The sequence below is a fragment of the Tamandua tetradactyla genome, chromosome 16 (genome assembly GCF_023851605.1).
Source record: "Tamandua tetradactyla isolate mTamTet1 chromosome 16, mTamTet1.pri, whole genome shotgun sequence".
NCBI lineage: Eukaryota > Metazoa > Chordata > Mammalia > Pilosa > Myrmecophagidae > Tamandua > Tamandua tetradactyla.
The window spans coordinates 20,504,016-20,576,104 of record NC_135342.1 but is presented as its reverse complement, the minus strand read 5'-3'; the positions used below and the strand labels follow the sequence as shown (position 1 = coordinate 20,576,104).

General features: G+C 39.4%; 1 protein-coding gene and 2 pseudogenes across 3 annotated transcripts; 2 read left to right on the top strand and 1 right to left on the bottom strand.

Annotated features, from left to right (window-relative positions):
- The first annotated feature begins 20,470 nt into the window (after positions 1-20,470).
- On the top strand, positions 20,471-52,383 carry ZNF45 (zinc finger protein 45). 3 transcript variants are annotated; one of them, XM_077131575.1, is made up of 7 exons: positions 20,471-20,584; positions 33,800-33,861; positions 34,927-35,053; positions 36,375-36,415; positions 36,649-36,775; positions 37,357-37,446; positions 41,332-52,383. In XM_077131575.1, the coding sequence occupies exons 2-7, from the start codon at positions 33,802-33,804 to the stop codon at positions 43,158-43,160; spliced, it is 2,274 nt and encodes a 757-aa protein (XP_076987690.1). In that variant the 5' UTR covers positions 20,471-20,584; positions 33,800-33,801; the 3' UTR covers positions 43,161-52,383. The 3 variants fall into 3 exon arrangements, with proteins under 3 accessions (XP_076987690.1, XP_076987691.1, XP_076987693.1); XM_077131578.1 differs by lacking the exon at positions 36,375-36,415 and having other exon boundaries at positions 20,534-20,584; XM_077131576.1 differs by lacking the exons at positions 34,927-35,053; positions 36,375-36,415.
- On the bottom strand, positions 38,936-41,306 carry LOC143659958 (cytochrome c oxidase subunit 6B1 pseudogene; annotated as a pseudogene).
- Positions 52,384-61,937: 9,554 nt separating the features above from the next.
- Positions 61,938-63,791, top strand: LOC143660203 (palmitoyltransferase ZDHHC2 pseudogene; annotated as a pseudogene).
- Positions 63,792-72,089: the final 8,298 nt, after the last annotated feature.

The following is a 72,089-nucleotide window of genomic DNA, read 5'->3' as shown; positions in this document are numbered from 1 at the left end:
AACAAAATTTAAAATATGCTAATACTTCAAATATTCTATTTTAAAATCAATTAGATTTAATAAAAATATAAAGGAATTTTTATAACTTTAAATAACTAAATTTTAAAATTCTAACTTTTCTTATTTCCATTTGTTACCTCAATATGTATAAAATTTTAAAATTATAATGTTTATTAATGCCAGTCTGTCATAAGTAAAAAGACATAAATCTTAACTTCTAAGAGTATATATTCTAGTTAAAATATACACCTATTAAGGCTTTATATAAAACAGTGGTAACAAAAGAATAAAAATGCTGAAAGAATTTAAAAAGTAAAGAAATAAAAAATGACCTAAAAAGTCCTCATAAAAATAGCACATATAAAACCTTTAAATAAGAAAGTAGCATTTAAACAAATAAAACCCTAAATGAGTTTTTAAAAAACTGCAACTTAATTCTGTAAATTAGCACATTTCTGGCATTATTTAGCAGTTAAAAATATTGCTAAATTTTTTTTCTAAATTAAATGACCTTTTAAAATATACTATAAAACAATTATTTATGTGTTCTAAGTATAAAGTATATAAATGCCTGGCCAAGTTCTAAATCCAAACATAAACTTCTTTCCTTCCTCCATTATTTTATAAATCTCTGGCTCTTCTTCCTTAATAGTAAGAGGAAGTAGCCAAAAAGAAAACACAACATCCCTGCTCCCTCCAAAAATTGCATCGAGCTAAGCTAAAGCATCCCCCCAAATCTAATTGCAGCTCTGGTCAATTATATTAAAATAAAAAGGCAGGAATGTCAAATATCAGAAAACAAAACTTGACATACAAAATGGATTCTTTGGCATGGGGGCCTCTTCAATTTTTCTCCCTCAGCAACTCCTCTAACAGGACCTGATGTGCTGGCAAGATAGATGAACATGAACTTGCTGACACCCCACCTGCCAGAGGCCAGAGGCCAGATAACCATGAGTATATAGTCATGATCTGCACCAGTCTGATATCTCCCAGTGATGCCTGCAGCCACTCATCACTCCTGTCCCTCTTGGAATGGTTTTTCCTTTAAAACCACAAGCTGTTAAAAAGAGAGTTGGAGCCATTTCTGTTTTGCTAGCAGGTTTTGCTGGCTCCCACCTGCCTGCTCCCCTTGCTTTCATTCTGTCTGTTTTTTCCTCTCTAACAATAAACTATTGAGCTTTAATTAATTGTCACATGTGGAATCCTTTAACAACCTTGTGCCTAACAACATTGATTGTACTTTTTCCCATATACTATCTATTTTCAACACCCTGCAATACTGACATTCATTTGTTCTCCCTCATGCAGAAAAAATTTTTAATTTGTACATTTAATCACCATCATTGTACACTCTAGACATTCCAAAATTATACCATCTCAGTCTTTAGCCTCTATCTTTCCTTCTGGTTTCATACATGTTCCCAGCCCTTCTCCCTCTATAATACTCAAATTCAGCTTCATTCAGTGTACTTATATTATTGTGCTATAAGCAAGTAGTATTGCACTATTCATTTCTGAATTTTTACAACCAGTCCTATTGCACAATCTGTATTCCTTCAGCATTAATTGCCCAATCTCTATCCTATTTCTATCTCTTGATAACCTGTGTTCTTAACTTCAATTCTCCAAGTTCACTCATTAATGTTAGTTCATATTATGGAGACTATACAGTATTTGTCCTTTTGTTTCTGGCTGATTTCACTCAAGGTGAATGTTCTCAAGGTCCATCCACATTGTTAAATGCTTCATGACTTTATTCTGTCTTACAGCTGTGTAACATTCCATTGTATGTATATACCACAGTTTGTTTAGCCACTCCTCTGTTTATGGGTATTTGGGCTATTTCCATCACTTGACAATTGTAAATAATGCTCCTAAAAAACATTGGTGTGCAAATGCCCATTTGTGTCCTTGCCCTCAGGTCCTCGAAATAGGTATCTAGGAAAGGTATTGCTGGATCATATGGCAATTCTATACTTGGCTTCCTAAGGAGCCACCAAACTGCCTTCCATGGCAGTTGCACCATTTCACATCTCCACCAACAGTGGATAAGCATGCCTCTTTCTCCACATCCTCTCCAACACTTGTTTTCTGTTTTCTTGACAATGGTCATTTTAGTGGGGGTCAGATGATATCTCATTGTGGTTTTAATTTGCATTTCCCTAATAGCTAGTGAAGTTGAGCATCTTTTCATGTGCCTTTTGGCCCTTTGTCCTTCCACTTCTGAGAAGTGTCTGTTAATGTCTTTTGTTCATTTTTTAATTGGGCTGTTTGTCTTTTATTGTTGAGTTGAAGGTTCTTTTTATGTATTCTGGATAATAAAAACATATCTGATATGTAGAGAAAACTGAAGCAATTAAAGCCAGCCTACAATCTCTCCTCTGTTTCAACCACACCCCCAGCAGGACAAGTCTGCTGAAATTAAAGGCACCACACCACTTTATGCTGGTGGGTAGCCTGGGCAGGATAGGAAAAGCTCAGTGTCTAGAGGTTTCATAGGAAAGTCTCTAAACTTGTTGGTTCTCACCCTCAGGGAAAACTGATGCAGGTGACCCTTTCCTCCTGAGAGGAGGCCAATCTGGTCTGGGAAAATCTGACCGGGATCATAATATCTAAGAAGATCTTCCTCAACAAAAAGGGGGGCTCCATATAGGCATGGCAAGAAAATCCTAGGTAAGAGAGGGAAAACAACCTCCAGAATAAACTAAGAAAATCAAATGCCAATCCTGTTCAGAGATTTGTCCTCTTGCTTGATGATAGTATAGGCAATTGGTTTGAGGTTGTCCTGAAAGGTGGAGAGCTAACAGATAGCATGTATCTTGGTGATATGCTGAAGCTCCAAGTAAGGTTAAGGTGATTTATAGTTTGAGATAAGAGAGGGGCTGGTGGCTTGGTGCCAATATGAAACTGGTCGTGCAGGTCAGTTAAAACTTTCTGTGCATGCTGTTGGGGCAAAATCACTTTGTTATTTAGGTAAAACCATCCCTCATTAAGGGTGGTGCCAAGCTAGGATAAGTCTGTCTGCGCTAATGTGCAGTAAGCAGGTGCTGGGGTAGGCATTACTAGAAACTGAGTTGGGGTTTGAGCCTGTCTTTTTGCTTCCTCATCTGCTCTGTTATTACTTATAGAGATGGGGTCCCTCCCACTTTGATAATGCTTATAGCGAGTAACTGCTACCTGTGCAGGGTTTTGTGCTGCTTCAATGAGTTTAATGATGAGATTTTTATTAATAACTGGAAAATTTTTAGAAGTATTATATCCTCATTCTTTCCATATAGCTAGATGTGAATGAATAATATGGATATCATATTTAGAATCAGTATGAATGTTAGTAGGGGTATGTGCTGCTAAACTGAGAGCTCAGGTGCTGCTAAACTGAGAGCTCAGGTGAGGGCTATGAGTTTTTCCTGTTGGGAAATGGTGCCAGGAGGCAAAGGCCCAGATTCAATTATGTCCTGGGCAGACATTATAGTATATCCTGCCTGCTTAGAGGGGTTTTTAAAAGCACTGCCATTGATAAACCAATTATTACCTGGAGAAGGCAGTGGGGAGTCCTTTATGTTAGGAAATGGGGTGAAGGAAATAGTTTATAGCTCCTACACAGTTATGCTTGGATTTTTGGCGCTTTATCAGAGTAAGGAATTTTGCTGAGTTACAAATTGTAGATGAATAGGATATTTTAATGAAAGTTTCAAAGGAGCTGCACAGGTAGAGATTGAATGTGAGAGGGAAACACTAGAAATAGCTTGGTGAGTTTAAAGGGAAATTAGGTGTGGTAGTTAGATTCAGGTGTCAACTTGGCTAGGTGAAGGTGCTTAGTTCTATCACTGTGGACATAAGCCAATGGCATGTGAACCTCATCTGTTGTTAATTACATCTACAGTCGGCTAGGAGGCATGCCTGCTGTAATGAATGATGTTTGATTTAATTGGCTGGTGCTTAAATGAGAGACTCAATGTATCACAGCCCAAGCAGCTCAACATACCTCATCTCATCACTCGCAGCTCAGCCCAGGCCTTTGGAGATGAGAAAGGAATCACCCCAGGGAAAGTTGTTGGAACCCAGAGGCCTGGAGAGAAGGCCAGCAGAGATCACCCTGGGCCTTCCCACATAAGAGAGAATCTCAGTTGAAAGTTAGCTGCCTTTCCTCTGAAGTACTATATGTTAACTAAATAAACTCCCTTTTATTGAAAGCCAATCTATCTCTGCTGTATTGCATTCTGGCAGCTAGCAAACTAGAACAGTAGGTTATGAGAAAAAAGGATAGATAATTAAGCATATGGCACAAGCTTAAGAGATTCTTGTACAAGGAATGCAGAGGCTAAGACTCTAAGACAAAGTGGTTATCCTAAGAAAGGGAGTCTAAGGTTTTAGAGAAATAAGCAATTACACAGGTGTCTGGACCACTTGTCTGGGTTAAAATTCCAAAAGCAAAGCCATCTTTGGTGTCTACATATAATGTAAAATTCTTGCTGGGGGTTGGAAGAGCTAAGGTAGGGGGCTGGGCAAAAGCTGTCTTAAGCTGCGTGAATGAGTGCTGGATAGCTAAAAGGTTGTTTAGTGGGTCTCACAGTGACTTGATATAAGCTTTTAGCTATAAGCCCAAAATTAGGGATCAGGTCCAGAAAAAATTGGCTAAACTGAGAAAGGAGAGAAGTTCCTGCTTGGTCTGGGGGAGAGGAAGATTTGAAATTATTTCTTTGCATTTGGTGGTAATGCCTGTCTCAATTAGGAGAGAAGAAGAGTCCTAAGAAAGTGACCCGAGGCCTAGAGAACTGCCCTTTAGCTTTAGAGACCCTATATCCTTTTAGCTGTAAATAGTTAAGGAGAATGATGTGTGCTCTTGTGATAAGGCCTCAGAGGGACTGCACAGTAGGAGATCATTACATATTGAAGCAGTTTACTGGGATGCAAGTCTAACATTTTCAAGTCAGAGGCTAATGCTTGCCCAAACAATATGGGCTGTCTCTAAAACCTTGTGGCAAAACTGTCCATGTTAATTGCTTAGAAGTTCTAGTAATGGGGTCTGTCCAAGTAGAGGCAAGCAAATCCTGAGAGTTAGGGTAAAGTGGAAAAGTAAAGAAAGCATCTTTAAGATCTAAGACTTTATAGTGCATATTATTTGGGGGAATTTGGGAGAGTATAGAACATGGTATAGGAACTACAAGAATAATGGGTATGGTAGCTTGGTAATTGCCCTAAGGTCCTGAACTAGCCAGGAAGTGCCACTTGGCTTCTTTACTGCTAAGATAGGAGTATTCTCTGGGGAAGCTGCTTCTCTTAGGAGCCTGGAGGTCAATAGCCTCTTAATTATGGGTTTTAGGGACATGAAATCTTGTGGGGTGAGTAGATATTGAGGTTTGCTTGGAAACTCTCTGGTCTTCCTGAGAGAGACTTGAACAGGGGCATGGTGTTTAGTGATGGAGGGGGTGGAAGTGGCCCACACCGAGAATCTGCCTTTTCTAGCCATAGGAGCAGAACTACTTCCTTAAGGGAAGAGAGTGTTTCTCTTACAGATAAGAGCAGGACATTTTGTGGCAATTGGTTGGCATATTTTATTTCTGTCAATTGGAAGGTTAATTTAAGTTTTGTTAAAATATCTCACCTTTGCACAGTCTTGTTTAGTTTACTCATACATGGTGCGAGGTTGGTCTGAATGTCCAGTAGCATACAACAGAAATGACATTCTGCCACTTCCAAGATTAGGTTATAAAAGAATGTGGCTTACTTCAAGGAAGATGGCTGAATAGAGTACTCGAGATTATCCCTGATCCACGGAAAAGTTAGAGAAGGGAGGTGGATGATGAGGTGGCAATTTGGGAGTGTGGCTGATCTGGGAGAGCCTTCTGCACCAAACTGAGAAGCAGAAAGCTGGAGCCTGGTGCAGAGGTGCAGAGCCCGTGTGAGTGCATGGACAGGAACCACTGACTAGGAAGTAAGCCAGGCTGTGTTCCTTTGGTACACTACTCTCACCAGTGTTGCCTCATGACCAGAAACTCACCTCACACCCCACGCACCTGAACCCTGTCACCCATTCCCATTCCCCATGATCCAGGTGCCCCCATCCCAGCATCCCCCAGTGCACATACTTGCCCCACCCCCACCCCAAGTGGAGCCCAACCCACCTCTCCTCCCTAGCACTACCTCCCACTCCCTGTTCCCTGCAGGCTGTTCCCAGTGCATAAAGGCTGTGGGCACAAAACTCGATACCCAGGCTATGCTTGTACCCCTGCCTCTAGTGTCACACAGCCTCACCCCCCCCCAACCTTGGCTCTGCACATCAGTTTATGGCATTCCTAGATCCACACATGCACATGGGCCCCCAATCACATCATTCAGTTCTGGGAACCACACTTTATAGCAGCTCTAGAACCATGCATGTACATGCACCTCAGCCACACTTCCCAGCTCTGAGAAAGTGCTGACCTGCCCAGCCAGATCACATCTTCCCCCAATCCATGAAGACATAATGCTGACCTACTACCACAGGTCACAGCTAAGCCCTGTGCACACACCAGGATTATGCCCCCCAGACCTGTGCACCCACACAGCTACATCCTCCCTGGCTCTTGGGCACCCATGTTCACAAGCATCAGTGTAACATCCTCAACCTGTTGCTATACCTGCCTTGAAACAAATCACCACATTGAGTGTCCCACCCCATATCCTGCTCCCTGTTGTACAACGATCCTGCAAACACAAAACCTTAGACTACTGAAAGAAATCAACTCCCAAAGCAAATCAATCAAGATATTTACATGCCACAAAGACAGAAGAAGATCACTAAGCATATCACGATGCAGACAGATATAGCCCTGCCTAATGACCAAATTAGGTGACACGGACATTGGAACAACTAATCAAAGACGTTCACACAATTCTGCTTAATAAAATAAGTTGATAGCAAATGACATAAAGGAGATTAAGAAGACAGTAGAAGAGCATAAAGAGGAATTTGAAGAATAAATAGAAAAATAGCTGATATCACAGAGATTAAAGACTTCCTTGACTAAATAAAAACATACTAGAGGCACACAACCCCAGATTTGAAGGGACAGAAGAAATAATAAGTGATATACAGGACAAGATAACTGACTTCAAAGACTCAGAATAGCAAACGGCAAAAAAGATGGAAAAATTTGAATTGGATCTTAGGGAAATAGACAAAACAAAGGGCACAAATAAAAGAATCATTGGTGTTCCAGAAGGAGAAGAGAGGAATTCAAAGACAGTATGAAGTCCATGAATATAAGTGTTGTGGGTATCCCAGAAGGAGAAGAGAAGGGAAAAGGAGGAGAAAAACTAATGGAGGAAATTATCACTGAAAATTTCCCAACTCTTATGAAAGACTTAAAATTACAGATCCAAGAAGCGCAGCTTACACCAAAGAGAATAGATGCAAATAGAAGTACTCCAGGACATTTGCTAATCAGAATGTCAGAAGTCAAAGAGAAAGAGAGAATCTTGAAAGCAGCAAGAGAAAAGCAATCCATCACATACAAGGGAAGCCCAATAAGACTATGCGCAGATTTCTCAGCAGAAACCATGGAGGCAAGAAGACAGTGGGATGATATATTTAAATTATTAAAAGAGAAAAACTGCCAACCAAGAATTCTATATCCAGCAAAATTGTCCTTCAAAAATGAGGGAGAAATTAAAACATTTTTAGACAAAAAAATCACTGAGTGAATTTGTGACCAAGAGACTAGCTCTGCAAGAAATGCTAAAGGGAGCACTAGAGACAGATACGAAGACTGAAGAGAGAGGTGTGGAGAAGAATGTAGAAAGGAAGACTATGAGTAAAGGTAAAAAGAAGGAAAATTAGATATGACATATAAAATCCAGGAGGCAAAATAGTAGAAGAAAGTACTACTAATGCAGTAATAACACTGAACGTTAATGGATTAAACTCTCCAATCAAAAGACATAGTCTGGCAAAATGGATTAAAAAACAAGACCCATCTATATGCTGTCTCTACTCAAAGGACATGAGTGCAAGGACACAAGTGGACATTTACACACCAATGTTTATAGAAGCATTATTTACAATTACCAAGAGATGGAAGCAGCCAAAATGTCCATCAACAGACAGTCGGCTAAACAAACTGTGACATTTACATAAGATGGAATGTTATGCAGCTGTAAGACAGAATAAAGTTATGAAGTATGTAACAACATGAATGGACGTTAAGGACTTTATGCTGAGTGTGATTAGCCAGAAACAAAAGGACAAATACTGTATGGTCTCACTGATATGAACTGACATTAGTGAATAAACTTGGGATATTTCGTTGGTAACAGAGACCATCAGGAGATAGAAATAGGGTAAGATATTGGGTAATTGGAGCTGAAGGAATACAGACTGTGCAACAGGACTGAACATAAAAACTCAAAAATGGACAGCACAATGTTACCTAACTGTAGTACGATTATGTTAAAACACTGAATGAACCTGCATACGAGAATGATAGAGGGAGGAGGGCTGGGGCATAAATGAAATCACAAAGAAATATAGACAATAAAGATTGAGATGGTATAATCTAGGAATGCCTGGAGTGTATAATGATAGTCACTAAATGTACTAATTAAAAAAATGTTTTTGCATGAGGAAGAACAAAAGAATATCATTACTGCAGTGTGCTGAAAATAGATGGCAATTAATATTTAAAAATTTCAACTTACGTGTGAGATTAAAGCAAAAAACTGTTTTTTTTTTGGTACAAATTTGTACTTTGATTAGTGCATCTCCTAATATAAATTATGTAGATAGTTGGTTTAACACCTTAAGTACATGCAACTTTGTATAGGACATGAGAGTTTGTTGGTTTGTCCAGGTGATGCCCTGATGAATCCCAGAGTGATATGATCAGTGAGTGGAAAAGTATTTGCAAAGTCCCCTTCAGGGAATGGTGAGAATGGGGGAAAACTCAACTTCCCCAAGTTGAATTCTTGATATTCTCACAAGCAGTGTGGGCCACAAAAGTTATAGACTGAGCCCCCAGTCTTGGGGTTTGTTCATATGAAACTTGGCCCCACAGCAGATAGGTCAAGCCTACTTAAAATTAGGCCTAAGAGTCACCCCCAGGAGAACCTCTTTTGTTGCTCAGATGTGGCCTCTCTCTCCAGCCAACACAGCAAGCAAACTCGCCACCCTCCCCCTGTCTATGTGGGACATGACTCCTAGGGGTGTGGATCTTCCTGGCAACGTGGGACAGAAATCCCAGAATGAGCTGAGATTCAGCATCAAGAGATTGAGAAAAACTCTAGAATGAGCTGAGACCCAGCATCAAGGGATTCGGAAAACCTTCTCAACCAAGAGGGGGAAGAGTGAAATGAGACAAATTGTCAATGGCTGAGAGATTCCAAACAGAGTTGAGAGGTTATCCTGGAGGATATTCTTATGCATTAAGTAGATATAACCTTGTTAACCAAGATGTAATGGGGAGGCTTGAGGGAACTGCCTGAAAATTTGCAGCTGTGTTCCAGTAGCCATGTTTCTTGAGGATGATTGAATAATGATACAGCTTTCACAATGTGACTGTGTGATTGTGAAAACCTTGTGTCTGATGTTCCTTTTATCTACCCTGTCAACAGATGAGAGGAACATATGGAATAAAAATAAATAATAGGGGGAACAAACGTTAAAATAAGTTTAGTTTGAAATGCTAGTGATCGATGAAGGGGAGGGGTAAGGGGTATGGTATGTAAAATGTTTTTTTTTTTTCCTGTTTTTGTTTTATTTTTCTGTTGTCTTTTTGTTTCTTTTTCTGAATTGATGCAAATGTTCTGGGAAACGATCATGATGATGAATATGCAACTATGTGATGATATTGTGAATTGCTGAGTGTATGTGTTGGGAATGTTTGTGTTTCTTTCTTGTAATTTTTTTTAATTAATAAAAAATTTTTAAAAAGTAAGAGGCAGCCAACCCAATAGGAAAAATATTTGGAAATCTCATATCAGACAAAGGTTTGATTTCCTGTATATACAAAGAAATCCTACAACTCAACAACAAAAGAACAAACCATCCAATTATAAAATGGGCTAAAGATATGAATAGGCATTTTTCTGAAGAGCAAATACAAATGGCTCAAAAGCACATGAAGATATGCTCATTTTCATTGGCTATGAGGGAACTGCAGATCAAGCCAACCATGAGATACCATTTTGCACCTATAAGAATGGCTGCTCTTAATCAGGAAACTAGAAATGTTGGAGAGGATGTGGAGAAATTTAGGACACTTATGCACTGCTGGTGGGAATGTATAATGATGCAGCCACTATGGAAGACTGTTTGGTAGTTCCTTAGAAAACTAAACATTGAGTTGCCCTATGACCCAGCAATAACACTACTTGGTATACACCCAGAAGAGCTGAAAGCAACAGCACAAACAGACATTTGCACACCAATGCTCATAGAAACATTATTCACAATTGCCAAAAGATGGAAACAAACCAAATGCCCATCAAAAGAGGAGTGGATCAACAAAATGTGGTTTATACATATGATGGAATATTATGCAACAGTAAGACAACAGGACATTCTGAAGCAGATGACAAAATGGTTGAGTCTTGAGGACATAATGCTGGGTGAAATTAGCCAGACACAAAAGAATAAATACTGTATGATTCCACTTTTATGACCAGCATAAAGGTATAATCAGAGGCTTATAATGCAAATATAGAGGACTTAGAGATACATAGAAGCTAGAGATGGGTGAACTATTAGCTAATGAGGTTGAACTCCAATGTAAGGGAATAGATAGGAGTGAAGGTGGTTCTCTTGTGGATCATTAAGTAATATTACCACATTGAAGATGAACAAGATTGAAAGGAGTTGTATAGATTTACCTGTTCCTCTGACTCACACTATAAACGTGAATGAGTTCTTGTAAGGTTTACTTCAATGATATGAGTCTTGTATAAAGAGTGTTTAAGTCCAGGGTACAGGGGGACAACTGCTATTGCATGCTATGAGCTATGTTCAAAAGGAAACCATCAGCACTACCACAGTAACAGCAGAGGTGAATAATGGAGTGAGGGACAAGAGTTAAGAGGAAGTTTAGATTTCCTATTTGGCGAGGGTGTGTTTATTGGTTTTCTGTCTCTCAGGAACAATGAAATTATCTAAAATTGAGAACGTTGATGACTGTGGAATTTGGGCCCTCTACATAATGCCCAATGAATGCAGGTGCCTGAAGGATGCACTGATGGAGTAGAATGGTGAACGATGGTGTATACTTATGAATGAAGGCTGTGCTGCTACAAAAAGGATCATTGTCATGAGGCATGCAACGATAGTGAATGAACATATGGGATATTTGGTGAATCAAAATAGGCCAGAAACAAAAGAAGAATGGTATGGTCACCTTTAGAAAATGCATATAAGAAATTAGGGCCTAGATTGTAAGCTTTTAGAGTAGACACATTAAGTCCAGAGTGGTGATTATTATTTCTGGATTTTGAGGGGCTGTTTTACATATATAACTGATATTTAGAGATAGGAATGAAAGTTAACAGGTTGGGGTTAAAGTAATTCAGAACATAGGGGTAAGGAACACAGTGTCTACATTTTAGAACCACCCATACTCTTTGAGACCAATGTGAGAAAGGTATATCTGGTTTGGAACTGAAGTTTTCTGTAGTGCATAATCCAATTCAACCTATCTATGCAGCTCATTTGACTAATTGAAACACATGGAGAACAGAATAATAAAGAGGTCCTTTAATCCTTATAGATTATCAGAATGCCTGGATACATCCTAGAGTATATTAAGTAGATAATCAAAAAGTATTGGTAAAGTCCCCTAAGGGATGGGGAAAAAATATGGAATTACTAAACCTTACAATCAGGGTATTCCCCGATACTGTGTCAAACCTTAGGGACACCCACATCAATAGGCCATGCCCTCAATCAGGTGGCTTACTCTTGTGAAGCTTATGCATGTAGTGGAGAAGCTTAGACTACATATAGGCATGCCTAAGAGTTACTTCTGGAGGGCCTCTTTTGTTGCTCAGATGTGGCCTCGGTCTCTCTAAGTCCAACTCTGCAAGTAAAATTATTGCCTTCTCCCCTATGTGGGATATGACATCCAGGGGTGAACGTCTCCCTGGTGACATGGGAGATGACTCCTAGGGATGAATCCAGATCTGGCACTGTGGGATCAACAATACCATCCTGACCAAAAGAGAGAAAAGAAGTGTAACTAGTAAAGTATCAGTGGCAGAGAGAATTCAAATAGAGTAGAGAGGCTACTCTGGAGGTTGCTCTTATGCAAGCTTCAGTTAGACCTTACTATCTATCATAACCTGTCAATTCCCAACCAGGACCATTCCAGCCAAACCTACAGAACACCCAGAGCAATATATAAGATTCCACAAAGATTCCATACACTAGAGTAACTTTTCAGAAACCTAAAACCTCCAGATAGGTCCCTGTCCCAGAAAAGTCCTGAAACCTAGCCCAGCCTCTCCAGAACATCAGATAGATCCATCTCCCTACCCCATTTAGTGACAGACCCTTCCAATATGAAAAGTTTAGAATGGACATAGCCCAAACACCCCTAAATAGAAGGATGAAAAGAGCAAAGGTGACGGTGGAGTTATGCAGAGAAAATAGGATGCAACAAATGAATATGAATGCTGAATCATTAAATTGATATCTCTTTTAGTCTCCAGTATTTTACTTTATTTTTTCACTTATGAATATATATATATTTAATTTATTTATTAATTTAAAAATTAACAAACCAAATAAACATCAACATATATAATCAGTAATTCACAATATCATCACATAGTCGCATATTCATCATTTCTTAGATTTGCATTAATTCAGAAAAAGAAATAAAAAGACAATAGAAAAGGAAATAAAACAAACACAGAAAAGAAAAAAAAAAGATTATACCTACCATATCTCTTACCCCTCACTTTCATTGATCACTAGCATTTCAAACTAAATTTATTTTAGCATTTGTTCCCCCTATTATTTATTTTTATTCCATATGTTCTACTCGTTTGTTGACAAGGTAGATAAAAGGAGCATCAGACACAAGGTTTTCACAATGACACAGTCACATTGTTACAGCTGTATCATTATTCAATCATCCTCAAGAAACATGGCTACTGGAACACAGCTGCACATTTTCAGGCAGTTCCCTCCAGCCTCTCCATTACATGTTGAATAACAAGATGATATCTACTTAATGCATAAGAATAACCTCCAGAATAACCTCTCGACTCTGTTTGGAATCTCTCAGTCATTGACACTTTGTCTCCTTTCACTCTTCCCCCTTTTGGTCGAGAAGATTTTCTCAATCCTTTGATGCTAAGTCTCAGCTCATTCTAGGGTTTTTCTCAATCCCTTGATGCTGAGTCTCAGCTCATTTTAGGATTTCTGTCCCACATTGCCAGGAAGGTCCACACCCCTGGGAGTCATGTCCCATGTAGTCTCCAGTATTTTAGAGCAGCTAGAAGTAAAAACCTAAAATTGTGAAATTGTAACCTATGTCAAAGTCTCAAATATGTTCTACAACTCATCACAGTGCTGTGCTTTGAAAATTATAGCTTTTTTGTATGTATGTTATTTTCACAAAAATAAAGAAGGAAAAAAAGTTGATTGTGATGATAAAAAAGTGTCTACGCCCACTAACCTCCTATATTCTGGAGCAGCTAGAAAGAAAAATCTGAGGGGATCATATGGTAGCCCATGACAAACTCTAGGACCTGGTCTTTGACTACTTGTTGAAGAGTGCTTTGAAAACTATTGCTATTTTTTTCTTTTTTTTTTTTTTGGCATGGGCAGGCTCTGGGAATCAACCCAGGTCTCTGGCATGGCAGGAGAGAACTTTGCCATTGAGGTATGGTTACCTACCTGAAAACTATTGCTTTTTTATTCTTTGCTTTGTATATATGTGATACCATACAATAAAAAAGCTAAAAGTAGAAAAAAAAGTGATGGTGGAGTGAAACAAAGAAGATAACATTTAACAAATGAATATGAATGCTGAATCATTAAATTGGTATCTCTTTTAGTGTCCAGTGTCTTAGACCAGCTAGAAGTAAAAATCTAAGATTGTGGAATTGTAACCTTTGTTAAACTCTGAAATATGTTCCACAACTAATTCGGGTGCTGTGCTTTGAAATTTATTGCTTTTTGTATATATATGGTTTTTCACAAACAATAAGGAAAAAAAGTCAATTGTGATGATACAAAAATATTTAAGCTTTCTAGCCTCCTCTATTCTGGAGCAGCTAGAAGGCAGAATCTCAGAGGATCGTATGGTAGCCCATGACAAACCCTGGGATGTGTTCTATAACTACTTGTTGAAGAGTGTTTTGGAAACTATTGCTTTCTTATATCTTTGCTTTGTATATATGTTATACTATACAATAAAAAAGTTAAAAATAAAGTTACTTAATAGGAAAAAGCAGAATCAATGCAAGCCAAGGTCTATAGTCACCAGTAACATTGTAATGTGCTTCCACTGAATATAACAAAGGCATTATGCCAAAACTAAATGTCAACAGGCATGGGGCTAGAGAGGAAGAGAAAGATCAAAGGTGATGGTGGAGTTATACAGAGAAGGTAGTGTTTAACAAACAAGTATGATTGCTGAATCATTGTATTGATGTTTCTTAGTCTCCAGTATCTTAGAGCAGCTAGAAGTAAAAACCTAAAATAACCCATACCAAACTCTGAAATCTGTTCTAAAACTAATTGTTGCAATGTGCTTTGAAATTTATTGATTTTTTTCACAAAAAAGAAAAAAATGTCCATTGTGATGATAAAAACAAATTTAGGGTGGGCAACAGTGGCTCAGTGGCAGAGTTCTCACCTGCCATGCCAGAGACCTGGGTTGAATTCTCAATGCCTGCCTATGTGAAAAAAAAAAAAGAGAGAAAATAAACATTCCCTCTAGCCTCCAATGTTCTGGAGCAGGTAGAATGAAAAATCTGAGATGAAGATATGGTAGCCCTTGACAAACTCTGGGATCTGTCCTATAACTACTTGTTGAAGAGTGCTTTGAAAACCATTGCTTTTTTCTTTCTTTGCTGTGTATGTATGTTATATTATACAATAAAAAAGCTGTTAAAATATATCTCACCCTAATAAAAGGGTGGGACAGGTAGGAATTACTAAAAAGCTATGAGAAAGATTATAGTTTTCTATGTTACAAGCTAGAGGTAATGTCTTAAGGGGAACTGAATGCTGACCTGTAATACCCATGTCTGAAATTGAGAAGGGAATGAACTACGCCAAATGCTCAGGCAGCACCGAGTATGTGGCACCCTGTCTAAAAAGAAAAAATGGGCTTACCTGCCGCTTTTAAGGTTACCGTGGGTTCCGTGGCAGTGATGGTCATGGTCAGGGCTATGCCGGAGCCTGGGCCTCATCAGTCATCTGTGGCTAATCTGAGGAGGTCATCCAATTCTAGGGCTGGTGTCACCTGTTTAGAAGGAGGAGGCCATGTGAACCAGCGATTAGAGGCAGTTGGACAGTCAGCTCTCCAGTGGCCTGTTTGGTGGCACCATGGGTAGGGGCCTGGCAGTGGCCCTATGGTTCCTGGGTGGTGGCTGGGTGCAGTCTTTGGCTCAATGGCCTAGTTTGCCTCAATGAAAGCACAAGCGGAATGGCACTCTCTCACCCCCCAAATTTTGGTCTTTATTGTTACAGATTACCGTGGGTTGTCTTAAGGCATTGGAAAGCAAATAATGAGCAACATGTCTCTTCTGTATGACCCTCTCTCAGGCTGCTGCCTTTGCTTCCCTCTCCGCCCCCCCTTTTTTTGCCTCTTTTTCTGGTTCTTTTTGTTTTTCTGTCTATTTCTTCCTGACTATTGTTAAATACTCTAAAAGCTACCTTTATAAGCTCTTGCTGGGGCACTTGAGGATGCTGTTCTAGTTTTTGAAGTTTCTTTTGAATATCTGGGGCTGATTGGGTGATAAAATGGGTATAGACAAAAAGTTCTCTTTCTTTGGAGAAAGAGTCAATATTTGTATATTTTAAAATAGTCTCAGTTAAATGATTTAGAAAGGAGGCTGGGTTTTCTTCTTTTCTCTGAGTGATTCCTGCAATCTTATCATAATTAACAGCTTTGAAACCTGCCTTCCTCATTCCTTCCATACTACAAGTGAGAAAATGCTCCATTTTTATCTGGAGATAGTTCTTGATAGTCCCAATTTGGGTCTGATATGGGTACTGCTTCTGTCCCTTCCGTGCCCTGGAAAGTACTGGGGTTATCTGCAAAAAGCTTGTCAGCATGTGGCTATTTGCAGCCACAGCCCAAATGTGCTCTTTTTCCTCTGAGGTGGTAGTGGAAGTTACAATAACATAACCATTCTACTAAGTCAAATCATAAGATTGTTAAGTACTTGAATTCTTTTGTATATTTAGTTGGATCTCCTGAAAAGGACCCAAGCCGTTTTTCAATTTGGCTTAAGTCTGAAAGAGAAAAGCGATAAACTTTTATTATGCCTTCCTGTCCTGCTACTTCTCATAGGGAAAACTTGCCCTCTGGTGGAGATTTTACTACCAGTGCTGGACCATAAGATTGAGTGAAAGGAGGTGAAAAGGGCTGGGGAGATTGGGTAGTGTCAAGGAGAGAGGGATAAAAGGTGGGTGCTAAAGTAGGAGAGGGCTTATTGGATTTAGGGGAAGGTGCAGGAGGGGAAAGGGTTGGGGAGGTGGGAAGAGGAGTGGAGGGAATTGGGGAAAGCTGTGGAAAGGAAGCCTATTCAGGAGGTGGATGGTCAGCGGGTCAAAGGAGGAAAGGTGGTTAGAAGATTCCTTCCTATTAGTCTCCATCGAGGAAGGCTTTTCATGAAAGAGGAGGATTTGGTTCAAAGTGACAGAATGGCACAGAGAAGGTTGGGACCTGAGGGTCCAGAAATCTGGAGAGTAGTGGGCCTCAGACCATTTTCCATTGTGCTGGATAAAATTATCAAGTCCCGTGAGAATTTGCCAATCAAAAGTGCCATTTTCTGGCCAACATTTTTGTTGTTCTAAAGGGTATTGTGATCAAGCCAAATTGCTGAGGAAAATGTTTTTCCAGTTTTATTTTCTTTCTTGATTGGAGTTTACTGAGATTATGAAGTAAACATCCATGAGGAGTAATTTCAAAGATTGATTGAGCACTGTCCATGATTGCCAAAGTAGACAGGATAAAGCAGGTTGGGGTGCCTTAGGGGTACTGAGGTAGACTCTGGCTTGGGGTGTGTCTGGGACACCGAGGTGGGGCACTTCAGTGAGATTAACCACCCAGATCCAAGATCCTTCACAACAATAAAACAAGCATCCCCGGTTTGTCGTCAGAGATCAGGGAGATGCACGCGGTCTTTTGTTCAAGGCATCCCCTGAATTACTTTGACTGCTGCATAGGAAAATGCTCTTGGAGCTGGAAAACTTTGACTGAGTGCTCAGATTTTTCAGGCAGATAAAAAACGCTCAGAGAGCTGCCAGGGCTCCACATTAAAGCAGGCCCAAACGCCACAGTGCATCTGTCCACAGGACACAAAACTCTCAAGTGGAGGATCTGGGCAGAAAGATGTCACTTACCTAGGGCTGAACTAGGTGTAGATGTTTGAGTGCTGTGGATGTGAGTTGGCATCTCGTCTAGATGGTCTGAGTCAGAGGACTGTAGCCGGAACGGAGTAACTGGAAGGCTGCTCCCATAGCCTCGAGGGGCCAGAAACTGAAACCTCAGTCTGATCTCCATACGGGATCGACTGGAAGGTGGTCCCATAGCTCCAACGGGCCAGAACGCTAAGCTTCAGTCAGGCTTCAATCCCAGGTTTCAGCACCAGATGTTGGGCACAGAGTTGTTAAAGAATCCAAGCATGACGGTGAGTCAAAGCAGAATAGCTTTATTGAGAAAGTGACAGAGAGCCAATGCACAAGGAGAAGGCTATGACCCTCATTCTGTGGGCCAGTTTTTTTAAATAGAGTGAGGTTGGGACGTGTGGAAAGACTGCAGACATTGCCAGGAGATATCAGGCTGGTGCAGATCATTACTTCATGTTCCTGGTTATCTGTTCTCACCTCTGGTGGATGGGGCATTGGCACATCCATGCTTGTCTATCTTGCTGGCACATCAGGTCCTGTTAGGGATGCTGCTGAGAGAGAGAAACTGAAGGGTCCCCCTTGCCACAGAATCCATTTTGTATGTCAGTTTCGTTTTCTGAGACCTGACAACAACCCCTTGTTGGTGCCTTAATTTGGACATTTTCACAGCCTTAGAACTTAGAACTTAGGCTTGCAACTTAATAAATTCCCTTTTTAAAAGCTGTTCCATTTCTAGTATATCGTATTCAACAGCCCTAACAAACTAAAACAATTATTTTCTTTTCAAAGATATCATTTCAATCCTCTATTTTTTCTATTTTATTTGTTTTTTCTGTTATATTTTTCTTTGGCTTAATTTGCTATTCTTTTTCTAACCTCTTAAATCAGATTATTCATTTATGATTTTTAGCCCTTAAAGTTTGGCTTTGGCTGCATCCTACATATTTTTGTATATAGAACATTCATTATCATTCAGTTTAAAATGTGCTTTAATTTCCATTGGGATATTCTTTTGTTTCATGAATTCTTAAAGGTGACTTCCCTAATATATAATGGAAATTATCTAATTTCCTTCTTATTGTGGAATCTGAGTGTTATTGCCATGAACTCTGAAAACCTACTATGTATTATCCGTTATATGAAATATGTTATTTATTATTGTTATTGCTATTGACTGGTGTATTGATTTATCGGCCAGGATATGCTCTACTTTTGTGAATGTCTTTCTTTGTTAGTGTGCCAGTTTGAAACTGTTATATACCCCAGAAAAGCAAAATTCTTTAATCCTTATTCAATATTGTTGGGTGGGAGCTTTTTTATTGTGTCCTTGGAGATGTGACCCACATAATTGTGGGTGATAACTTTTGATTAGATGGTTACCATGGAGATGTGTCTCCATTCATTCAAGGTGGGGTTGCTTACTGGAGCCTTTTAAGAAGGAACCATTTTGGAAAAATTTAGAAAGCCCATACAGCCAGAGACCTCTGGAGATGAAGAAGGAAAACGTTCCAGGGGAGCTTCATGATACAAGAAGCCGGGAGAGAAAGCTAACAGACTGCCATGTGCCCTTCCAGCTGAGTGAGAAGTGCTGAGCTTCATCGGCCTTCCATAAGTGGAGGTAACCTTTTGTCAGTGCCTTAATTTGGACATTTTCAATAGCCTTGCCTTAATTTGGATATCTTCATGGCCTTAGAACTGTAACCTTGCAACTTAATAAACTCCCCTGTTAAAAAGCTATTCTATTTCTGTTATATCACATTCTGGCAGCTTGCAAACTAGAATAGTTATTTATTAGGTGCATACAAATATAAATTTGCATATATTCTATCATATATAATAAATAAGCAAATAAGATATAAATCTTTATCACTTTGATGTGTCCCTCAATATCTCTAGTATTGCTTCTTTATTTAAAGCCAACTTTGTCCAATATTTTTATTGATTTTTCAAAAGTTCAGGCCTGGGATGGTATTGTCTTTCTCCAGAGAGATTCTGATTTTCTTCTGCAGATGCCTGGAAGAATTGGCAATACAGAGTCACTTTAATATAATTTCAGGGACAGAGATTATTCAGAGTTTGGCTTCAGTCACTGCTAGGGATTCTACTTTCCCTTCACCCTTAATCTTTGATTACAAACCTTTTGACTTGTTTTGGTTTTGGAGGGAAGGTGGGTGTCTGTTAAATAGGGGATCATATGATCTGATTCTTCAGAATGTTTTCTAATTTTTAAGACACTGACAAAAAATAAAACATATTTGCTATTATTTTTCTTCGTTTTTCTAGGTAGGGAGAGTACTTATCCAGGATTTGAGGGGCATCCATCGGATATTGTTAAAATATTTACAGCACCTCCTGTGTAGTGTTCTTGTCAAAAAGGTGAATCTGAATCTAATCTGGTCTTTAAATCTTCTAGTTACAATAAAAAAAAAGAGCGAGAGAAGTTGAAGAAAAAATAGTGACAGTACAAGGAAGCAACCAGACCAATCAAAGATGTGGGAAATTCTTCCTGACATCTGACCTTAACAAAGGGCATGTAACATGTAAAAGAGGGAAAGTGAGAAAAAGAAATCGCTGTTCTACAGATCTCTCCGAGAGCCAGATAAGGGTGTCAGATTCCACCTACTAATACCAAAGGACTATTGCCGGCGGGCGGGCGGGATGCACGGGCCTACACAGGATTCTGGGACATGTAGTTCAGAAGCTCCCTACGGTTGGGAACTCTGCTCAGAGGAAGCTCGGCCGTGTTATTTGTTCTCCTGGGGAAACACGCAAATGTAATTCATACTCTTCGCTTTTGAGGGATTTCAGCTACCCGAGAGCTAGAATACAAAGTTCACCCCCTTTGGGATTCTGGGAAAATTGATTCACCCGCCTGTGTCGAGGTGATTCTTCCGCCTCACGGGGGCGTGGCTTAGGCCCCGTTCCGCTTTGCATTCTGGGAGATGTAGTCTAGGAGCTCCGCGCAGTCCAAGGCGTTTCCGCTGGGGAGGGCGAGATCGTGGCCTTCATTCCTGTCAGGTAGGTGAGTGAGTCCTGGGACCTCACGACTTCTTTACAATTTTACGGTCTGGTCGTGGGATCAGCGGAGCTCGAGACCCGTCTCGGGAAAGAGAAGCTCGGCCTGCGGCGGAGGGCAGCTTTGACGGGCAGGGGCTGCCGTTTGCGTTCTTCTCGGCTGAGCGTTTTTGAGTTTGGGGCGGTTCGCGCCAACCCCCAACCCGCGGGTGGCAGGGGCTAGTGCTGGGTCTGAGGGCTTCCAGGGCGCTGCACTGCCCAACCCGTCTCCCCTCACTTGCCACACAGTCTCTGCCATTTTCCAGCGGTAGAATGTTGGGCGAGAACTTCATCTCTCTATGCCTCAGTTTCCTCTGCTGTAAATAGGAACATTGGAAGTACCTACCTAAGGCATTTGTTTTGAGAAGTAGTGAGATAGTACAAGTAAAGTGCTTAGAACAGTGCTGGTGCGTGGCAAGGGCTGGTTGTGAATGCTGTTATAATAACCAGAAAAGCAACTCGTCCTCGGGAAGCCCCTAGAACTTCTCCAGCCCCTGCCCTCTGATCCCTGCAGGCAAAGTTTGTTCTGGGATTACTTCTGAGTTGGTTTTTGTTTGTTTGTTTTTCAAAAAGAGTGCGTCGTCCCCAGGTAATGTCTGGAGACATCCTTTGTGGTTTATCCAGCACCACAGACAAGATCGTACTACTTTCCGGCCGCCTTTCCTTTCTCTGTCTTCACTTCCCTCAAAAGGGCTACAGAGAGTAGGAGGGACTGAATCCTGGGGTCCCAGTAAAAGACCCCCACCGTGATGGGATTTAGCATTCTTTTCTTTTCCAAGTGAAGAAGATACTTTGCTCATTAGCAAATCTTCCTGCTATAAAAGTGTTCCTATACTATTGAATAATTGGGAGAATATGGGGGACATGGACTGGACATGAGTAATAATAGTTATATAATCAACATTGAGTGCCAGGTATCATTCTAAGGGCCTTAAAAATGAACACATTTAACCTTCGCATAGGTCCTATGAAGTGAGTTTTGTTAATACTCCTATTTTACAGATGACGAAATGGAGACAGAGCTAAGTTAACCTAGGTCACGTCACGCAGGTGGTAAGAGTAGTGAGATTTGAGGCTAGGGTTGGTGTTCTTTTATATTTCTGGATATCCTTAGGACCACAATTTAGAATCCCAACCTTGGAATTAGGAAACAAAACAGAAAAACAACCCATATAATTATTCAAACGGAAAAGTGGCTGCAGAGATCAGGTTGGGGAGGTAGGTTGCAACCTTATAGAGGATTTTGAAAGCAAAGTTAGTGAGTTTGGACTTTTTTGTAAAAATTTAAAAAAATTGTCATTTAATTTGGTTTCAGTCAATATGTATAGCTCATATTCTGATTATGAAAGGAATGCATGCTGGCTGTAGAGAATCTAGAAAATACAGGAATATATAAAAAGAAAAATAAAGAATTAGCTGTAATGCCAGAGTACAAGTAATTATTAACATTTTAATGCATTTCTGTTTAGCAGTTTTTAAATGTATATTTATCTTCACTTTACAGAATTATCACAGTAGTCATAGTGGGATTTTACTCCCTTAATTCTTTACTATAGAAATTTCCAAACATTATCCACATGTAGAAAGTATAATATACCTTCTGTGTCCCAATCACACTACTTTAATCCTTACTAATCATTTTGCTTCTCTCCCTGCCCACACACACATTTTTTCCCCTGGAGTATTTGAAAACAAACCCAGATGTTGAGTCAGTAGGACATGTCACAAATTGTTTATATATGGAGACCAAGGAAGGGGAAACTTTAGCAGCAACTTTTAGGTTTTCACTCTTGGTGACTAGGAGAATGATACTTATCTGAGAAAGCTAGAAAGGGTTGCAATTAGGGAAGAAAGATGAATTTTCTTTACTTCTTTGTAGTTGTGCTTGCCTCTGCTTTATGGCTCTGGGTTTCTTATCGCCCATTAAGCTGCAGGGACCTCTATTTGATGAAATTCATCACATTTTTCGCAGAGTGTCCAGCTTGAGGTTGCAGAGAGGAGTAACTGTGTCAGCTGGAAACAGGGTTCTACAGCTTGGAGTTGGAGTGCAAAATAGGAAAACAATCTGTATTGATATCCCTTGTTTTTCATCTTACTTACTTTTGGGGGGCTGTGGATTCCACCAACTTTTTCATAGTATTTAAAAGCTGATGTGCAGGCCGTGTGACAGTGGCTCAGTGGCAGAATTCTCGCCTGCCATGCTGGAGACCCGGGTTTGATTCCTGGTGCCTACCCATGCCAAAAAAAAAAAAAAAGGTTGATGTGCAATGATGGGTACTATTTTTATGGCCTTCAACAAATTTCCATGAAACAAATAGATGCCAATGTTCAATTTTTTGTTTCTGGTGTGGGGGTTATAGTGGGGATGATGATATTGGCCAATATTTGTTGGATGCTTCCCATGACCCAGAGAATTTCCAGTGCTTTACATGTCCTATCTCATTTATTTTTCATAGGAACCCTATTATTCTCATTTTAAAGATGAAGGAGCAGGCATAGTCAGTAAGGAACAGTGTCCGGCGCTGTTCCGTCTGGCTTCCGATTATCCCCGCCGCCGAGGGAGGGAAGGAAAAAGAAACAGACACGGACACAATACTCACGGCCGATTCGAGTGCTAATCTTTACTGGGGTTAAGCTTTCATCACACGAATACAGTTTTCACACAGGGAGGGAGCTCCCTGCGGGGGACAACCTCTATGTGGCCGTCAGGCACGGCTCTCTGCGGGCTGTCTCCCCTCCCCGTCCGGGTAACGCCTTTATATACAAAATCCAAACCCAATGGGCTAACGCCACGTATACAAGGGTGATTGGTAGACAGGGTTGGCGGGCACGTACGTCATACGCGGAGGCAGGATGCGGGCGCCATCTTGGCTCACTCGATGGGCGGGGGGAACTCTAGGGCAGGCTGCGGCGTGTCCACTAGGCCAAACCCGGAAAGCGGCTCTCTACATCTCCCCCTTTTTGTTTTTATAAGAGGCATGGTCCGTAGACCGTATTCTTGTACCCAGTGTCTCTATTGATGATGGTGCTCCCGTGGGCCTGAGTGGCTCACAACATAGTTTGGTGCTTTGGGGAGTCTGGACTAGGCTCGCGTCATCACACGACGGAGCCTCTGGCACCGACCAGAATGCTCACCTCATATAGAGACCGGAGAGTCCGTGAACTGGATACCACGTGACTCCTCCCTGCAGTGCTCTGCCTTGCAACTGGGTCAAGCGGGGATCCTGAGAGCGACAGCCAGGGCAACGAAAGCGCTGCGGAGGCCTCGGTGCAATGGCTAGAGCCAAGTCCAGTCTGGCCAGGACTGTGACCGCGGCTCCACCGTCGAGGCGGCTAGGCGCGCAAAATTAACAGCCTCTGGCGTCTGCTATATACGGGTAGTGGCCAGGGAGTCCGCAACAAACCTTGCCGACAAGAGCTTTGCCCCAGGTGATTCAGATGAGCCATCCATCTGGGAGGGATGCACACAGGTATTCGAATGGGATGACATAGCTAACATGGTGGAGACACGCAGCTGCTGTTGAGACTGGAACAATCGTTCCAGCAGACATTTGATCACCACTAGCCCCACCAGCAACCCGAAAAATAAAAGAACCCAGGTGGTCAAGTTAGGCCATGAGAACCAGGAGGTGAGTCCATTCCACAAACCCTGGATTACATCCCCGAGACTAGACAGGTCAAACGCAACGGGTTTTAACTGAATGTCCCCTATCTTATCAAGACTCGTTTCTATCTGCTAGGAGAGATTACGGAATGTCGGGAGACAAGCATTCTGCAGCCAGGCTTTAACGCTGGCAGAGGTTTTTGTCACATTGGCTCTGACCTGGGCGACACAGAGTTCAAAGACAATCCAGCGAGCGCCACATATCTCCTGGACCACCCTCCAGAGTCCGTCTATTTCAAGTCCCAGTTCATCTATTTCAGACTGGAGCTGTAATATCGCTTGGGAGTTTAAGTCAATTTGTTGACTCTGGGCCCGCAGTGCGTCTCGAGTAGCATTGGCTAAGTTGTTGACAGCTTCCATCATCAGGGCGATCTGGTCCGAGGTCCAGGCGTGGAGGACCGCGTCTCCAACTGCAGGGATGAACAAAGAGGCAGCAAGGCCCCCCGCGCGCAGCAGCCAATTTTTTACATTCCTTTTAGTCCTGGAAGGCACTACAGGGTTAGAGAATTGAAAGTTTTTTGTAGAGATAGCTTGAGTGACTGGGCCAACCCAATCAGACGTATTAACGGGGACCCAGACATAGCTGGGGCGGTAAACCAGAATGGCGAAGACAGGATACCCGCTCCAGCATCCTGATAAAGTACAAGGGGTGGCAGAACAATTAAAGGTAGGGTTCATGGAGAGTAGAAAGGCAAAAGGAGGTTGCACGCAGGTCTCCCTGTGCAGAGAAAAGGAACAGTTAGTACTATCATGTTTCCCTACGTCGAGGAGGGAGCACTCAGTTGCATTCCCAACTGCGTCCGTGGAAGTGTTGGCGATGGTGCCATTCAGAAGGTTGAGATACCGCAGGTCGACACATGCCCCTAGGGGATTACAAATCATTTGTTGTGCCCAAATCTGGACCTTGGAGGTGAAGGGGTTAGTAAAGGCGTGACGACATTGGACGAGGTCAGCCCACTGAGCTCCCTCTGAGTAGTTCAGCAAGGGCTTGATGGAGTAGGCGTGAGGGTCGGTGGACCAAACCCACCAGTCATCACCTAGGCGGCGCGGGCGAGACGAGGACATGCACCGGTGCCACTGAAACTCCTGCATCGTGGTTACCTGAAAAAGGTCATGCTCACATGGGGGGAAGAGGGGGTCGGGAGCGTCCCAGTCTTCAGCACACGAACACACGACGGGTCGGAACCCTGTAAGATTGAGGCATCGCTTCCTCTCGTTTTTTTCCAGTAAGCCTTGACAAGAAAGGGAAAGATCGGTCGCATTGAGGAACTCAAGCAGCACACCTGAAGGCACACGACCACAACCTGTAGGACAAGTCTGGTTAGACCGAGTGGAACAGTTAGCAATGGAGAGGTTGGCAAAAGAGAAAATGAGTGTATCATCGGTAAGCGGAAAGGTCTCATTAAAGGTGAAAATTGACACGTTTCGACTAAAACCCATATGAGTAAGACCGGGCGTATAGGTGCGTGTATAGAATCGGGGGGACATGGGGGAACCCTGTCTGATTCTGGGCGTGGGCGCCCTTGCCCAGTAACATGTCGGCATTCCATCCACCACGCCTTACTGCCGCGTTTCTTGCTGCCTGCTCTTCTGCTAATTCCTCAAACCACGCCTTCCAGTCGATATATCGACCTGGGGGCAAGCAGGCGCGAGCAAGCTGATATATGTCTGCAGGCGTATGGTGTAGGGCAGAGAGGTTCTCGACCATGTTTAGGGTAAAAGGGGCATTTGGGCCGTATTGGTGAACAGCCTGTCTTAATTCTTTCAGAACCTTATAATCATAACCCTCATATTGATTATTACCGGAGGGATTGATAATGACTGGGTACATGGCGGCTGGCTGACTAGCGCTCAGTGCGCTAAAGGGATTCCATTTCCAGAAATGCCTCCTTCTGCTAACCAACGGTGGATGATCTTGGGGGCCTGCGTACGCGGGCGGCGGAGGTAGGCAGAGCGGCCCCTCCTCCGACCAGCACTCGGGGAATTCCGGGTTCCCTTCCGGGTTTTGTAACCGAGGGTCATGGAGGTTACCCGAGCCGGCCACTAGGGGGAGTCCGCTGCGGGGATCAAAGGCGGAGGCATTAAAACTCCTCCCCGGAAGCTTTCGCGCGGTTGTGGGCGCTGGTGGGGCAGAGGGCTGTGAGGGCTTCTCTAGATCAATCAGTGGGGGCTCATCTGGTCCTTCGCTCTCACAATGCTCTGACTCTGAGTCAGAAGTATCTGAGCTAGCATCCGGCTCCAGTGGCTTGCCCTTACACGAGCCGCTCGTGGAGGATGCTGACCGGGACTCTCGTAATGCTTCTCGGGCTTGTTCTAAGACAAGGGTCGGACCGAGGCCCGTCGCGGCCTCTGCCTCAAGACACGCGCGGACGGTTTCCCATATGGGGACTAAGATTGGGTCCATGCATAAGCCCGTCCTACGCTCCCGATCGATATCGTGACCGAGCTTTATCCAACAAGACAAGGTAAGACCTCCGGTGTGCTTAAACCAGGGAGCAAAGGTGGCTACATCCTCAAGAAATCGCAGGAGGGAGCTTTTTCGCACTAAAATGCCTCTCTGCTTCAACAGTGTCTTCAAGGGAGATAATAGGGGTGAACTTTCAGACTGCCCTATTCTTGCAGTCGGCGCTAGCTTCAAGCGTGCTCGATGACGTCTATCGAGCCCTTCCCCCGGGGCGGCCTGAGAACCCACGGGCCCTAACCCTCACGTAATAAAGAAGCACTCACCCCTTCACGGTGATCAGGCGCGAAGGCCGGCCGGAGTCCGTGCACGGTGCTGGAAAAGGTTCCCCGTACGGGCCACCACTTGTCCGGCGCTGTTCCGTCTGGCTTCCGATTATCCCCGCCGCCGAGGGAGGGAAGGAAAAAGAAACAGACACGGACACAATACTCACGGCCGATTCGAGTGCTAATCTTTACTGGGGTTAAGCTTTCATCACACGAATACAGTTTTCACACAGGGAGGGAGCTCCCTGCGGGGGACAACCTCTATGTGGCCGTCAGGCACGGCTCTCTGCGGGCTGTCTCCCCTCCCCGTCCGGGTAACGCCTTTATATACAAAATCCAAACCCAATGGGCTAACGCCACGTATACAAGGGTGATTGGTAGACAGGGTTGGCGGGCACGTACGTCATACGCGGAGGCAGGATGCGGGCGCCATCTTGGCTCACTCGATGGGCGGGGGGAACTCTAGGGCAGGCTGCGGCGTGTCCACTAGGCCAAACCCGGAAAGCGGCTCTCTACAGAACAGAATGAGAATCAAGCCTTGACAGATAGGTTTGACACTTAGCTCTAGTACTTAGAAATCAGGTAACCTTGTTGAAGTTACTTAAACTCTATTCAGGAATAATATAAATACCCATCTCCTAAAGTTTTTGTGAAGATTAGAAGACATATGGTATGTAAATTGTTTAGAATAGTGCTTGCCGCATAGTAAGAGCTCTATATATTGCAGTCTAGAGTTATCTTTTTATGTTGCAGGTGAGTATGAAACATGCAAAATTCAAGTTACTGAAGAAGCATAAGACTATTTAAAAGTATTCTTTTATCCCCCGCCTTCTACTTTTTCTTTTAATACTTCAGTTCTAGCATACATTTGAACAAAAAAGAAAATTTTATCATAACCATTGTTTAAACCTCATTTGCTGTCTTTTGAATTTAGACAGTCCCTTATTTCCTTGATCATTTGGTATCTACTGCTTTAAAAAGGCCTAAACCTATACTATCCAATATGGTAGCCATTAGCCACATATGATTATTGAGCATTTAAAATGTGACCAGTTCAAATTGAGATGTGCAGAAGGGGAAAACACGCAATGGATTTTAAAGGCGTAGTATGAAAAAAATAATGCAGAGTATCTCAGGAATTTTTATATTGATTATAAGTTGAAATGTTAATATTTTGGATACATTGTGTTAAATAAAATATATTATCAAAATTAAGCTTACTTGTTTCTTTCTACCTTTTTTAATGTGGCACCTAGAAAATTTTAAATTACACTTATAGCTCACATTATAATTCTGTTGGACAGCTCTGGTCTAAATAGAAGCCTCCCTTTTGACTCTCCAGGGGCATTTACAAGTCATTTTGCTGCTCTTTCCTCTTGGGGAGAGTTCCAGGGTATCTCATAATGGGGGAGAAACAGGGCACCAGAATCAGGAGATCTGCTTCTGGCTTCCTGGTGCACTTCAGTTCCATTGACTTCTTTTTTTTTTCAATTTTTTCAATTAATTTTTAATTAAAAAAAATATATGACGACAAAGAAACACAAAAGTTCCCAACATATGATGATTCCGTTCTACATATATAATCAGTAGTTCACAATATCATCACATAGTTGCATATTTATCGTCATGATCATTTCTTAGAACATTTGCATCAATTCAGAAAAAGAAATAAGAAGACAACAGAAAAAAAATCATACCTACCATACCCCTTACCCCTCCCTTTCATTGATCACTAGCATTTCAATCTAAGTTTATTTTAACATTTGCTCCCCCATTATTTATTTTTATTCCATATGTTTTACTTATCTGTTGATAAGGTAGATAAAAGGAGCATCAGACACAAGATTTTCACAATCACACAGTCACACTGTGAAAGCTATATCATTATACAATCATTTTCAAGAAACATGGGTGCTGGAACACAGTTCTGCATTTTCAGGCAGTTCCCTCCAGCCTCTCCATTACATCTTTTTTTTTTGGAACATTTGCATCTATTCAGAAAAAGAAATAAGAAAACAGAAAAAATTCATACATACCATACCCCCCACCCCTCCCCCCTCACCAATCACCAGCATTTCACTCTAAATTTATTTTAACATTTGTTCCCCCTATTATTCATCTTTATTCCATATGTTTTAATCATTCCATTGACTTCTTGAGAGGCAGTGTAAAATAATGCAGTGGCTGTCAAAATTTGGTCATATCAGAATTACTTTAGAAGCTGATAAAAAATTATATGAAGACTCAGGCCTTATCCTACTTCAGTGAGCCTGACATTCTGTGTTCTGTATTAGTTCTCTGGGCAATTCTGATACAGAGTTTGAGAACCACAGCATTGTGGTTAAGAGCATGGGAACAGGTTATCAAATTGCCTGAATTCATTGCCTGATATACTGTCCTGACTGGTGGCCCGCTGTGTCAGTAGGGAGGGGGAGAAGTCTAAAAGTGCAGATGCCCACAACCCATCTCCACAGATTCTGATTTAATTAGGCGCTTAGACTTACTCTAACCAACCTCGATTATAATCCCTTTTGTGAGATTTGAAGAGGAAAAGGCTCTTGAGACTTTACCCTCTTACCCACTTTTTTTTTTTTTTTTGTCCTTACACAACAGGGCAGTTTGTTGGGATTAGTAGAAAAGTTGGAGGTGAAAACCTCAAGTCTTTAGTTTGTTTGAAAATATCTAGAAAGATCTTTTTGACTGATGTTACTCAAATTGTTATCCAGCATCAGCCTGACGTGGGGTATTGTTAGGAATGCAGATTCTTAAACCCCATCCTTGACCTACTGATTTAGAATTTCTGGGGGTGGGACATAGGGACAACAGGATCCCCAGTTGATTCATGGGACATTAAAACTTGAGTAGTTCTGGGAGCGAACATACATGACTTGTTGTTTTTTAACATTTTTTTTTTTGTGAAATATACATACAAAAAAGCAATACGTTTCTAAGTATGGTATGGGTTACAGTTCCACAAATTCAGATATTTCCTTCTAGCTGCTCTAAGACTGCAGACGAAAGAGAAATAGCAATATAGTGATTTGGTACTCATACTCATTTGCTAAATCCTGTCTTCTATGTTACAACTTCTTCTCCTTTGATCCTTTTCCCAATATTTAGGATATTTGGCCAATGACCATTCTAACTTTGTCATGCTGAAAAGGGTTGTCGACATTATGGGGCAGGGCATGTAACTGGTTGATGTTCTTGGAGAGACTGGTACCTCTGGGTTTCAGGACTTATCTGGCTTAGGAACAATCTTGAGGTTTTAGGTTTCTGAAAAATAAACTTAGTGAATGAAACTTTTATAGACTCTCAGAGCCCTGGGTAGTCTTTAGGGTTTTCAGGAATACTGTTGGTTGAGACTTGACATACCATGGCAGGTAGCCATATCTAGCTGAAGCTTGCATAAGAGTAACCTCCAGAATAGCCTCTCACCTCTGTTTAAATTCTCTTAGCCACTGCTACATTGATTTTGTTACATTTCTTTTCCACTTTTTGGTCAGGTAGGCATTGTTGATCCCATGATGCCAGGACAGGATCATCCCTGGTTGTCATGTCCCATGTTCCCAGAGAGACATACACCCCTGGACGTGATATCCCACATAGCGGGGATGGTGGTGATTTTACTTACAGAGTTGTGCTTAGAGAGAGAGAGAGAGAGAGAGGCCACGTTTGAGCAATGAAAGAGGTTCTCTGGAAGTAACTCTTAGGCATAATTATGGGTAGGCTTAGCTTCTGCATTACCGAGAAATACGTTTCATAAGCGCAAGCCTCAAGATCAAGGGAGTGTCTAATGTTTGAGAGAGTATTAGGGATTTACCAGGTGGGAAAGTTTAATAGTTCCATATTTTATTCTCCAGTCCCTCAAGAAACTTTGCCTTGGTCGGGCCACGGTGGCTCAGCAGGCAGGAATGCTTGCCTGCGATGCCAGAGGACCCGGGTTCGATTACCAGTGCCTGCCCATGTAAAAAAAAAAAGAAACTTTGCCTTATGGCTTTTTAACAACAGCAACTATATATATACATAATAATAATTAACTACATATGTATATACATATATATAGTTTGTGTCTCTTGGCCTATATTATACTTCAGTCAGATTAAAGATATCTGCGTGGCTCACTTTCACCTCTAAGTCAAGTCTCTGCTCAAATATCAGAGGGACCTTTCATGACAAAGGCTTCTCTTTACCAACACTTCCTTCTTTTCTCTTTACCCTGTCTTATTTTCTCAAAAGCATCTAGCACCATATTGTTGGTTTGTTATTGCCCTCGTACCCTACTTAATGTCAACTCCCTGTAGCTTTCATGCCTAGGAACCTTGCTTGCATGGAGTAGGTGTGAAAATCTCCTATAAGATGTGCTTATCAAATGGTCATTATGTTTTTAAGGCAGTAACGTTCCAAATCTTTGTTGAGTTTTTACTCATGTGCTTGCAGCATCATACAAACTGTTGGGGATGCAGCAGACAACAAAACTCCCTGCGGTACAGATGTAATGAATATTTATATAAGTAAAATACTTAGTAGGATATGAGAGAGTTGTAAGTGCTAAAGAGAAAAAAATTAAGCAGGAGGTAAGAAAAAAAAATAAGTAGGAGATAAGAAATGTTGAGGTGCAATTAGGAAATTGAAATTGTTTGTAGCATGGTCAGAGAAGAACTTTCTGAAGATGTGAAATTTACATAAAGAAGGAAGTGGTTCTCAGTGTGGCTCTTCTTGCAGTCTCTCTCTGGCCACATTCTCTTCCCCCACAAATATCCTACCTACTGGGAATGATCTGTTTCCAGTACTCCTTTCTGCAAGTCCTTCAGTACTTCCTTATTGATTTGTGTATAAAGTTGGGATTTGGATATCATTGTAGTCTGAACCCTGCTTTCCAGCCCATGTTTTTCTGCCTTTTGTTTGTCCTCAGTCACATATTAACATTCATTCTCTTACAATTTTTCAATGATTCTGTATCTCTGGCTAAAATAGCTTAGTTTTATATGGGACCCCCCTCCGGTCCAGTGTGGGTTTAGGAGCCTGTTCATGGTGCTTCCAGAGGATTCTGTGCTCTTAGAAGTGTTAATATGATTGCTGATCTCCTAATCTCTAGATGGTCAGCAACTGGAGAATTGTTAGTTCTTTTAGTAGGATTACCATAATAGTTCAATGAAATAATAATAATTAAGAATTAATAAGTAAGCCTATTTTAGACAGAATTGAGAGGTTATCCTGGAGGTTATTCTTATGTATTATATTGATATCCCTTTTTAGTTTGTGGTATATTGTGGTGGCTAGAGGGAGGTACCTGAAACTGTTAAGCTGTGTTTCATTCATTTTTTTTCGGTGTCTACTAAGCATTTAGCTATAGGCACTGTTTAGGTACTTGGGATATAAAGGTGAATAAATGTTAATCGCCTGTGATAGTAAGCGTTCCAGAGGTAACATGCAGCATGTTTCTATGGACAAGTAAAAGTTATCTAGGAGAAGCAAGGGGGAAGAGATCAGCTGGACAGAGGGAGTGACCTGAGCAAAAGCAGAAGCCTCAAGCTCAAGGAAGGCCAGCCTGGGGATTCAGGCCTAATAAAGGGACCCTTAGCTGGGTGTTGCCAGCAGAATTAAGCTGGACACCTAGACCCCTACTTGATTCAGTGCCTTCCCACTAAATATTGTACACTGTCAGATCTCCTTGGAAAACTCTTACTGAGTGGAGGTTGCCATGTAAATAAAGAGCCAAAATAAAGTGAATTAGAAATTCCAAAGGGATATTTCTTCCAGGATTGGAAAGTTTTGTATTGCTGTTCTCCTTACTGGAATTCTTCTGTCTGAAGTTGGACAATTACCTCATAATAGTTGGTAACTTATATTGAATGTTTAAACTGCCATTCACTGTCCCAAATGTTCCAAATGTTTTATGTGTATTTATTTCATTGAATAGCTTTCCTGTGAGGTTAGTAATGTTAGAGATTTACAATGTAATTTGTAACTGATAGATTAAACACTGAGGCGCAAAGTACTGACAAGTTGGACAAGCCAGTACTCAAATACTGGTCTGGCTCCTGAGCCCGTACCCTTCACAGGTTTGTTCTGTTCTCTCTGAAGCAGACTTGTCTTCAAAGTCCTATCTCTATTGTATGTCTGTCTTGTAGTTTCTCAAGCTCATTTTTCCTCTATTTATGTGGATGCCCCCATACCCATCTGATTATTTTTGTCTTTTGGTGATACAGAGACAAGATTTAGAATACTGGCTCTGATGTGAGAACTGGATTCAGTACCACCCCTGCTTCTTGACCTCACCAAGCCTCAGCTTCCTCACCTTTTAAATGGGAAATTCGTCATCATTTATTGAGAATTTATCTAAAATGCCAGCTACTATGCCAAGAGTTTTACATAAATTATCTCATTTATTCCCCACATAATCCTATCACTTACATACTAATATCTCTTTTTGATAGTTGAGAATAGATAGGCACAGCAGTTCAGGTGATTGGACCAGCCACACAAGTACAACAGTAGCTTCTTCACAGGTGCCTGTGAGATACTTTAGTGGAACAATACATGCATGCCACGGAGAACGTGCATTAGGCCCACTGTGTGTGGGTGGGCAGGTTGTTCACTGCACAGGGGCTCTCAGCTGTAGGGAGTGTGTAGTATCTGGAACCCATCCCACATTCTGCTCAGCAAGTTGTGTGCAGTCACAGCCCCTCAGAGGAAAGGGGCACCTTTACGATTTCAGGTAAAGCAATCATATGGGTTAATGATATCCTCACCCAGATGCTCATAGCTTTTTTTTCCTTCCCCAGTTATGCCTTCCCCAAACTCTGTCCTTGCCCAGAAGAAGGAGAACAAAATGACCAAGCTCAAGGTGAGTCATGCTTGCCTTTATAGGCTTTAAACTGTTACGTCATTTCTCAAAGGTCAGACATATCTTGTTTCTCTTTCTTAAGATGGGTTAAAGAAAACAGGTTTTTGAGGACAACAGGTTTGGACCTGTTGGGTCCAGATGCTTGTTGTTTTCTATTTTATTTTAGGGTGGTTTGATTTTTGTTGTTTTATTTTGTCATCTTTTTTTACAGTTTCACAAATAAGAGTAGAAAAATCAGTAGCAATGAAAAAACATCTCCCACTTTACTACTGTACTCCTTAGAAATCAACTGTATTCATTTTCCCCTACTTTTTTTCTCATGTATTTACAACTGTTTATTTGTAGTTTTTGTATAGATAAAAATCTCACACAAGGTTGTTTTACTTAATATTATATACTCTGCATTTTGAATGGCTACGTGGTAGTTTCTTGAGTTGATGTGCTCTGTGTGTGTATGTTTGTTACGTTTCCCCATTCATAGGCATTTAGGTAGCTTAGGAATTTTACTGTTTTAAGGAACATTGTAGTCACAATTTTCCTATGTATTATCATTTTCTCCAAGAAGGAATTTGAAAGAGTTTTGCTATCATTTTTTTTTTTAAAAAAGTTTTAATTAGAGAAGTTGTAGATTTACAGAAAAATCATATGTTTTTAATGTTTCAGAAAGTCTAAATTGAAAAACCACATTTGATATGTGGTACACTTTGTGTGTAGAATATTCGGATATGATTAGTGCAAGTGTCTAACTGATGCTTCACACAAAGAAAATCTTACTAGATATTTTCACATAAGAAAGCTAAATTTTTTGTTACCCTTGCCTTAGGGCCCTATGCATATTTTATTTTGATCTATATTTTTTCATTCATACATCAGTTTATATTGTCAAAACAATAAAGTGCTTAGTTTAAAAAGTCTGGGATTACAAGAGGATGTGCAGGTACTTTCTTCTTCTTACTGAGTTTAGTCCTCATGCCAATCTAATGAGGCTGTACTAGGTCTCATCTGCATTTGAATTACAAAAAAATAGGATTGCAGAATTTCAGAAAACTGCTTATGTTTACACAGGAAATCAGAGATCCAACTGATTCAAAAAGACTCCTAGGATTTAAAATTGGGATGAAGAGGGAGAGGCAAGAGAAAAGAATTCTATCAGGAGACTTAGCCTTTTTGTTTGGGTACTTAGCCTGTTCTGGTGAGTAGAAAACTCCATTGATAATACTGCCCCTATCTGGTTCACACTTCAGCGGTCCCTTCTCTCTGATCATTATTGCTCAGTTAGGGCCCTTGAACATGTTGGGCTCCATGGATAATCACAGTCTCCATATGAAAAGTTAAAGTAATACTATATACCAGTGATTCTCAACCATGGGTAATTTTGTCCTCCAGGAGACATTTAGCATCGTCTGGATACTTTTCTGTGTCAGAACTTGGAGAATGCTACTGGGATCTAGTGACTAGAAGCCAGGGATGCTGGCGAACATGGTACAATGCATGGGACAGCCCCCCCACAACAAATACTCATCTTTTGCAAAATGTCATTAGGGTCAAGGTTGAAAAACTCTGCCATACATAAAGATATACAAGAAAAAATAGTAAAATATTGGTGAAAATATGTTATGAACTAATTATAATTAGCAAATTCAAAGAGTTAGAATCTAGAATGTAGGTTACCAGGGGATAGAATGGGGAGTTGATGCTTGTATAGAATTTCTATTTAGGTTGATGATATGGAAATGAACGGGGGTGATGGTAGCACATTATAGTGAGTGGGATTAACATCCCTGAACTGTAGAGTTGAATATGTTTAAAAGAGAAAACTTTAGGATGTATATATTACCAGAATAAAAATTAAAAGATGAAACATAGGTGTACAACACAGTTAGCTCTACTGTAGATGATGGACTATTGTTAATAGTACAAGAATGTTCTTTCATGAATTATAACAAATGTACAATAGCAATTCAAGGTTTAAATCATAGGGGTAGTATATGGGGAAAACAATACACTTAATGTAAATTATGGGTAATCATCATTTGTAACAAATGTTCCACACCAATGCAAAGTGTTGGTTGTGGGGTGGTGTATGAGAATCCTGTATTTTATGCATGATTGTTTTTTAACTTCTCTAAAAAATTTTTAAATGGTGAAATATTTACAGTATATATGTTTTAAAAATCCAAAAGCTTAGAATTTTAATAGATTCATAACATAAAACCCCAATTAGAAAATAAGCAAAGGACATTAGGCAAGGTATCAAGGAAAAATAATATATGAAAAATATGATCTTATTTTTTTAAGTATCATCTAATTACATATTACTAAAATGAGTTGTGTTTTACTGATCACACTGTCTAGGATTTTAAATAATCAGTTATATTCAGTGCTGTCTATGGTGTGGAAAATCAGGAATACTTATATTCACTTGGACTAAGTGCAAAATAGTGAAAAACTTGAGAAGAAACTCTGCCATTATACATCATAATTTTAAAGTTTCTTTTTCTCTGGCATTGCAGTTTCACCTCTTGGAATTCATCCTAAGAAAATAATTAGACAGGTGGGCTAATTAAGTTTTAAAAAAATGTTCTTTGCAGCATTTTTTATGAAAAGAAAAATCATCTAAAACATAATTGGCATTGTTTGAAATGTTTAACTATATCATGGTAGAGTTGACTGTATTCTTAGAATCTGGAACCATTGCCTCCACATCCTTTCCACTTTTCTCAGTGCTACCTCTCTCTTAGTGGACAATTGTGGTAAGATTTAGGTGGAGTGTGCTTGATGTTTTAGGAAGCAGTGACCTTCAAGGATGTAGCTGTGGTCTTCACTGAGGAGGAGCTGGGGCTGCTGGACTCTGCTCAAAGGACGCTGTACCAAGATGTGATGCTGGAGAACTTCAGGAACGTGGTTTCAGTCGGTGAGGGCAGGCACTTGCTAAATGAACATCATCCCACTGCAATGCACAGTGTCTGTATGTCCTTGGATGTGCAGGGCTTTGGAGATCTTGAACTGCTGTCAAGTTTTTTAATCAGTGTGAGATTTCAGAGGTGGCATTTTTCTAGCCTTTTTCCCCTGGCAAAGCTTGCAGTTTGTAAATGAACTGTGAATGGAAATCATGACTGCTGTATGTCATTTGTCCTTTTGCAAGTTGTGATTGGTTTTAATTAGTGGGTCCTGAAACGTAGCTAGTGAATTGTATCTGCATTTTTAAAAATGAAAATATCAGAGCTGTTGATAATAACTGCACATTGCAGCAAAACTATGGCTTATTGCTGAGAATAATGTGAAAGACAGTGGAGAGGTATGATAAAATAGACTTCTTTTTGATAATTCATATTCATGTCTGCATGTCCTATAAAATAAATTTCCTCCAATGGTTCATGATTAAAGTTTGAAATGCATTAATTTTGATGTCCGGAAGATTATGTAGTGGAACCACAATTTTTTAGTAATTTTTACCTTTACTATACTAATATTAAACTTTTGTCCTTTTAACAGGGCATCAATCCATCACCTCAGATGTAATGCCTCAGTTGGAGAGAGAAGGAAAGCTTTGGATGATGAAGACAGCAACCCAAAGCTGTTCAGGTGAGAGTCTTGCAACTGGGCAACTGGTAGCCTCTCCTGCTTTTTTGTCACCTCCACAGCAATGGCACTGTTCTCAGCCAACAGTTGGTCACAGATACCACAGCAGTCCTCGTACTGCTCTCACTCTTTTACCTTATTCTTTTACAATTGATTCTCCACTTGTAGTGTTTCTTTTGAGGAGTTAGTCAGATTATGTCATTTCTCTGCTCAAAATCCCCAGTAGCTTCTTATTTGACTCAGTAAAATCCAGGGTCCCAGAAGTGGTTTATACTGTCTTATATGGTTTGCTCCTCCCTCTGTATACATGGCCTGTTACTTTCCTGTTTGCAGTTTGTTCCATCCTCTTTACTATATCAAGGATGCTTCTGCATCATCATTCTAATTTTTCTCTTGTCTGGACTGTTATTTCACTCTATGATCCTCTTGGCTCCTTCCATACTTCATTTCATTCTCTTCTTAGATATAACTCATAAGAAAGCCTTTCCATGACTACTGTATTTATAAAACCTTCCTCTTCGTTCACTCTCCTTTCCCTTTCTCTGTCTTATTTTGCATCTAAGCACTTATCACTGCTCACCCTGTTAACATTTATTTTTATTTACTGTTTATCTCACTCATTCCCACTGGAATGTGATCTCAGGAAAAGAGAACTTCTATTTTTTTTATTGTTATTTCCTCATTGTATAGAACAGGCCTGGCAGAGGGCAGGTGTACAGTAACTATTTGTTGAATGAATGAATGAGTTGATGGTTACATGGGCTTCATTCCATTAGTAATGGAGCTATCTAAAAGGTAGTTAACAAGAATATGTGATGAAGAAATAGCTTTTCGTGTTTTTTCCCCTGATGGATATGTAATCTAATTGTAATTTATTATTACAATTTTTTGGATATATATCTCTCCATTTACCCACATCTAAAGAAAGCTTTAGCTTTGCCATTATGACTGCATCAAGTATCATTTTCCTTTTATATGCTTTCTTATATCCTTTAGTAGTGAATTATGCTTATTGGGAAAGAACTGCTTTGTAGAATGAAGATTTTAATAGTCACTTTTCAAGTAGGTCTGAATATTTGCATATTCTATCAGGAAACAAATTACTGGAATATAACTAGGTTTCAAATTTGTCTTTCCCTTCAAAGATTTCCTTTATGGCACCCTTTTCATCTCTTCCAAAAAGAGTATCTCTTGTCTTTTTAGACATCCTTATTTTAAAATATGGTGTTTATGACTATACTTGTATTTTCTACAAAATAAGCTATTAAGCAGGTAAATGTTAAAGAAGATAGATTTTAGATAACGTTCCCTTCTTTCTAATAAAGACCTAAATAGCTTCCTTTTTTTTTTTTTTTCACTTTTCCAGTACATTTTTATTATTAGTTAAAGTCATGATTCAGGATACCAGGGTGAAAGGTCACCATGTACTCAGGTTCCCCTTTATCACTCTGGAAGAAAGATGGAGGACACAGGAGAAATGGAGTGGGCCAGTTCATATCTTCCCAGGAAATCTGTTTTCTTCCCTGAGGTTGTTCCAGGCTGACACTCAGTATCTGGGGCAGAGGGACTTATCACACATTGGTACCATTCACACATGAAGACACCACCCTTTTAGCAGTCATTGCAGCAGTGGAAGTCCAGGTAGTTCTCTAGCAGTTCCTGGTCTGGTTGTGGTTGGAGAAGCAATTGTCAAAAGGGGCAGTTTGGTAGTTTTAAATTTTGGTCTTGATGTCTTCTGCTGATTGCTAAAGGCACCCCTGAAACTGCTCACAGCTCACTGTGACCCTTAGCCTATATTGACCAAAATATCATTTTCAATTAGTGAAATTATACCCTGGTAGAAATCAGGAAATTGCACTTCCCAAACTGACAGCTTCTCAGGAAGATAAAAATGATAAGTTTTGTGAAATATGTATAGAAACTACAAACTCTGCATGAACTTAAGTAGAACACATCTATATATAGCTATTATTTTTTCCAAGTTTCCACCATGACTGCTTAACTTTCCATTTAAACAATTTAAGAAATTGGTACCTTCTTAACCATTTAGGACAGTAGCTTTCAACTTTTTTGAGCATGAGTTACAGTAAGAAATAAATTTTATGTCCTAAACAATACAAAAGCATGTATGTGTGTATGTGTGTCTGTGCTTATGCACGTGTGTATAACTTTAACAAGCATTTCATGCAGAGATAACTTTAACTGAGTACAAATCACCTATAATATTTTTTCTGTTCCTTAATGCTTGTCATAAGGCACTAAGTTTATTTCAAACTCACTAATGAGTCCCAACTTTCAGTTTGAACAATAATGGTGTGGCCCATAGAGGACAATTTATCTACATCCATCAATTTTGCACACTCTGCTTTCAGAGTCAACATTATTCCCAAGCCTCTAAATATTCACTCCTACTTGAAAAAGGAAAAATTTTCAAAATTTAAATTTTTGTAGGTTAAAAAATTTACCTACACATGTAGGGAGAGAGTACAAAAATTTCTAAAGCAATCAATACTTCTTCCACTTTTGTACCTTACTTGTTTTTTGTTTGTTTGTTTTTTCTTCCTAAATGATTCTTAGTACCTATGATTCTGTAATTAGTAACGTCCATTTAGTTTAGCCCTACATCTAGTAAGCCTTTCAACACAGCAAAATTGCTGTTTCTAATCTCTTTCCTATTATGGAAAAAATTGAGAAAGCACTTTTATTTTTGTGACTTGGCTCAAATTCTCACAAGGAAGTCAAACTGGGTTTCATTTCTTCATTCACATATATTTATTAAACACTTAGGATGGGAACACTGGAAGTGGTAATAAAGTTGGAACAATATAAAATGCTATTGCATTATGGTGGGAGAAGACGTAAATGATAAAGGAATGATATGTATATATGTCAAATCAAATTGCAGTATGTGCTATGTAAAAACAAAACAAGGTAAGGTGAATGAAAGTTACCAGGAGTGTATGTGGATGGGGAGAATTTATTATTTGATAGTGGGTGGTGAGAGAGGCCTCACTGATGAAGTATTATTTGAAAAGAGACCAGAAAAGATGTGAGAAGCAAATCATATGACTAATTGGTGGAAGATAGTTCAGGCAGAACATATCTTCTTTCCAGTTTTGACTTTGAGAATTTATACTATGTCCTGCTTATTTTCTCCTTATAAATTCTTTCTCTGTGGGAAAAGATTACTTCTAACTTTTCACCTTTATTTTCTGGAGAGTGCAAAGACTTCAATTACTGTTAAGTTTTAGACCAGTGTATGTTGTTACTTTAAACGTCTTTCCCCAGTAGTCCCCATGGAGGATATTTCCCACCAAGAAGTGAAGAATTTCTTCTTACCCTTTGAACTTTAGGTACTTAGATGCTAAGGTATTTTCTCCCAGCCATGCTAGTCTTTTCAACCAATCCAGTGCTTCAAAACATTGGGGTAAAGCTCCAATAAAATAATTCAAAGCAGAGTTTTTCATCTTTTCCAGGAGATGCCTTTGGATAATCTGCCTGTAAGAGTTTTGCTATACCTTTTAAGCAGGGCCACTTTGTTCAGATGTGCATGCAGTAGGTAGAATCATGGAAAGCTATTTAACAATAAAAGAAGAGGAGGCATTTGGGTACAGTTTCTTGTTTTCTTGCTCTGCAGTCATGAAGTTTCTCCTATATAGCTTAGTATGATTCTAAATAGGTCCCAATAATACTTAGTGGATGAGAACCATGTGGACCACCTCTGGTTTCTGGAGTCATGTAGACTAGATAGCATGATACATGATAAAGAAAAATCAAACCTTTTCCTTGTTCAATAAAGCCTTAAACTGTGGGTCTAAGTTTAAAATCTTGAAATCTTTGATCAAGGTATTCTCTGGCCTCATCTCTGAATTCTCTTTATCTTTTTAGGAGATAAAAATTTAAATGAGATGGAGACTCTTCCAGAAATAGGATTACGATACCTGTCACATGAAGAGCTTTTCTGCTCACAAATCTGGCAAGAAGTTTCAAGGGAGTTAACCAGGGGTCAGGATTCCATGATAAATACTAAAGGAACTAGTTCTCAGTTGCAAAAACCAAGTGAGGAATTCTATAAAGAAAAGGACTTTTGCAAAGGCCTTAATCAGAGTTCACATTTGCAAATTTATCAGAGAATCCACACTGGAGAAAAACCCTACAAAGAGAATGAGTGTGGAAAAGATTTCATTTGGAGTTCTCATTTTCAAATTAATCCGAACATCCATGCAGGAGAGAAGCCATATAAATGTGAAAAATGTGATAATACCTTCCGTCGGTTTTCAACTCTTCAGGCCCATCAGAGAATCCACAGTAGAGAGAAATCATACGAATATGATGCATTGTGTAAGGGCTTCAGTCAAAGGTTATATCTTCATCATCATCAGAGAGCCAACACTAGAGATAATCCAGATAAATATGAGGAGTGTGGGAGGAATATCAGGAAGAGCACACATTATCAAGCCCATCTAGTAGTCCACCCAGGAGAGAAACCCTATAAATGTGAGGAATGTGGAGTGGGCTTCAGTCAGAATTCATATCTTCAAGTCCATCAGAGAGTTCACACTGGAAATAAACCTTATAAATGTGAAGAGTGTGGGAAAGGCTTCAGTTGGCGTTCACGACTACAGGCTCATCAACGAATCCACACTGGAGAGAAACCATATAAATGCAATGCGTGCGGTAAGGGCTTTAGTTATAGTTCACACCTTAACATTCATTGTAGAATTCACACGGGAGAGAAACCTTATAAATGTGAGGAGTGTGGAAAGGGCTTTAGTGTGGGTTCACACCTTCAAGCCCATCAGATAAGCCACACTGGAGAGAAACCATACAAATGTGAAGAGTGTGGGAAGGGCTTTTGTCGGGCCTCAAATCTTCTAGACCATCAGAGAGGTCACACTGGAGAGAAACCTTATCAGTGTGATACATGTGGTAAGGGCTTCAGTCGTAGCTCAGATTTTAACATTCATTTTCGAGTCCATACAGGAGAAAAGCCTTATAAATGTGAGGAATGTGGTAAGGGTTTCAGTCAGGCCTCAAATCTTCTGGCCCATCAAAGAGGCCACACTGGAGAAAAACCATACAAATGTGGAACATGTGGGAAGGGTTTCAGTCGTAGTTCAGATCTTAATGTTCATTGTAGAATCCACACAGGAGAGAAGCCCTATAAATGTGAGAAGTGTGGGAAGGCCTTTAGTCAGTTCTCAAGTCTTCAGGTCCATCAGAGAGTCCACACTGGAGAGAAACCATATCAATGTGCAGAGTGTGGTAAGGGTTTCAGTGTAGGTTCACAGCTTCAAGCCCATCAGAGATGCCATACCGGAGAGAAACCATACCAATGTGAGGAGTGTGGGAAGGGCTTCTGCAGGGCCTCAAATTTTCTGGCTCATCGTGGAGTCCACACTGGAGAGAAACCATATCGATGTGATGTATGTGGGAAGCGTTTCAGACAGAGATCATATCTTCAGGCTCATCAGAGGGTCCACACTGGGGAGAAACCATACAAATGTGAGGAGTGTGGGAAGGTCTTCAGTTGGAGTTCATACCTTCAAGCTCATCAGAGAGTCCACACTGGAGAAAAACCATACAAATGTGAGGAGTGTGGGAAAGGCTTCAGTTGGAGTTCAAGTCTAATAATTCATCAGCGAGTTCACGCTGATGAAGAGAGTGATAAAGACTTTACTTCATCAGAGAATTCATACAGGAAAGAAGCGGTATAAAATTGTATAAACCTTGCAGTGAGTCCTGAAATATAACAATTATCAGAACTGTCATAGGAAACAAAATATTTGTTTCATACGAGAGTCAGTATTTCAGTCAGAGCCAATGTATCACAATCGTCAGGAGACCACGTAACAGAGAAGCCTTGTGAGATTGGAGTTACAGAGCTCCATTTAGAGCCATGACACTTAGCAAATATAACATAGAAGACAGACCTTATGAAGGATGGGTCTGATTGAAAGTTAATCAAAAGTACAGAGATGGAAATGTCAAAATTGAAATATTCCACTAGATTTATCAGCTGTGAGGAGATAGAAACTTTGTTGACTGCCAAATCTATTCTGCCTTTTCAGTGCCTAACATATTGTCTGATTTCATTAATTGTTATCTGAGTAAAAGGGAGAACATTCATATTTGAAATTTTATTTACTTCATCTCTAAAAATTTCTATAAAATTGTACTCAGAAGAGGAATTTTGCAAGGCTTGGGACACACCTAAGTTAGATACATGAACTTACTTTCCCAAACGTGCAGGTCCTGTGAACTTGTGTTTATCAGACTGCAGGTTGCAACTCATTAGTGAGTCCAGAAAATCAGTGAAGTGGGTTGTGACCATCATTTTTGTATGCTAACAGTACTTTATTGGGGTATAATTTGCATGCAATGAATGAAATCCCAAGTTTACAGTTTCACGAATTTTGGTAAATATGTATACCTTGTTATAATCTTCACTGATATATATAAATCTATTATACCAGAAAGTTTCCTTGTGCAAATTTCCAATCAATCCCATCTCCAATGGCGACAAGTATTATGATTTTTGTAACCACAAATTAGTTAGGCCTGCACTTGAACTTCATTATGGGTTCAGTATGTACTCTTTCGGGTCTGGATTCTTTTAAGTAGATATCTCAATAGATGCAGAGAAAGCATTTGATAAAATTCCGCATTTATTCATAATATAAAATTCCTCAGTGAGATAAAAGATATCTGTAAAAATCCTGCAAGCTGATGATACTTTTTTTACTTAAGGAAAAATTTAATATACAGTAAAATCGACCCTCTAGAATGTATTGTTCTGAGTTTTGGCAGATGTTGCTGTCATGTAACTACCCCCACCTATGCCAGTTCCAGTATCCCCTTCCCCTGGTTATTTGCTCCTTTGTGTTCACCCCTTTCCTTATCACCAGACCTTAGCTACCACTGACCCCTTTTCTGTCTGTATAACTTGCCTTTTCCAGAGTGTCTTATAAATGAAGTCATACAGTCTGGCTTTTTTCACTTAGCTTAATACTTCCGAGAATCATCCATCTTTTTGTATGTGTCAGTAGTCATTCCTTTTTTTGTTGAATATTATTCTGTTTTATAGATGTACCATAGTTTATCTATTTACCAGTTAAAACATTTGGGTTTCCAGTTTGATAATATTTATGAAGAAAGCAACTATAGACATTCACATACATGTTTGTGCCTGAACATAAGTTTTCTTTTGTCTTGCAGTGAGATTGCTAGGTTGTATAGTAAGAGTGTGTCTAACTTTATGAGAAACTGGCAAGCTTTTCTAAAGTGACTGTACAATTTTGCATTCCCACCATCAGTGTTGTTCCTTATCTTCCCTAAGCATTTGACATGCCAGAGTTTTGTTTTTAGTATTTCTAATAAGTCTACAGTGTTATCTCACTTGAGTTTCAATTTCTGTAATGATTATTTTGAGCATCTTTATATATGCTTATTTGCTACCATATATATCTTTATTTTCTTTGGTGAATTGTTCAATCTCTTTTTTTTTAAATCGGATTGTTTTCTTGTTACTCATTTTTGAGAGTTCTTTATATGTTCTGGATACACGTCCTTTGTCAGATACATGCTTTACAAATATTTTATCCTACTATATGGCTTGTCTTTTTATTCCATCAACACCATTTATTACAAAGCAGGTGTTTTAAAATTTTGATGAAGTTCAATTTAGCAGTTTTTATCCTTGGTTTTGCTTTTGGTTTCAGATATAAGAACTCTGCCTAAATCCAAGGTCATAATGATTTTTCTTCTATGCTTTTATCGGAAAGTTTTATGGTTTTAGGTTTTACATTTAGCTTTATGATCCATTTCAAGTTGATCTTTATATCAAGTATGAGGTGTGGGTCAAAGTCCATTTGTTTTTCATAAGAATGTCTACTGACTATCCTTTCATTATTGAACTGTCTTTGCACCTTTGTGGAAAATCCATTGACCATACATGTGTGAGTCTTTTTCTGGCCTCTGTTTGGTGCCATTAATCTATGTGTTTATCATTTTGCCTGTACTATACCAACCACTTCAACTTTTAGCTTTATGTAGTAAGTCTTAAAGTCAGGAAGTGTAACTCCTCCAATTCCATTCCTCTTCCAGAATTATTCTGAGTATTCTAATTCGCTTGCCTTTCCATAATTTTTAGAATTAACTTTATAATTTCTTAAAAAAAAAGGAAAATCTTATTGGGATTGCATTGAATATATAGAGGAGTTTGGGGGAAATTGACATCTTTGCAATATTGAGTGTTCATAACCATGGACAATTTGGCACTTTCTTCTCCACCTGACTTGTGGATCATACCTGCAAATACCCTAGTATAGTAGGCAATGAAGACTCCTAATATGGGTCCTGGGCTAGTCATAAGACCTTAAGGCAAAGTTCCACATTTGAGAAGTTATTGCAAGTGTGGCTGAAGACCAACAGATGATCTGGGGTGTATTTGAATACATGTTGGGGAGCACATATGCATCATATGTAGGCTATAAGTAGCCTAAAGGAGCACTGCACATGCAGGTCCATAGTTTGTCTTCATCCTTATGCCTCCAGAAGTTACCAGGTAATTTCTCATGGGGAAGCTTTGAACTGACTTGAATGCTCAAGACAAGTGGAGATGATGGTGGTGGTGAAAGGAAGCCCTAGGCATTGAGGTAGAATTCTAGACCCAGGACATAAACCAAATGAGGCATGACCAAGCCAAATAGAGTCAGAATGCTCCACAATGACATAATCAGGTCTTTGGTGTGTAGACCTTGGCATACTGGGGGTGCCCATTTATTATGATGAGCATCATGTGCATTGATTTACAGCTCTTGTAATGGGGTGGAGCCAGAGTTGGCATCCTATTTAGGACTCTTAGTGCTGGAAACTAATTTAAGATGTTCCTTTCCTTCAAGAAGATCCACATAGTTTTAAGTTTGGGACCAAGGGCTAAGGCTTCTGTTCCTTCAAAGAGAGACCTACAGTTAGCCAACCTTTTATGTTATGTCATGTTGGAGAAGAACAGTGGGCTTTTGTAGAGAGCTTTCTTAATAGAATATAGAATTCCCTGCTTGTGGGGTCAAAACCTTCACTTTTCAGTAGGTCTCATTCTATTATCTGCCGTACATCTGGGTGCTAGTCTGCACAAATTATACAGGGATTGAAATAGCAGAATGGTGATTTGAGTTAAGTGTGAAAGGGAGGTCTATCTGCATATTTTAGAGAGACAAGAAAGGGGTTCTATTTTCATATTCACAAGTTGTCTTTTAGGACCTAAAGATTGAAAGTTCAAGGTAACTAAGAATGAACAAAAGAAAGACCCATTTGGAAAACCATTGTGCATTTTGTCATTTTAGGGGGCATCCTTCAGTAAGCCATAATTTCTCTATCAAGCCTGCTATCTGTGGTTGATTGAACAAATGGAAATTCCAAATAATGCCTTGTGGTAAGGCCTATGCCTCAATTGATCCAAGTCAGTGATAGCTGGGGACCCAAAAAAGGAACTATTCAAGTTTTGGTGATGCCTATAATGGTGATAGTGGAAGTAGCATACTGGGAAGGATAAACCAAGAGTAGGCCCACATATGTATCAGTTATTGTGAGAGCAAAGCAGTTTGTGTAGGCAGACTAGGTCAATAGCCAAATAAAGTCAATTTGACAGAGAAGGGGTGGCCAACCCTTTGTATGGATCTCCACTAGCCATGACACTTGTAACAAGGGGATAGAATACAAAGGTTACATTTGGAAGTTAGGGTTTGGGTTAGGGTCTGTGGCATTGGGAGTCCATGAATTTAGGCACAGAGTGTAAGGGCCTGTTGAGATTTTCTGTGATGGGAGTATTGCTTGAGTTAATTTGATGAATGTGAGCAAGTTGGACAGTTATGGCATTATGTGCCTACTCTATGAACCTAGGAATATGATAGACTTTAATTGTAATATGTGAGGTCTGAGAGGCAATGTATTGCCAATATGGAATGCCCCCCCGCCCCCAGCCTTGGCTCTCTTATCCATGAGGGCTATGAAAACATGAGTACAAATATGGGAAACAGTGTATCACCAATGTGTTTCTGGGGGGTGGTTGGAACACTTGAGAACTGGCCCACCCCTAACAATGGCAAGAGTCAAAAGTTGCCATCATCGGTGGTCAGGAAAGAGGTTTGGTACAGATTTAGGGTTCAGTGAGGCTGTGGGAGGAAGGCCTTGGGTTACAGCAATGGGTGGCATGGTAGCTGGGAAAACTTGGGGCATTGTGAATGGTATTAGGATTGAGTAGCAATTGAGTGACCTATTAATATGGTTTGCATCTTTGGAGGTGGTATTTTCTGAATTCAGATGACTGAAATTGTAAATTTTGTCTTTCACCAAATCTGGACTATTTTCACAATTTCTACAATATTTTTCTTACCCCTAAATCTCTTTACCTTGTGGGTCTACAGTGTTGGTTTTTTTTATGTCATCCCATTGGTCTCTGAGGCTCTGTTTATTTTTAAAATCTAATATACACACACACAGGATACACACCATGTTATTGTGATTCAATACATTCTGTTGATCTCTTTTTAAGTTCACTGCCTACTTTTGTTTACTTTTTGGAGTCCTTAAATAGTTGCTCTTTTGGGGCAGGCCATGGTGGCTCAGCAGGCAAGAATGCTTGCCTGCCATGCTAGAGGACTCGGGTTCAATTCCCGGTGCCTGCCCATCTAAAATGAAAAAAAAAAAAGTTGCTCCTTTGTATTTTTTTCCCAGAGTTTTTAGTTGTAACCAGAAACAGAAAGGAGCTATCGTGACTTTCCTTTCCAAGCCAAAAGAGGAACTAACAAGCATCTTTCTTAATGGTGAAAAATTGAATTGCATTTCTTTATATAGAAATAAACTATTGGAAAGTGAAACTTTAAAGAATTTCCATTTATAATAGTATCAAAGACACTTGAAAAAACTTGGTACTAAATGTTATGAAAGGAATTCAAGGTCTCTAAATATTACAAAGTTTGCTGAGAACCTTTTTGTAACAACTAAATAGGGAGATAGGCTTAGTTTATGGATTGAACAATTCAGTATTAAGATACAAATTTTCCCCAAATTTATTTTCAAGTCAACACAATCCCACTGTAAGTCACAAAAATTTGAGAAAATTGACAAGCAAATAAAAATTTATATAGAAAAGCAAAAGGATCTATTTTAGCCAAAACAATCTGACTGAGAAAAAAAGTTGAAAATTTATACCTGTTTCAAAATTCATCAGAGAGGTAATCAAGACATGGTATTGATGTAAAGATAGACATTGAATGGAAAGATCTATTTCAAATAGACCGCATGGGCAATAAGTTTTCAGCAAGGCACCTAGTCATTTCATTTGTAAAACAGTCTTACAAAAGGTGCTGGAATAATAGAATATCTGTGTACAAAATAAAACCTACTTCAACTCTTACAATAAAACCTACTTTGAGGTAGATTATAGACTCGAGCATATAAGCTATTTTAGTTTGCTAATGCTGCCAGAATACAATATACTAGAAAATAAAGGGAGTTACAAGTTTACAGTTCCAAGGCCATATGTCGAAACTAATATTTGAAGGAAGGCATCCAGAGAAAGATACCTTGACTCAAGAAAGGCCAACGATGTCTGAAACACATCTGTCAGCTGAGAAGTCTGTTGTCTGCTGGTCTTTTGGTTTTGGGTTTCAAATAGCTTCCCTAGGAAGCATTTTCTTTCTACATCTCCAAACGTCTCTGTTGGTGTCAGCTCTCAAGCTTTTTCCAAAATGGTTCCCTCTTAAAGGACCCTGGTAAGTGGATTAAGACCCACCTTGAAAGGGTGAAGACACATCTCCATGGAAACCACCTAATCAAAAGGTCCCACCCACAATTGGATGGGTCACATCTCCATGGAAACAACTTAATCAAAAAGATCCCACCCAGCAATAGGTCTGCCCCATACAAGATTCAATTGGAAAAAAAAAAAAAAGATTCACTTGGAAAAACAAATACATTTTGGGGGATATACAATAGCCATAAATGAGCACATAAGACAGGACAGCAAAGCTTCTAGAAATAAACAAAGGAGACTATCTCTCTTATCTTAGGGTAGGCAAATATTTGTTAGAACACAAAAATCGCTAAGAAAAAAAAATTGACAGCATCAAATTAAACATTTCCAGTCATGAACACGTTAATAAAATGAATGGGCAGGGTGGTCCACGGTGTCTCAGGAGGTAGAGTTCTCGCCTGCCATGCCGGAGACCTGAGTTTGATTCCAGGTGCCTGCCCATGCAAAGAAAAAAAAAAATGAATGGGCAACCAAAGACTGGAAAATGTTTGCCGCACATGTATCTGATGATAGACTCATATTTAGAATATATAAATATCTCCTACAACTGAAAAATAAAAAGATAACCTAGCAAAAATGGCCTAACAGCTTAAGTAGACAGTTCAAAAGGAAGTTATACAAACGGCTAACAAAGGCCATTCATTCCCGTTCCTTATCAGGAACTGAAAAGTGAAACCACTTTGAGACATCATTTCTCACCACTAGAAAGACATTATCAAATGTCTGACAATATCAAGTGTTGGTGAGGAGTTGGAAAAACTGGAATGTTTAATACATTGCTGGCTAGAGTATAAAATGATATAATTGCATTGGAAGCCTGGTTGACAATTTCTTATAAATTTGAATATACATCTACTCTATACTCCAATATAGCACAATCAAATGTGGTATATATTGCCTCTAAACCCAGAAAGAACTCACTCAGTATAGTTCCTTTTTATAGTGGTTGGTTGTGTGAGCTGTAGCAAGGGCTCTTTCACTTGGAGAGGGTATCTCAACATGTTTCAGACTTCAAGAAAAAAGTTTCATGGAGTTTATCTTCCACCCTCTGGTTGATACATTACTAAATTAAAGTACGTTCCTACTTACTGCTCCTCAGCTCCAAACAGCATAATGTCATTAATGTAGTGGACCAGCATGATATTCAGTGCAATGTCAGTCAAGATTTCTATGGACAGACAAGATTTCTATGGACTGTATTATAGCATAAAACAAAAGATTCCATGAACCCCTGAGGCAAGATTATGAAAGGCTACTGCCAGATAACAAAAGCAAACTGCTTCTGGTAGTCCTTGAAAATTGTGAAGGAAAAAATGTGTTAATGAGATTAATAGCTGGATAACAAATGCCAGGGACTATCTTTGGCACTAGTAAAAATACTTCATCTGGGACACCAGTAACAGTTGGAGTCATCATGTAATTAAGTTTCCACTATCCAGTTGTTCTCCATGCTTTGTCTTTTGCACAGACAAACCAAAGGAGTTAAATGGAATGTGGTGAGTATTAGTACCCAGCATCTTTCAGGTCTTTCACAATTGGATTAATCTCTGCATTTCACCCAGGAATGTGGTATTGTTTGGGTTTGCTATTCTGGTAGGGATGGCTGTCAGAGAGTCAATGTGGGGATTGGGCCAGTTTACATGTATGTCTATTCCAATTATGTATTCTGAAACTTGATAACCATAGAGTGGCTCCCTGGAATTACTAGGTCCACTGTGAACTTGAACTGGGATTAAAACTTCATCTATCACCTGGCCCCCCTAAATCCCCTTTTAATTGATAGGCCACAGTGGCATTGGGGTCTCAGGAATTAGCATCAGTTTAGAGTCAGTATCTAGTTTTCAAAATGTCTGGGTATTTCCTGTCCTCCAGTGCTCATTTACTTTACTAAACAGTCAGGTGCCTTGTTAGGGAAAGATTGAAAGAAAATTTACAGAATATACTTGGAGCAGTGCTCCAGAGTCCTTCCTTTTAAGTACTTGTCCTGTGGGCTACTGATTGGGAAGTCGTGATTGCATGACTCTCCCTTGTGGCAACTTAGATAAAATTTTTGGCCACCATTCCTGAATTGTTGACATTACATATTGCAAGCCACATGTTTAGTCTACTCACATAGTTCCTTTCTAGGAAAACAGACCAATTAGTGGCTCAAAACATTCTGATTTTGCCCTCATTGCCCTTTCAATAAATGTGTCCAACTTTTCTTTGTTGGTCAAGCCCACTTGTCCTCTGATACTCCAGAAACCCATCATACCCACTAAAATCAGGGAGCCCATTTCAGTGGTAGTATTTCCCATCATATGTGGCTTACATCTTATATTAGTTAGGATTCTCTACAGAAACAGAATCAGCAGGAGATATCCATAGATATAAAATTCATAAAAGTGTCTCACATAACTGTGGTAATGTAGAGTTCAAGGTCTGTAAGGCAGGCTGCAAACTGGTAACGCCTATGAAAGTGCTCAGTGAACTCTCAGGACAGGCTGGCTGGGCAACCATAGGAACGTAAGGGTCCAAGGTCTATAGGGCAGGCTGCAAGCTGGTAACTCTAGTGAAATTCCTCAGTGAACTCTCAGGAGAGGCTGGCTGGAAAACCGTGGGAATGGAAGAGTCCAAAATCTGTAGGGCAGGCTGTGAAGTTGGCGACTCCCAAGAAGGGTCTGGACAAACTCCACAGGAGAGGCTCACTGACGAAAGCAGGAAAAGTGACTGTCTCTTCTGAATCCTCCTTAAAAGCCTTCCAGTGATTAGATTAAGGGTCACTCATTGTTTGGGGTTATAAATTATCTCCTTCTGGGTCTGACTTTGCAGAATGCTGAATTCTGATCCTAGTTATGAGTTTTTGTCAACAAGGGGAGATTGAGGGGAGGAGGTCTTGAGAAGAATGGCTTCCCTTAGCATGGTGCCTGCCAACATTAAGGTTATTACAATGTTCTGAAGCAATAGAATTCTGGTCTTCTCAAACAGATAAGTGAAGCTACTTCCACTGGCCAGGAGATTCAAAGCGGGTTCAAGATTCTCAGCTTCATGTGAATCCTGATTTCCCATTCAGTTTTGAGGTACCACTCTTTCCCTAAAAAGTGCACTATCTACATGAGGAACTCCCGCTTTTTTTTTTTTTTTTTTTACCAATTTTTGGTTCATTTTTGACAATGTCAGCCCCATTGTTTTAAGAAGGAAGAGATTCTTTTAATACTCCTATGGAAGCTCTCCAATCTCTTTGATCATAACTTGAAAGTTTAAAAGGTAGAGCTGTCTATTTTGATTTTGTTAACATTCCTGTTCACTCAGAAAAATCCATCCCATTCCACAATCTTTGAGTCAGCACCACTGCCATATTTGTCAAGTGTAGCTGCCACTTTGGCCCACATGACATTTACTTCAGTAGGCCTTCCTGTAATCAACCATAGGTGATAAAGTGATAATTTGTAATGTCACCGCATGCCATGGGTTCTTAGCAACCCATTTCTCAATGGCAAGGAACTCAGCTGCATTCAAGCCCAAGGGGATCACTAAATACTTAAGTTCCATCTTTAAAAGTTTGTTTCCTGTGATCATCCCAGATATTTCTGCATCATTGTGTATGATTAGGAGATAGAAACCACAGCGATTCTTTGAATTTAATATGCTTTAATATAAAGGATCTTTGCCCAGCTATAAAATTGTTCACTGTGTAAGTAAAATGATGAAAAGAGAATTCTATGAGGTCAGAAGTTCCTACCCTTAGAGAAGAGATTGGCACTATTAAATCTTAGAAACTTATTGAGGAGGGAATCTGTGGGGCTAAAACTCCTCTGAGAATTGCTTATTGGAGGTGCTGCTTTCTCAGCTCAGAAGAGGGACCCCATAGGCCTGGGTCTTATGTCTGTGAGGAGGGGATGCCAGGCAGAGGGCTTATGCTGGGGCTGCTCCTCTGAGGGGAGACAATGAAGCTGGTTCTACATATATTTTTAAAACTGAAAACTGGATTCAGCAACTTCTATGGGAAGTGACTGCTGATACTAGCATATAAATGCACCAGTGGGATGGCACTCCCTGGAGCCAGATGGGGAACTCATAGAAAAGACAAGTCTCTTCACCTTCTTGAACTTTGTAGTCTCCTAGTACCTACTATTTGCAAAATCTATCTTAGAGCCAGCCGTTAAGTTGGTTTACAGAGTCCCAGCTCCAACATCACACACAAAAAAAGAATATAGGGTGGGTATGGAGATAAGAAATAATAACTGGATCATCAAATTGTCAGTTTTTAAAATTATTAATAGACTTTATTTTATAGAAGTTTTAGGTTTACAGAAAAATTGATCAAAAAGTACAGAGAATTCCCATATGGCCTTTCTTCTCTCACAGAGTTTCCCCTATTATTAACATCTTACATTAGCATGGTACATTTGTTACAATTGGTGAGCCAATATTGATACATTAGTTTATATTAGGTTTCACTCTTTGGGTTAATTCTATGAGTTTTGACAAATGCATAATGTCATGTCTTCACCATTATAATTCCATAAAGAACAGTTTCACTGTGCTAAGAATTCCCTATGCTCCACTTATCCATTCCTCCATCCCTCTGAACCCCAGGCAACCATTGATCTTTTTTACTATCTACAGTTTTACCTTTTCCAGAATATCACACAGTATGCAACATTCTCAGATTGGGCTTCTTTCACTTAGTAATGTGCACTTAAGTTTCTTCCATGTCTTTTTGTGGCTTTAGAGCTCATTTCTTTTCGAATAGTATCCCATTGTATGGACACACCACAGTTTGTTTATTTACTTATTGAAGAACATCTTGGTTGCTTCAAAATTTCAGCAATTATGAATAAAGCTTTTATAAATGCTCATGTGCAGGTATTAGTGTGGACATAGTTTTTAACTCCTTTGAGTAAATATTAAGGACTGTGATTGCTAGATTGTATGGTAAGACTCTTTAGCTTTGTAAGAAATTTCCAAGATGTCTCCCAAACATTTTCTAGTTCCACCAGGAGTGAATGAAAATTCCTGTTGCTCCACATCCTCAGCAACATTTGGTGCTATCAGTGGTTTTGGATTTTAGCCATTCTAATTGATGTGTATTGGTATCTTGTTCTAATTTGCAATTCTATAATGATATTAAAAATGAGATTCTTTTCATATGCTTATTTGCCATCTGTATGTATATCCTTGGTGAGGTGTCTGTTCAGAACTTTTGCCAATTTTTAATTGGGCAGTTTTCATACTGTTGAGTTTTAAGAGGTCTTTGTATATATGGATACAAGTCCTTTATCAAATACATGTCTTTTAAGTATTTTTTCCAAGTCTGTGGCTTGTCTTTTCATTTTCTTAACAGGTTCTTTCATAGAGAAGTTTTGTAATTTCAAGAAGTCTAACTTTTCCATTTTTTCTTTCATGGATCTTACTTTTGATGTATCTAAAAAGTCATCGCCAAACCCAAAGTCATCTAGATGTTCTCCTATATTCTTTAAGTTATATAAGTTTGCATTCTACATTTAGATCTATCAACAATTTTGAGTTAACTTTTTGTGAAAGATGCAAAGTCTATGTCTAGACTGTTTTTTTTTCTTTTGCATGTTAATGTCCAGTTGCTCCAGTACCATTTGTTGGAAAGACTACTTTCTCCATTGAATTGCTTTTGCTCCTTTGTCAAAGATCAGTATTTGTATGGGTCTATTTCTGGCTCTGTATTCATTTATATTGATCTATTTGTCTGTACTTTTGCCATAACAACACTGTATTCATTGCTGTAGTTTTATAATAAGTCTTGAAGTCAAGTCAAGTTCTGGCTTTGTTCTCTTTCAGTATTTTGTTGGGTCTTGTGCTTTACCATACAAACTTTACCATACAAAGTTTAGGATCGGTTTGTTGATATCGACAAAATAACTTGCTGGGATTTTGAATGGGATTACATTGAATCTATAGCTTAAGCTAGAAAGAACTGATATCTAAACAATATTGAGTTTTCCTATCCATGAGCATGGCATACCTCCATTTATTTAGATTTTCTTTGATTTTTAAAATCAGTTTCATAGTTATCTCCATATACGTCTTGTGCATATTTTTTAGATTTATACCTATTTTGTTTTATTCAAATGCAAATGTATTGTTTCTTATTTGAAATTCCAATTGTTTGTTGCTAGTTAATAGGAAAGCAATTCACTTTTGTATATTAACCTTGCATTCTGCAACCTTCCTATAATCACTTATTTGTTTCAGGGGATTTTATTGAATTATCTACATAAACTTTCAACTGCAAAGAAATGCAGCTTTACTTCTTCCTTCTTAATGTGTATACCTTATATTTCAATTTATTTGTCTTATGGCATTAACTAAGTCTTCCAATATGATGTTGATTAGGAATGGTGAAAGGGGACATCCTTGCCTGTTCCTGACCATAAGAAAAAACATCTGGTTTCTCATCGTACTTCATGGTAATTTTTTTTTCTTTACTTACCATTAAGTTATTTATTTACTATTATTTATAAACTGTAAGTTTTTTGTATATGTTCCTTATCAAGTTGAGGAAAAGTTCAACAGTGTAAGTCTCCCCTTTAAAAAAAAACAAAAACAAACAAACAAAAAAAGGATTTCATTCATCACTGAACTACTAAGAGGCAATCTGAACCTCTTATGTCAAGTGAAGCAGGTTCTAAGAGATAGTCTCTTGAGGATTCTCAGTGATGTTGCTCCTGCAAAATGATTGAGCCATTTTTTTGAGAGGTGGTGGCAAAGGTAAGTTGCTAGTGCCTTATAGATCAGGTATTTTAAAAGGGATACCTAAAATAAAAAGTGGAAATATCAATATAAAATATTATATTAAGAGCCAGGAATTGGGTGCTGAGGTTATCTAGTCCAGTATTTTCTAAGAGGTTGGTAGATTATAATCTCTCAGTTATGCTCATTAAGTTTCTTGGCACTAAGATATTGGTGCTCTTGGTGATGTCAACACTCTTTGTTACATCTTATATAAGGGCATGTATAACATGAGTCTTTTTACCAGTGGTCCGATCAGTAGCTTTTCCAGGAAAAATCTAGCCTTCATGTGATGAGTCTTTTGAGGTATATATGCAGGTGTTAGACTTTAGCTCACAGGTCATTTTCAGATCCTGGGGTGGGCGGGGTGGGGGGAGGTCAGCTAAAAGGCCCAAAGCCCCAATAAAGATCTGGGTATTCAATTTTAGTTCTTGGTGATTGCAAGTCAGGAGAAAGGGGAAAAATTGAAAATATTAGTTTGGGGGGTTGAAGCCTGATACTGAAGGAAACTGGAAGTGAAAACTTGATAAGGGTTGACAACTTATGCAGCAGGACTGGATTCAGTCCAACTTACAGGTAGGTGACAAAACAGTGGGGTTTTTTTTCCCCACATGGGGAAAGGACGTTATTACATCTATATTAGAAATACCCAATTTGCATGTCTACGAGTTACCTGCAATTTACAAAAAGTATAAAATAGTTCTCCAAAATGTCTTCTCTTTAAAGGATTCCAGTAAACTAATCAAGACCCACCTAGAATGGGTGGAGTCACATCTCCCTCTAATGAAATGTTAATTCCCACAAATTGTCAAGTCACATCTCTGTGGAGCTAACCTAATTAAATTTCCAACCTGCATTACTGAATAGGGATTAAAAGAAATGGTTGCTCCCACAAGATTGATTAGGATTAAAACATAGCTTTTCTAGGGTACATAAATCCTTTCAAACCAGGACACATACCTTGAACAATGCTCAACTAATATATATAATTTACAGACATCCACAGGAGCACTTAATGCCCCACCATATCATCTCTCAGTATGTGCTGTTTATTATTTTTTTTAAGTTTTGCTATTTTCAGTATCAAGAAACCTTTCTAGAGGAAGAGTTCCATCTCTTCCCATGATTCCCTAAAGTGTAGGTAACAAAATATAAAATTAAACAAGATTTATGTTTGGTAAACTAACATATAAAGTTGCTGTTGCTATATATTCATAGTGACTGTGTATAAACATAACAGTCATCATAAAGCCTATAAAGTATATCCTCAGTTTTCTAAAAGAAATGAAAATCATGTCAAGGAAAAAATGCACTGCTGGCTGACGAAAAGCTATCTGTTACATTAGGACGTGTAATAATGAACAAAACTTTAGGAAATATTAACATGTTCTCCAAACTTTTAACATCATTTAAGCATGAATTGCACTGCAGCAGCAGGATGTTTTTTAGAGACCGGCACTATAAAGCTAATGCTAAGAAAGAAAAAAGTCAGGGCATGTGAGCAACAAATGGTGTAACCAAATTATTGCATATGAAGATTAGCAATAAGAAGAGAGAAAGGTGACTGCTCCATTCTGATAAAATGTCATCTTTAAATATTAAGTTCTTTGCAGGAAGCGGAACTCCTAAATTGACATAAGATGATTGTGAAAGCAAACTGGAAAAACTAGCCTCTGTGTGAATGTCCAGCTTTGAAGCACCTTCCTCTCTTTTCTGTAAAGGCCATGCATAGCAATTTTCCTACAAACTTTCTGAATTAATTTAGTACTAAGCACAGCTCAAGAGGAACCCTGTCTCCCTCTGGTGTGGCCACAGAGTCTTGCTTTGTTGTTGAATCCATAGTTGCTTCCTCAATGACCATTTCAAGTGACTCCATGTTCTCATTTACATCTGAGCCAGAAATGAAATCAGGCTCTCCTCTCTCATCAGAGGCATTCTGGCATAGTCCTTTTTCACTATACTCCAAGAAAGTCCTTCCTGTTTGAAAATGAAGCACACTAGCCATAGATGATTTGCAAGTGCTTTCATGGAAGCATCTGAGTAAATAAACTATCTGCAGAAGACTTGACATGGCTGTAGTTAACTTATTGCTGATCATTTTAAAAAGTAAAATACCTAGTGAGAATTCGTTACAAAAATAATGGATCTGACAGGGAAATTTGATTGTTTTGTGGCATGCAAAATAAAACAATCCAAAAAAGATTTTAGACAAAATGTCTACAAACACAATTTAAACTATTTTCAAAGAAGAGTGAATACTAAATCCAATTTATTAAAAGAGATAGATAGATCTTTACATGGGAAATAAACTTCAGATGTAACAGGTAATGTAAATTATTCCCATATGATACAGAATCTTTTCTCTCTAGGCATATTACTTAGAAGGCAAAGAAAAACCTTTTATAACCTCTTATTAAGAACAGACCAAGCAGTTATCTCAAGCCCATTTGAGTGGACAAAAACATTGAACCTGTTTACAATAAGCTTTTTCAGCCTCAGGTAGCTACTTTTAGGGATTCTGGGCCCTTCAAAAGTCCCCAATAGGGAAAGGGGGCCCAAAGCTGAAGGTACTTTAAGGAGTTCAGGAGTCAGAATAGGAAAAGAAAGATCTGTTAGGGTTGGATAGAGGAATGAAGGAGATAGGGATGTTGAAGGGGGACAGATAAAAGGATTCAGGGGAAATGAAGGGAAGGTTGAAGGTAGGAAAAGGAAGAAGGAGGAGGGGAGGTGATGGGAAGGGAGATGAATTAGATAAGTCAGTTTGGGGAGACCTCAAGTTTCCTCAAGAAGCCATTCAAGTTCCATAAAATCTTTGGCAAAATTCTGCCATTTCAGAATATAGGGAATGAAGTCGAGGCCATAATTGTGATGTATATAGTCATCAGGAGCAGAGGAAGGATGGTGTCTAATAGAGTCAGAGTTACCTGTGGAATTAGAAAATTATATCACAGATAAGAAATTAAAGGAGTTGGGATAGTGTCCTAATTAGCTTCTTTGCTTCATCCAAATCGGAGGTGTCAAAAAAGCTGCCTTAGGGTACACAGGTGATTCAGTGTAGAATGCTTTCCTTTCATGTGAGAGACCTGGGTTCAATTTCTGGACCATGCACAACCCCCCCCCCACACACACACATACACAAAAGCTGCTGTACTTGGTCCTCAATCAAAGCTCTGAAGAAATGTCCCTGAACATCCTCACTGGAGAAGCCAAGAAAATAGAATGCTGTCATGCACAGTCACTATCCAAAGAGCAAAGAAGTCCCGTGCACAATCTTCAGTCAAGAAGGCTAGGGAATTTCCTTGCACAATGCTCAGGAAGGGAGCTGAGGAAAAACAGAAAAGGTTTCACATATGGGCCAAATCAAAGTCTCTTTGATCTAAAGGCTCAATGTAATTCCTTGATAGACAGGATGTCCAGAGCAATTGCATTGCGAGTAGTGACTCACCTCTATGGATTCTGATTTCCCCAGCCAGGAAAGGACACAAATGGCCTTAGAAACCAGCCTGAATACCTAAGTGAAGACAGTGGGGTCTTAAGGGTGGTCAGTGTTAGGTTTAAAGAAGTCTCAGAGGCAAACTGATCACAGGCAAAAAAATTTATTCAGGCACCAGCATGGTGGGGGTTGGAAGTCAGACTTTAGCCTGATGGGGAGAACAATTAGAGAATCTTTATACCTAAGGGTCTGGGCAGGGTGAAAATTTAAATGCCACTGTAGTCATGCAGGACTGTAACTGCTGGAGGGTGCATGCAGCTGCTGGAGGGTGGGTGTAGGATCAATTATGGAAGTGCTGTGTGGGAATATCCATTAAGGGCTAGCCATTACAGAACTGCTGTGTGGGAATGTCTGTTAAGGGCTAGTCACATCATAGAGGAAGGGGTCTTTCCTAATATTCCAGCCTTTGGTTATATACATAAAAAAAAGAAAAAAATGGGAGGGAAGGGACTTTTGGGTTAGGTCATCAAGGAAGGGCAAGGAAAGGAGGTGAAGTTGTTCTTTCTGACTGCTTCCTGTTGTTAAGGGTCAATGTGGGGGTTTTGTTTTTCTTACTCCCTGGTGCTGAGATAAAGGGGGGATTTTTGGGGTGAGAGGCTGATATTGAACCTCTAATAACAGAAGAATGTTTTCCACATGGCTTTGAGTAATATTATGGGCTGTCTACTGAATAAAATGGGTGTCATGGGAGAAGGTCTTTGGCAGGATCAAAGGAAGAGTTGGGGGTGGTGAGGAGGATTTGAGAAGTGAATAAGTTGGCAGAGAGAGGGAAGGGGGCCCCTGCACAAGCTAAACAAGGTTCAGAGGGTGCTGGAGGAGCATAAGGGGGAGGGTGTGGTGTATGATCAGCAGGGTCAAAGTCAGTAGAGGGCTCTATAGAGGATTTTTCTGCAGAGGATTTTTCAGATTGCTTTTGGAGAAAAGGAGGTGAGGGGAGGGTTTTCACAGAGGAGCAAAATTTGGTATGTGGTACAGGATTGACAGAGGGAAGGATGGTTATGGGGGGAGAGAAAGCTTGAGTGTAAGGAACTTCAGACCATTTGCCATAGTGCTATATAAAGTCCTTGAGGTCTCAGAGGAGATGAGTGTCAAAAGTACCATGTTCAGGGTGGGCCACAGTGGCTCAGCAGGCAAGAATGCTTGCCTGCCATGCCAGAGGACCTGGGTTCAACTCCTGGTGCCTGCCCATGTAAAAAAAAAAAATAATAAAATTTTTAAAAAGTACCATGTTCAGGCCATTGGCTGTTATTGTTTAATTTATATTGTGGCCAAATTGATGTGGAGTACAAATGAGTTTTTTGGTCAGCTATTGCCCACCCCCCCCCAGATAGGAGACACCATAAAGGGGTGTGTTTGGGGGAAATGGAATGAGTGCTACCCATGGTGGGTAGAAAGATGAGTCTTAGAGACCTGGGGAGTGGAGGGAATAGAAAGAGACAGGCATGAAGAGGCAGCTGGATCCTCTGAAGAGGGACTAAGATTCCCCTGAGAAATGGGTGAGTCTAGGAACCTCAAACAAGGGGTTGGGAGAGGTAGACAAGTGTCCCCATGTCCATTATCCTCAATATGAGGACCTAACAGGTGACCAGGCATTCCCAGAGTTGGGAGAGTAAAGGCTAGGGGACAGTTCCCCTCTGTTGGAGAGATCACAGACCTAGCACTAGGATCTATGGATGGGAAGGGGACATCCCTTCAGAAATGGAATGGCTAAGGGATAGTTCCCCTTTGGAAACAGAGCAGCTAGGGATGGTTCCCCACTGAACAGCCTTCAGAGAGTTCCCAAGACTCACCCAGCTATGGAGTTAGTGTCTGGTGTTTGCTTGGTTGGCAATTGTGAGGTGGAAGCTCCCCACTGATCAGTTCGTCTTAATGAAACCTTTCTCGGTTTCAGCACCAAAATGTTAAATTTGAATAAGACTCAAGGCAAACTGATCATAGGTGAAGGAATTTATTCAGGCACCAGCATGGTGAGGGGTCTGAAGTCAGACTTCAGCCTGCCAGGAAGAGCAATTAGAGGATCTTTATGCCTGAGGGTCTGAGTGGAGTGAAAAGTTAAATGCAGCTGCAGTCATGCAGATCTGTAGCTACCAGAGGGCAGATGCAGCTACCAGAGGGTGGGTGTAGGATCAATTATGGAACTGCTGTGTGGGAATACCTGTTAAGGGCTAGCCATTATAGAACTGCTGTATGGGATCATCCATTAAGGGCTAATCCCATCATAGGGGAAGGAGTCTTGCCTAACATTCAGCTCTCGATTATAGCTTCAGGAAATTGTCAAATAAAAAACAAATCTAGCTCTCTGGTGGACTGAAGAACTTGGGCTCAGGTCTGTGGGGTGGGTAGTTAGTGAAGCCATGGTGGTAGTGGCCACAGCACAACTGGCTGCCACCCCAGGCTCATGCCAGAACCAGACCTGTGGGCAGCAGCAGGGCCGGGTGGGTGGATGTGCCCTCAGGACTGAACCACATCATGTGTCATTGCTGGTGCATGCTGTACTGGATCCCAGTCATGTTCAGCCTCCTGCTGGGCTGGTCCTACTATACCTATGCCTTCCAGCTGTGCCTAGTGTCCATGGAAAATATTGGAACATTTTCACAAGTTGCATGTCTAATTGCTTATTATCCATATTTTACAATGTTTGACTTGTCCTCCCAGAAAACTATCTTTACATTACCAATGGATACTTCAAAAGAATTCCATCTCTTTTATACAGAGAAAGAATTAATGGAGAGAGACATGAGGAGAAGCCCAACAGTAAATTCTTAGGTAAGCAGCCAAAGATCTTCTCATCTATACTAGAACCATGTCTAGAGCAATCCAATATTGTGACAATTGCCAATTTATAAAACCAGATCACTGCCATCACTGCTCTATCTGTGATAAATACATTTTGAAGGTGGATCATCATTGTTATAAGGTGTACAATTGTGTTGGATTTTCAAATTATAAACTTTTCCTCCATTTCCTGGTTTATTCTCCACTACATATTTATTTCTGCTCCAGATTTACAATATTTTATCAGAGTTTGGACAAATAGCCTACTTGACACTCAAGCCAAGTTCCATATTATATTTTCATTCTTTGCTGCAGCTAAGGTTTGTCAGCTTGTCTTTTCTGTTTGGTTATCATTGTTGGCTAGTAAGCAAAAATAAATCTACATTAGAGGCATTCAGAAGTCTAGTATTTCATTATGGAACAGATGAGAATGGATTCATGTTGGGTTTCAGTGAAACATGCAACAAGTTTTTGGTGATGAGAAGTATTTGTTACTATCTATTCTTTCAAATCTAGGTGATGGCTGCTCCTTTTCAACCTGTCTTGTTAACAGGATCCTGAGCAACCATCTACTCCTGCAAGACTGAACTCAGCAGCTAAAAATTCTGAAAACCACCAACTTCCTGCAAACCCATTGAGAGTTCCAGAGTCACCTTCTTACTGATTTTCAGTCTTGGACAGAGAGCAGTACAAACCTGGGAAAGGGCAAAGCTGGTATGAGCAATCCTGCATTAAGCATGGAGAATGAGACTTAACTCTTCAAGCAAAATAAATTAATATTTTATAAACATATCAGTGCTGTAAATGGAGGGAAGAGAACAGGAAGATGCCATTTGCTAGTTATTCCCATTTCCTTTTGACTGGCTACGCAAAACATGAATTGATTAGTTTTCTCCAAGCCACTGCTTAAAACATAGCACATTTTTATACAATGCACAGATTGCCTCAAGTAGCACAAATTCCTGTAAATGTTAAGACTAATTTCGGTCTATGAATCAAGGAAGAAAATATTTTCTATCATAAAAACTTAGAATAAATCTATGGGCTAGTTTTCATCCAAATATTTGAATAGCACAATTTGTCACATAAGAAGCCCACTCATCATCTGATTTTCAGATTCAGAAAATTGAGAATATTAAGATACTGTGTGAGATTCAAAAGATTTCAAGTCACATTATAATGATAAGCTTCATTTTTAAAACCTATTTACCTATGAGAAGGTGGAGGTAGAAAATCAGACTTCTTTGTTAATTCCCTTTGATGTGAATCCAACATCAGATTGAGTGAATTGTAATGACTATGAACTCATGACAAAACTCAAGTCACCTACTGTTGATTAACACCATTAATTTTTGTCAGATTTTCACTCAATGCTAGCCATTGTTTCCTCAAAAGGAGTATGAACTTTGAAGCTTGAGCGCACTGATGAAACAACTGGCTGGAAATTTTTTAATCAGAACTAATATATTTCTATTACATCAGAAATATATTTTCATTACTCTTTAAATTGAAGGGAAATCTGTAGTAACAATTATAAAGATTGATTTATAACATTCTTTGGTCAGTTTGAATTTTTAAAAAATCTCTTTTTAGGTTATTTCTCCTACTGAACATAGCAAAAATATCAAATTTCTGTTAATAATTCTTGATGGGTCAATGGAGTAATACTTCAGTGATACATATGTTATTTCTTAGTTCTTTCAGCAAAACAATGACAGTGAAATGGCATTATCCCTCAAACACCATTAATATTAAATTATAAAAATAATTTAAAAAGCATATACTTTTGGAAGTTTAGGTTAGGATAAACTAGTGATGTATTTGTCACTGTCAAAATGTTTGGCTTCAGTAAATATACCGAGAAGTTCTTGTTCCTGTATGCAGTATTTTTTTGAAAAAGTTTTTGTTTTTAATTTGAATGAAGTGTGTGTAAGGTTTGTAAGTCTCAGCAATTAGAATAATAGGTTCTATATATTTTCATACTGTCTTTGAGAATTTAGAGCAGGTTACTTATTTGTTCTAGTTTGCTAGCTGCCGGAATGCAATATACCAGAAACAGAATGGCTTTTAAAAGGGGGAATTTAGTAAGTTGCTAGTTTGCAGTTGTGAGGCTGAGAAAATGTCCCAATTAAAATGTCTATAGAAATGTCCAATCAAAGGCATCCATGGAAAGAAACCTTGGTTCAAGAAGGCTGATAAAGTTCAGGGTTTCTCTCTCAAGTGGAAGGGCACATGGTGAACACAGTCAGAGTTTCTCTCTCATCTGGAAGGGCACATGGTGAACACAGTGTCATCTGCTAGCTTCTTCTCCTGGCTTCCTGTTTCATGAAGCTCTCCTGGAGGCATTTTCCTTCTTCATCTCCAAAGGTTGCTAGCTGGTGGACTCTGCTTCTTGTGGCTATGTTGTTCTCCTCTGCTCTCTCTGAATCTCTCATTCTCCAAAATGTTTCCTCTTTGATAGGACTTCAGAAACTAATCAAGACCCACCCAAATGAATGGAGACATGTCATCACCTAATCCAGTATAACAACAACTCTTGATTACATCAAATATCCAGGGAAATGATCTAATTACAGTTTCAAACATACAATGCTGAATAGGGATTAGAAGAAATGGCTGCCTTTACAAAATGGTATTAGAATTAAAACATGGCTTTTCTAGGGTACATGCATCATTTCAAACCAGCACATTATTCTTGACATGGGCAAGCTCTGGGAATTGAACCTGGGTATCCAGCATGGCAGGTGAAAATTCTGCCACTGAGCCACCATTGTACCGCCTTAGAGCAGGTTACCTTTAAAAAAATCCTACCTTCTCTGTTATACTCCTCTTTTCTTTCTTTTTTTTTTTGTGATAAATAACATATACACAAGAGCAATAAATTTCAATGTAAATCACAACAATTAATTGTAAAACAGATTTCAGAGTTTGGTATGGGTTACAATTCCACAATTTTAGGTTTTTTACTTCTAGCTGTAAAGCAAGTTACCTTTTAAAACTACGCAGCTAAGGTTACAAGATCAACATTCAAAAATCTGTAGCATTTGTATACACTAGTAATGAACAAGCTGAGGGGGAAATCAAGAAATGAATCCCATTTACAATTGCAACTAAAAGAATAAAATACCTAGGAATAACTTTAACTAAAGAGACAAAAAAACCTATATAAAGAAAACTACAAAAAACTGTTAAAAGAAATCACAGAAGACCTAAATAGATGGAAGGGCATACCGTGTTCATGGATTGGAAGACTAAATATAGTTAAGATGTCAATCCTACCTAAATTGATTTACAGATTCAATGCAATACCAATCAAAATCCTAGCAACTTATTTTTCAGAAATAGAAAAACCAATAAGCAAATTTATCTGGAAGGGCAGGGTGCCCCGAATTGCTAAAAACATCTTGAGGAAAAAAAACGAAGCTGGAGGTCTCGCGCTGCCTGACTTTAAGGCATATTATGAAACCACAGTGGTCAAAACAGTATGGTATTGGCATAAAGATAGATATATCGACCAATGGAATTGAATAGAGTGCTCAGATATAGACCCTCTCATCTATGGACATTTGATCTTTGATAAGGCAGTCAAGCCAACTCACCTGGGACAGAGCAGTCTCTTCAATAAATGGTGCCTAGAGAACTGGATATCCATATGCAAAAGAATGAAAGAAGACCCATCTCTCACACCCTATACAAAAGTTAACTCAAAATGGATCAAAGATATAAACATTAGGTCTAAGACCATAAAACAGATAGAGGAAAATGTTGGGAGATATCTTATGGATCTTACAACTGGAGGCGGTTTTATGGACCTTAAACCTAAAGCAAGAACACTGAAGAAGGAAATAAATAAATGGGAGCTCCTCAAAATTAAACACTTTTGTGCATCAAAGAACTTCATCAAGAAAGTATAAAGACAGCCTACACAATGGGAGACAATATTTGGAAATGATATATCAGATAAAGGTCTAGTATCCAGAATTTATAAAGAGATTGTTCATCTCAACAACAAAAAGACAGCCAACCCAATTACAAAATGGGAAAAAGACTTGAACAGACACCTATCAGAAGAGGAAATACAAATGGCCAAAAGGCACATGAAGAGATGCTCAATGTCCCTGGCTATTAGAGAAATGCAAATCAAAACCACAATGAGATATCATCTCACACCCACCAGAATGGCCATTATCAACAAAACAGAAAATGACAAGTGCTGGAGAGGATGCAGAGAAAGAGGCACACTTATCCACTGTTGGTGGGAATGTCAAATGGTGCAACCACTGTGGAAGGCAGTTTGGCGGTTCCTCAAAAAGCTGAATATAGAATTGCCATACGACCCAGCAATACCATTGCTGGGTATCTACTCAAAGGACTTAAGGGCAAAGACACAAACGGACATTTGCACACCAATGTTTGTAGCAGCGTTATTTACAATTGCAAAGAGATGGAAACAGCCGAAATCTCCATCAACAGAAGAGTGGCTAAACAAACTGTGGTATATACATACGATGGAATACTATGCAGCTTTAAGACAGGATAAACTTATGAAGCATGTAATAACATGGATGGACCTAGAGAACATTATGCTGAGTGAGTCTAGCCAAAAACTAAAGGACAAATACTGTATGGTCCCACTGATGTGAACAGACATTCACGAATAAATTTGGAATATGTCATTGGTAACAGAGTCCAGCAGGAGGTAGAAACAGGGTAAGATAATGGGCAATTGGAGTTGAAGGGATACAGACAGTGTAACAGGACTAGATACAAAAACTCAAAAATGGACAGCACAATAATACCTAATTATAAAGTAATCATGTTAAAACACTGAATGAAGCTGCATCTGAGCTATAGGTTTTTGTTTTGTTTTGTTTTGTTTTGATTTTACTATTATTACTTTTATTTTTTTCTCTATATTAACATTCTATATCTTTTTCGGTTATGTTGGTAGTTCTTCTAAACCGATGCAAATGTACTAAGAAATGATGATCATGCATCTATGTGAGGATGTTAAGAATTATTGATTGCATATGTAGAATGGTATGATTTCTAAATGTTGGGTTAACTTCTTTTTTTCCGTTAATTAAAAAAAAAAAAAAAGAGAAGGGGTAATTGGAGCTGAAGGGATACAGACTGTACAACGGGACTGGATATAAAAACTCAGAAATGGACAGCACAATACTACCCAATTGTAATGCAATTATGTTAAAACACTGAATGAAGCTGCATGTGAGGTATAGGTTTTTTGTTTTTTGTTTTTTTGTTTTTTTTCTTTCTATTATTGTTTTAATTCTTATTCTGTTGTCTTTTTATTTCTTTTTCTAAATCGACGCAAATGTACTAAGAAATGATGACTATGCAACTATGTGATGTTATTAAGAATTACTGATTGTACATGTAGAATGGAATGATTTCTAATTGTTTTGTTAATTCCTTTTTTAATTAATAAAAAAAATTAAAAAAGAAAACAAAAAAAAAACAAAAAAGACTACACAGCTAAGGAGTTGATATTCAATCAAAGAGAAAATGGTATTAAACTTTTCAAAATATGTTAGACAAAAATTCAATATGAAATAAACTAAATTAGATTAGAGGACAAGATATTTACAGTTGTTCCTCCTTGCTAAAAATATCATGTTTTATATTTAATAAGTTTATGGAAGAACCAATGCCAGCCTACATCATTTTATAGTTCTTTTGAGGGCCAGTTTTTGAAAAATAGAAAGACTTTTTCCAATGAATGATTTTGATCTAACAATTTGCTTTAAGATATCTAAGAAGTTGTGAAAAAATACTTCTTAAAGTATTTTATCTTAAAGTATTTTTGGTCATTATTTTCATTACTTAAAATGCCAAACTGAAACCAAGAGCTACCAAGAGAAGTCTTAAGAGCAAAATAGCAAGTAATAAGTTAAGAATTATATGCAGCCAGATGTCTTTCAAAGCAGAGTACTATAGCCATTTTTCTGGACAGGATTCTAATAGGTGTTCCCTATTATCACTGTTTTAAAGTTCTAATAGGTGTTCCCTGTTATCATTGTTTTAAAGTTTTAGCAAATTTGTCAAACTGGAGGCTAGCAAAAAAAGAGGGATTTTTATCCTTTACCCTGTTGAATATTGTTAATTTTTCCCTCTGTGGGTCTTTTACTTAATTATTTAAATACACAGTCATTACACATACATTAGAATGAGATCCAAAAAACAAAAACTTTTTTTCATTAGGTTGTAATGATTATCTTTCTGTTTTCATATAGTCAATAATCTTTCAAAGGTTTTGTTTCATTTTTAATTCTAGGAGATTATAATTTTTGGAAATGATTGCATGTCTCTAAATATGTAGTGTAAATCTTACACGAGTGAACAAAACACCAGACAGACCTACATTTTGTACATATATATAAGATTTACTTTAGAAATATTTTAACATTTTATGTTAGAAAGTTATTGCTTAATTCAAACTTGAAGACACATATTTCAACTTTCCTGATAATCCATTAATCTGATAATTTTCATTTTTATCATTTCTGATATTCGCACAAGCAGTCGGGACAAGCAAATCGATAGGCTGAGCCCTCGATCTTGGGTGTCACCCCTATGAAACTTACCCCTGCAAAGGATAGGCTAAACCTACTTAAAATTAGACCTAATAGTTACCCCCAGAGAACCTCTTTTGCTGCTCAGATGTGGCCTCTCTCTCTAATGACGTGGCAAGGGAACTCACTGCCCTACCCCTCTATGTGGGACATGACTTCTAGGGTTGTAAGCCCCCCTGGCAATATGGAACAGAAATCCTGGGATGAGACAGGACCTGACATTAGGGGATAGGGAAAATCTTCTTGACCAAAAGGGGGAAGAGAGAAATGAGACAAAATAAAGTGTCAGTGGCTGAGAGATTTCAGAGCTGAGAGGTTATCCTGGAAGTTATTGTTGCACATTGTATAGATATCCCCTTTTTAGTTTATGGTCTATTGGATTGGGAGTACTTGAAACTGTAGAGCTGTGTTCCAGTAGCATTGTTTCTTGAAGATGATTGTATAATGATACAGCTTTGTCATTGTTACTGTGTGATTGTGAAAACTTTGTGCCCAATGCTCCTTTAGCTAGGGTATGGACAGATGAGTAAGAAAATGGATAAAGAATAAACAAATAATAGAGGGTGTGGTAGTTAGATTCAGTTGTCAATTTGGCCAGGTGAAGGTACCTACTTCTGTTGCTGTGGACATGAGCCAATGGTATGTGAACCTCATCTGTTGCTTATTACATCTGCAGTCAGCTAAGAGGCTTGCTTGCTGTAATGAATGTTTGACTTAATTAGCTGGTGCTTAAATGAGAGAGCTCAACATAGCACAGCCCAAGCAGCTCAGCACGCTTCATCTCAGCACTTGCAGCTCAGCCCAGGCATTTGGAGATGCAGAAAGAAATCACCCCTGGCACTTCTGAGTCAAGATGGCAGCTTAACAACGTGTGCATTTTAGTTCGTCCTCCAGAACAACTACTAAATAACCAGAAACAGTACAGAACAGCTCCTGGGGCCACGTCAGTGACCGGACACACAGCGTACCCCAGTCTAGACCCGCTGGCCTGGCTGCAAGCACCCCCCAGAGCCGTGAGTTCCCAAAGCTGCAGCGACCAGCGCCCCTCCCCCACAGGCCACTTCCCGAGGGGAAAGGAAAGGACTTTACCAGCAGCAGGGGCTGGGCACAATCAAACGCCAATTGTGGAATTAATTAACAAATTCTGACTACTAAAAATAGGCCCCCAGCTTAGGTGAACCTGATCAAAGCAGAGGTTGCTCATTTTTGCCCCTTCACCAAGGGGGCAGGACTGACAGAAAAAGGGGGGAAAAAAAGAAGGAAACAGAGGTTGTTGTGGCTGTGTATCTACAAAGGCTTGACTGCCTCTGGAAACAGCGGCAGGACTTTTCAGGCTGCAACTGCCCCAGACAGGCAGAAGTGAGCTCTTTTGGAGGCTTATCTGGAGCCTGTGCTCCTGTCACCCAGGGGAGGGGTGAAGCCCCACCCAGGTGGAATCCCTCCATCAAGAAATTCAGACACCAGGGCTTGGTAATTTTAAGCCATTAAAACCAGCCTACAACCTCTCCTCTGTCTCCAACATGCCCACAGTCAAAGTTAAAGGTACCGCATCATCTTATGCTGGTGGGACCTGCAGTCAGACAAGCATCACATACTGGGCAGGATAAGAAAAACAGAGTCCAGAGACTTCACAGGAAAGTCTTTCAACCTGCTGGGTCTCATGCTCAGGGAAAACCAATGAAGGTGACTCTTTCCTCCTGATAGGAGGCCAGTTTGGGAAAATCTGGCTGGGGTCTATAATATCTAAGTAGAACCTCCTAAATGTGTGTGTGGGGAAGGCACCACACAAGCAAGGCAAGAAACAAGAAAACAAGAACTGAAAAATTCTCCTCTGTTAAACAAAACTTAAGCTAAAGGTCCAGATAAAGTTGAACGGAATGTCAAAGAACAGATAGACAACAAATTCATCCAGCAAGAAAGCCCTAGATAAAAGAAGTGAAGCAATCTCCAGAATAAACTAATTAAGGTAATTAAATGCCTAGACGCCAGCAAAAAATAGAAAATCACACTAAAAAAATTGAAGATATGGCCCAGTCAAAGGAACAAACCAATAATTCAAATGACATACAGGAGCTGAAACAATTAATTCAGAATATATGAACAGACATGGAAAACCTCATCAAAAACCAAATCAATGAATTGAGGGAGGATATAAAGAAGGCAAGGAAAGAACAAAAAGAAGAAACTGAAAGTCTGAAAAAACAAATCACAGAACTTATGGGAATGAAAGACGTAGTAGAAGAGATGAAAAAAACAATGGAAACCTACAATGGTAGATTTCGAGAGACAGAACATAGGATTTCTGAACTGGGGGATGGAACATCTGAAATCCAACAAGAAACAGAAACTATAGGGGAAAAAATGGAAAAATATGAGCGGGGACTCAAGGAATTGAAAGACAATATGAAGCGCATGAACACACGTGTTGTGGGTGTCCCAGAAGGAGAAGAGAAGGGAAAAGGAGGAAAAAAACTAATGAAGGAAATTATCACTGAAAATTTCCCAACTCTTATGAAAGACTTAAAATTACAGATCCAAGAAGCGCAGCTTACACCAAAGAGAATAGATGCAAATAGAAGTACTCCAGGACATTTGCTAATCAGAATGTCAGAAGTCAAAGAGAAAGAGAGAATCTTGAAAGCAGCAAGAGAAAAGCAATCCATCACATACAAGGGAAGCCCAATAAGACTATGCGCAGATCTCTCAGCAGAAACCATGGCGGCGAGAAGACAGTGGGATAATATATTTAAATTATTAAAAGAGAAAAACTGCCAACCAAGAATTCTATATCCAGCAAAATTGTCCTTCAAAAATGAGGGAAAAATTAAGGCATTTTCAGACAAAAAATCACTGAGAGAATTTGTGACCAAGAGACCAGCTCTGCAAGAAATACTAAAGGGAACACTAGAGACAGATACAAAGACAAAAGAGAGAGGTGTGGAGAAGAGTGTAGAAAGGAAGACTATGAGTAAAGGTAAAAAGAAGGAAAATTAGATATGACATATAAAATCCAGAAGGCAAAATAGTAGAAGAAAGTACTACCCATGCAGTAATAACACTGAATGTTAATGGATTAAACTCTCCAATCAAAAGACATAGTCTGGCAGAATGGATTAAAAAACAGGACTCATCTATATCCTGTCTCTACTCAAAGGACACAAAGCCAAGGACACAAATGGACATTTACACACCAATGTTTATAGCAGCATTATTAACAATTACC

Coding starts and splice junctions, on each gene's coding strand:
- ZNF45 (XM_077131575.1), top strand. CDS start 33,802: ATGCCTTCCCCAAACTCTGTCCTTGCCCAGAAGAAGGAGAACAAAATG. Junction 35,054..36,374: donor TGGGTACTTAGCCTGTTCTG/GTGAGTAGAAAA, acceptor CTGGCATTGCAG/TTTCACCTCTTGGAATTCAT. Junction 37,447..41,331: donor AGCAACCCAAAGCTGTTCAG/GTGAGAGTCTTG, acceptor TTATCTTTTTAG/GAGATAAAAATTTAAATGAG.